Raw genomic sequence first — 51943 nt, forward strand, 5'->3', positions numbered from 1 at the left:
TTAAAATCTTATTATAATTATGGGCTCTTTGCAAAAGTTGCTTCCAAAAAGTAAGCTTGCAATTAATTTACTTAAAAATATTTTTTAATAACGTTAAATTAATTGAAACACTAATTTTTATGATTAATATTAAATAACCACATCTAAAATTTAATTCTTTTTTTCCTAATTTTTCATCAAATTAATTATTCTTCCCGCACAATTAAAATTATGCATTTATTGAAATTCATAACACCTTTGTAATAAAATAGTTGTGCTGTTTTCTATATATTTAATCATTTATCTTTCCATTTAATATAATACATAAATAAATATACCTCTATATATGCGTGTATAAATTATTTGTGTCCTAAAATTTCCTTTTCAAAATTTAAGATAATTTTAATTAATTTTTAATAATCATGTCATTAAGCAAACTTAAAATTACTATTTGATTAAATTAAAAAATATATATTTTATGTAAATTATTACATGTATTTTTAACAGTGATTAAATGCGTCTAATCACCATCACACGCATGCAACGTGATTGGAAATGCAGTTTGACCGAAACCAATCAAACAGTTAAAAATTTTGATATCACGTCTCACGTGAATCTAATGGTTTGAATTTTTTGATCAACTTTATCGTCACACTCGCAGCTTCCGCATCCACACTGCATGAACGCTGCAGCTGCGACACAGAGGACCATTGTGACCGATGGAAACTCAATACTCAGTGCATTACTCACTCTATAAATTGTACAATGCTTTCACTCTGCATTTCTCAAACTCATTTTCAGTCTTCAGCATTTCTTCTTCTCGGTAACCCTCTTTCTCTTGATTTTCTACAATCTCTGATAGAAAATGGATAAATTCAACAGTTGTTTTTTATCTTTCTCTTTCAGTTTGCAATATTTTTATCTGTTTTTGCTTCAATTCTCAGTTTCTTCATTTCGTTGAAAGTTACCGATGGAGTCCTCTGTTGACGTGTTGTCAGCTAAGCGCTGTCGTTCAACCGGTATATTCTTCAATTTCTTGCTCTTTTTTTCTCTTCTATTTTTTTTAAAAAATTTGACATTAAAAACTGTTGATCACCACGTATATTATTTGCAATTTCAATATAATTTCCTTTTTCTTTCTAATTTTATCCCAAATTTTTGGTGGATTATTTCATTTTTTATTTTAGGATTTAATGAGAATATATATATATATATATATATATATATATATATATATATATATATATATATATATATATATATTATTCTTTTTTGCGTGCAGAGTGGTTTCTGAGCATGTATTGTAAGAATGTTGAGTCCGAACATTTTCTTTTAGGACGAAACTTTATATAGTGTTCTCTTAAAGAGCCTTTTGTAGTGTTTTTAATTCAGTACTAGAATTTTAGCTGTGTAATATGCTTAATAAAACTTAACAAAGATTTGTATTATTTATGTGAATTATCAATTGTGCCTTTTTTTTACGCTAATCATGGTGATACTTGAGTTTTAATTAGAGAACAGAAAAAAAAAAACATCTAAGGTACTATTTTTAAGTTTTTTCCTTTAATTATATTTTATGATTTTATGGTTTTCTTTTGTTTTGATTTGATTAGTTGCTGGTAGGAGTTGAAACCGTGCTGGGGTTTGTGTAACGTAATACTTGAGTCTTGTGGAAGTATATAAGCATTGAGAATATTTGGTTCTGCTTCATGATGGAATATCTGCAGCTCTTCTGAGTTTAGTTTCATTTTGTGAAACCAGGATCTTCCTCTGGCCCTGACATAGGCAAAAGACAGAAGTTATCAGATGTCTCTGACCATACGAATCCATCTGCAATTTCGGATATTGTGGTTCATATAGAGCATGGGAAATATGGAAGTGTCACAAAGGAGATAGAGGACCTTGTAGCCATAAAAATGCAGATACTTGGACCTTACTTTGCAAAGTATCCCGAACTTGTTAATCAATTCATGAATGTGGTAACTGACCACGATGAAGACACTACTAAATTCGAAGATCAACACGACACTGGTTTGACATATCATAATGTCATAGATTTGGCGAGGGAAAACATTGAGAAGAATGTTCATGCAGCTCCAGTTGCTGTTATTCACATTGATTCAGATGTGGAAGATGATGGAGATAAAAAAGCTATTGTTCCTTTTCATGAAGCTTCAGAAGTGGAAGATGATATACACAATAAATTTATTGTTCCATTTCATGAAGCTTCAGAAGAAGAAGATTATAGACAAAATAAATCAATTGTTCAGTTTGAAATTGTGTTGCCGCTAGTTGCACCGTCTCCTGTTGTGATGAAGACAGTTGTAAGTTTTCCTTAATTTTGTAATAATTTAAATATATGAAATACCAAATTGAAATAATAGTTGTTAATATGCATAATTTTTTATTTGGAATAATATATTTGTAACATGCTCCGTCTGGGGATAATGATAGGAACTAAGGTTTCAAACAAGGAAGTAGCTAAACTTATACGATCACTGATTAGGGGAAAATTCCTCTAATCCAACGGAAATAGCAAATAATTATGGATGGAAATACCTTTTTACAAATATGGAATAGTCATCAAGTAAAACCAATCAGAGGATGAGAAAAGACCGCCTATACACAAAATCACCACCCAGAACATCAGAATAATCCCCACTCATTTGGTTACCCACCTTTCGTATATACTCCTTTTCTCTCTTTTGGCCGCACTCTTTTGGCCACACTGCATGATTCCTATATCACGCTCCCTACCCTCCCCACTCATTCGATTATTTTTCCCTCTATTGCAAACATGACTTACAGGCCTAACCGATAATTTAACAAAATTGTAGCATTTATTTTCAACCTTTTGTGGTGTGGCTGAAGATTCTTTTAAAACATTGATTAAGACTGCATAGTTCTCTTAAACTAAGTCATTAATTTCTAGATACTTTGGTCCAGTTTCACTGAATAAACTTTTTTCCTTGTGGTCATTGTTTGGAAACCATTGGATTGGACGAATTACTAAACTTGAATGTTTACTATTGATCCTTTATACATGGTGATTGGGAAATTGATGGGTTTGAAAATGAAAATAGAGGATGTGTCTGGATTTATATTTTCTCTACATGTCGTACTATCTGTTTATATTATTTTTCTTTGCTCCTTCTATTCACATATTAATGTTGAAAAGTGAACAGTGAATGATGATGTAAGAGTTTAACCGTTTGCCTTTCTTGAACATGTGTCAATTTTTCATTTGAATCGCTTGACATTTGCATTTAGCTAACTTCTTAAGCCTGTGTATTTAGATTTAAATCTGTAGCTGCTCTTCATGAGAAGATGCTAGCTCTTTTTCCTTTCTCTTCATTTCAATGTAAGTTGTTTCACTGACATGCTTTACTGTTCTGTGTCAAACAATGGGTTTTAGAGGCAGCGTACTCCCATTCCTAACCGTCGCAAAAGTAAAGATCCGAAAATTGAGACAAGTATAGCGGGTAAAGGTGTTCATATCGGTGTAAAGGAGGAAGAGGATCATCAGGTCAACCCCGAAGATAATGACGGCTTAGAAGATATTTGGAAGGAGATGTCGATGGCAATGGAGTGTTCCAAAGTATAATACTTTACTTCTGTTTCTTATTTTTAAATAATAATTCCAGTCTTTGTCGTGGAGTTTATCATCAACTCATTTGGATGATTTTTTTTTTGTGTAATTTAATTCGTAATTCTTTACTAAAATTGATGTGTTTGGTTAAGGGTTGCTGAGACGATGGATTTTTCTTATGAAGATAAGGAAAATGACTATAGTTTAACAGCCAAATATCGAGAAAATAAATCAATTGTTAAAGAATTATAACATAGTTCCTTCTTTGAGTGCCGGTGTTAACTAGATCATTCATCGATTTATGAACAAAAAATCTTGAAATTCATATTAAATGTAGTTATGTGAGTTGAATTGTTGAAACATTGTACATTTTGGCGTACAATTATCCTTATTAGTCTCGAATGTTTTGCTCTCGTTTATTCGTTGTTACCTGTTGTATGTATACAATATGTAAGGTTCCCATTACATGTAAATGTCACTTGCGATTTTATTTTCTGCTTTGTAAAACTACTTCTATACACATCGAAATTTAAATTCAAGTAAATTATTTATTATATTGAAGTCTACTTGCAAATTGCAGTTTCAGGGCTCCTTTGGCATTGATGTAATTTAATTGTTCCCTCTACTAGGTTGTTTCCGCGAATCCTCTGCCAGATGAAGTAGAAAGAGGCCATGAAGAAGCAGAAAGAGATGAGGAGTGCGATCATTCTTTTATTTTAAAAGATGATCTTGGTTATGTTTGTCGGGTTTGTGGAATTATTGACCGAAAAATTGAAACCATATTTGAGTTTCAGTACAAGGTTAGTCTAATGCTTTTGCATTAATATTTTTGTTAATGAATGTGATAAACATAAAATATACTTTTAGTTTTATGATCGCTTTTAATTATGGGGTTGAAATTAGATGCTTAACACAGATTAATTTTTTAGGAGAGCGGGACATAAACAAACAAAATGCCAAGTGAAACAGATAATTTGCCAACCTTCAGTGAGAAACTGTTTCTTTTATCTTATTCCACTAAATTTTCTTTAAGGACTGAGAAACCTCTTTATTAAACCAAATTAATATTGCAGGTAGACCATTCATATCATGTGTGGACTTAACTGCGTTATAAAATAATACCTATGCTTAATTCTTACTATTTATATTCTAACAAGTATTACTTCTGGCCTGGACAGGAAGTGTTAAAGGTTGACTTTATTTATTATTTTTATTAATTTTGTATTTTATTGAAGGTTAAACGGAGCACAAGGACTTATGCATATGAATCCTGTAACACCAAAGCAAAAGCAGATGTATTTGCAAATAATGTTGCTGAAGATGATCTCATAGTAACTGAATTCTCAGCACATCCTAGACACATGAAACAGATGAAACCTCATCAAATTGACGGATTCAATTTTCTTGTTAGAAATCTTGCGGGTGATCATCCTGGTGGCTGCATCTTAGCCCATGCTCCAGGGTCAGGGAAAACATTCATGGTAATAAGTTTCATGCAAAGTTTTCTAGGCAGGTATCCTAATGCAAGACCATTGGTGGTGCTTCCAAAGGGAATATTGTCAACATGGAAAAAGGAGTTTCAAACATGGCAAGTGGAGGACATACCTCTATACGACTTTTATACAGTGAAGGCAGATAGTAGAAGTCAACAACTGGAAGTGTTGAATCTATGGGTGGAGAAGAAAAGTATCCTTTTCTTAGGATACAAACAGTTCTCCTCTATTGTCTGTGATAAGGGGACCAACCATATATCGTCATCATGCCAAAAGATTTTACTCAGGAGTCCTTCAATACTTATTTTAGACGAGGGGCATAATCCTAGGAATGAAAACACAGATATGGTTCAATCCCTTGCAAAAGTTCACACACCTAGAAAAGTTGTTCTGTCGGGAACTCTTTATCAAAATCATGTCAGGGAGGTATTTAACATTCTAGATCTTGTTCGTCCAAAGTTTTTGAAGATGGAAACATCAAAAGCTATCCGCAGGCGCATTTATAGTAGAGTTCATATACCAGGTGTGAGAACCTTCTGTGATATTGTTGAAAACACTTTGAAGGGCACAGACTTTAAAGCAAAAGTAGCCGTCATACAAGATTTACGTGAGATGACAAACAGCGTCCTTCATTATTATAAAGGGGATTTTCTTGATGAGCTTCCTGGTCTTGTTGATTTTACTGTGGTTCTCAATCTTAACCATACACAAAAGCTTGACATTGAAAAATTAAAAAAGTCATCTGGAAAGTTCAAGATATCTTCTGTAGGAAGCGCCGTGTATTTGCACCCTAAACTGAAATCTTTAGCTGAAAAATGTGGAGAAAATAATATATCTGATGATATAATTGATGCTCTGATAGAAAAATCAGACGCCAGAGATGGTGTGAAGTCCAAATTCTTTTGGAACATGCTAAATTTGTGTGAATCAGCCGGAGAGAAACTCCTTGTATTTAGTCAATACTTGCTACCTTTGAAATATTTAGAAAGATTAACCATTCAAAGTAAAGGGTGGAGTCTAGGAAAGGAAATATTTGTAATCTCAGGAGAATCGAGCTATGAGCAGCGAGAATGGTCCATGGAAAGATTTAACAATTCTCCTGGTGCCAAAGTCTTCTTTGGCTCCATCAGGGCTTGTGGAGAGGGCATATCATTGGTCGGGGCATCACGCATAGTTATATTGGACGTTCATCTTAATCCTTCAGTTACTCGCCAAGCTATTGGTCGTGCATTCAGACCTGGCCAGCAGAAGAAAGTCTTTGTGTATCGATTGGTGTCTGCTGATTCTCCAGAAGAGGAGGATAACAGCATTTGTTTCAAGAAGGAATTAATTTCAAAAATGTGGTTTGAATGGAACAAGTATTGTGGTGATCGAGCATTTGAAGTTGAGAAAGTTCTTCTGAAAGAGTGTGGCGATCTTTTTCTTGAGAGTCCATTACTTGGAGAAGATGTAAAAGCTCTGTACAAACGGTCAGTGACCATTCCCCCCAATTTTTGTATATAATATACTCTGACAATCACACACTTTTTTTTCTGACGTTGGTTTCTTTCTGTCAGGTAAGATGGGTAGACAATTATTTTTCACTTTCATGTGATTGTGAGTAAAATTTTCTGAACTTGTTTGTGTTGCTGTAACCCTGTTCGCTTACTATTTACCAATCATACAGTTCCGTTTTAATATTTGTTTTAGTTGTACGTGCCTGGTAGAAATTGGCTTCCGATGAACAGTAATGAGTTGACAAATATTTTTCGAGATTTTCTGATTGTTCAGATTCAGGTTTGTATCTTTGTTCAGAACAATGCAGGATTACTGAGAATTGAATGAGGTTTTCTTTGAGTCTTTATTTCTTTCTGATGTTTCATGCTATTGTTCAATTTTGTGAAGTTTATTGTAGCAAATAGCAATTCTATTATTATAGCAATTCAAAATGCTTCAAGTCTTTTTTGTATGATTGTGTGCTAAGAATGCTTTGTCTTGGAAGACATGTATGTATATAAACTTTTATAAAAAAATAAGAAGAATTTCTTACCAATTAAAATAAATTTTATGCCCATTAAATGAAGACTACAAAAAGAAATACGAATTTATATATACCAAGTATATATAAATTCTTTACTGTTAGTGCATTCTTGGGTTGTAGAAAGAAATTTCCTTTGTGAACTAGTAAATTCTTTCTACTGAGGGGAGGTTCTGACTTATACATCTATTAATTATTTTAGTAAAATACCTTACTTAAATAATTTATTTAGTATTATATTTTTGTATTTTTAATAAAGTATTATAATTTTGTAATTTTGTTACATTTACTGTAAAAATTGTACTTTTTAACTATTTAGATAAAATGTCATTTCTTTTTCTTTTATAATATGAAATTATTACGTGTGAAGTTATAAAAGTTTCATTTGCAATTAAATTATTTAGAATAACTCAGTATTTTCTTATATCCCTTTGTGAATTAAAGGTTATTAACATTTGTTGGAGACAATTTGGCGAGTAATATATATTTTATTTTGACTCAGTAGAGTTATGTATTCTAATGAATGAGAAATTTTCATAACATTGTGGCTAATATAGATACAAATTTTATTATAATTTTTTAAAAGTTGATCTTGTTGCATAAGTTGATAATTATTAACATTTAATAAGTCTTCAAAAAATCTTTAGCTTATCTTGTATACAAATATATACCATATATTTTTTGCATTATTTTAGAAAAAATGAAAATCTTGGATTAATTATGCACACAAACAGTAGGAGGGATTTTGTTTTTTCAAAACAAATTTACAGAAATGCTGAAATTTAATGAACGTAAATTGGATCCAAACAGATGCATATAGATTCGTATAGACTCATTGGACAAATTCTTTCTACACATTAATATTTGTCATGATTCTAAAACCTATATCCTCGTGAGTAAAAAATTGTCATTTTATTTTTTCTAAATTATAGAATCCTCCTTTGAGTGAACAATCTAAAAGTCAATTTTAATTTCCGAATCATAAAGTCTATAAATCATTTTTGGAAGGCAAAATGGAAATTTTAATATTCATAGGATGCAGAAAAGTATGGAGGTCTCCCTTGTTTTAATCGAATGTGCTACTTACAAGAAAAGGACTCGGGAGACTGAGTTCATGAACAATGGGTATGATATCACTTCGTAAACTGAAATGCAAAGTCAGACAAAAAAGTGCTTTATTCTTTGCTTAACTGTATAAAATTACATATTGTGAACAAAGTGAACAAAATGTATTCGTCATAATTCGCATACAAAATCCCTAATCATGTCTAAGAATACAACTTCTTTCTTCCTCACAAAACAGTACACCTTTTTAATATAATATCTTTGGTTCCCAGTGAGGCTGTGGGTGATTAATTGATTTACTTCATGGATACAAAGTACATTGCAGTAAGAATTGAAAAAATTAAAAAATAATAGCACAAAAATACAGAAGAGCGAAAGATGAAGGAGACCTTAGCAAAGAAGGAGCTTTTTTTCACAGGCCATCAACTAAAAGGCTTTATTTAAACTTCTACTGTTGTTGTGTATGATTGTTTTGATTTGTTCTTTCTCTCTTCCACACAATTACTACGCCATAAAAATCAGATGAAGCCAATAAATTTTCTCCATGGTTCCAGGCAATACCCAGCACAGGAAACCCATGACCCTGCATTGCATTTACAAAAATTTTATGTATTTTGAGCTTGATTATAACATTGATACCACTAACGAGTCATATTAATTTAAGAAAACCAAACTCAATCCCGTTAATTTCGGGTTGGAGATGAAAAATCATGATTGGAAGAGAAAACTCAACTAAAGATGACGACTAATCAGGTTCTCTATCGGAGATCAGTCATCAGTTTTTGAAAAAAAATGAAAACACCTTCGATGAAAGGAAGACTAACCTGTAGCTTGTTCACACATGTATTTTTCGGCCGAGTTAAATCATAAAAGTAGACATTTGAGTCCTCACTTCCAGCAACTTCACATGATAACAAAGGATAAGATAATGTAAGAAAGACAATCATTGTAATGTTGCTGAAGTTAATGTATTTAAGAAAAACTCAGTTTGCAGTACTTGAGTCTCCGTTTCCATTGAAGTCTCAATGCAAGCATTATTTACATCTCGTTTGGGTAAACATTTTTGCTAGTTAAAGTAAATCAAATTTCTCCTGAAAGTTAAATCACAAATTCATTGATTTTAACGTGTGAAAGAAACTTAAGTTCTTTTCTTTTCTTATAAATACTCATAGAGAAGTTGAGAAATTCAAGCAGAGTACATAATCCTTGACTTATTTTCTAGTTTTACGCAGGCAGAGTTTGGGTTATTTAAAACAACCAGATTATTATTTAAAAGTCCTTCTTCAAGAGACGGAAGAGGGAGGAAAAAGGAGAAGAAAAGTAGTACGCAAGAATGATATCAACATACCTATGAATTCTCCTTTTTCAAGGGATAGGAGAGGACAGAAAGAAGCTCGAAATTTGTGTACACGTGGAGCTAATTTTAGCGAGCATCGAAGAGTTAAATAGCCATTTATCTCCGAAGCCACACTACAATACACAAATATTAGTGCTCCAAAGAAAAATGAGATCAAAAAACGAGAACTGAATGCAATCGGGGTGATTGAAAACTTTTTCTGAACCTGAAGAAAGACAGGTTTCCATCCTGGGTACATGTCAACAACACAGGTCCGCGAGCGAGTAGAGAGAAACTCCTATACTGCACTGTGGTAACAGGAGATTTGGGCTTGCTACTACTTCTATAACGATGGGAGCGAAATAATACACCTGTGTGAGAGTTCATATTTACTGAGTATATACATCCCTGCACATAGAATCCAGTACCTAAAGAAAATGAGATCAACATAACAATTAGGATATACAAAACAAAATACATGTGCATATATAGAGCAGCTCACCTGTGCATCTCCACAAAATAAGAGAAGTCCTGTATGGTCATGATCCAAAGAGGTAACTCCACTGTCAAATAGTGATTTATTAATTACCCTTCCGGTACTAAAATTGAACACCTGATACATCATATCATTTTTAAGAAAAATAATAAATTACCGTAAAAGTAAATGTATGTAAAAAATGACAACATCATAGCGGAGGATTTTATGGGGGAAAGGAGTAAAATGTACATACAGTAGCTAAGCCACAAATATTTAATAGTGGGAATATTTATCAAATCATAAATGAAAAATATGTGTTTGATGAATTGAAGTGACTGTCATTGCCTTCCTTATTCTTATTCCAGTGTCTGAATAACAAACAAACATTAAATGACTCAATCATATGATCTATGAGCCTGCTTGAATATTGGGAGTGGGAAGGAAATGACGGGAAAGGAACAATGCTCCCTATTTAGGAGGTTGAAATTTTGTGGAAGGGAAAGTGTCTGAGCCGTTCCCTCGTAACAAAGGGATAATGAGGAGTTACTTTTTTATCAAAAATAATTGACATTTACTACTTTACCTTCATAAATGAGTAACTTAATAAGATGGTTATATTTAAATTTGCCAGCGCGCCACTTATTAACCACAAAACCTTCCTATTTCTTCCCTCATTAATATCCAAACACAGAAAGGTAACTCTATTCCCTGTACATGTTACTCCATTCTCTGTGAAACATTCGAGCATAACAATAGCACCCAACAACACAAACAGTTCTCTATACTTTACAAACAAAGAACACAATACTTCTTCAATAACATTTAAGGTCTGAGTGATTCCACCAGATCAAAGTCATTTCAGGTTTACCAAGCAAAACCAGAAATAACTAAGATTAACACACTGCAATAGAAAAGCTTCAGCAAAGGTGTCAAACATGATACTTTCTTCTCTAAAAATAACAAAATGGAAACAATTAATATATTTACATTGATTTCTTTGTTTGCATTTCCAACTGAAAGGAGGTTGTTATTTACCTGCACCAAATACAGAAAAAAATACAGGCTTCAGTAGCAACCAAGAATGGAATCAAAAGAAAAATTATTTACCAATATAAAAGATCCAAATCCACATTCATAATGATATAGGAAACCGTATCTTTGGAAAAATTGGACAAGTTGCAAAGAATATCTATTTTTAGTAGATGAGAGGAAGAAGGAAATCTGAAGCAAATTGTTGTAAGTTACCCATTCTTTCCTAACTGACAAACTCACCTCCTCCCATGCTCACCCTCTATCTTAGAAAAAAACGAATTTTGATTCTCTGCTGTATTTTTGGTGTTGTCCTAGTGTACCTTCAAAATACACTGATTTTTATATTTTAAAATATAAAAAAAATCTTTTAATATATTAAATCAATATATTTTAAAGGCACAAGACAACATAACAAATCTGGTAGAGAATTTGAACCCAGGAAAAACATTCAATTTCGCTAGATGTAATAGATGGAAAAATTCTGCATGCTAAATGTGCAGCCTCCTTCCCTCACTATTTTATGCTTCAGAGCATATTTTAATTTGTTGCAGTTTCAAGCATCACCAATCCAAAATAAAACCAATGTGTACGGAGAAAGTCTTAAATTCTTTAACAAGGGCTACAGAGAAAAGTACTGGTCCACCTCATCATTTTCTCTTTTTGAAAACAGATTTGGTCAACAAAAAAAAGAAAAGATGAGAGAGAGAAAAAACTACAAATAAATCAAAGATCAAGATCACAATGAATGTCTGAGTACTTGTGCAAACAATGAGAGAGATTCAATTCCACCCATCTTCAATCTACGAAAGTCAATTTATCACTTCCCTCATTGTAAAAAATGGCTATTAGAACTTCTAGAAAAATATATAGACATAACAGTGAAAATCTAGTAAATTGAATACACAAAACAAGAAATAAAAGGCAGAGAAGGCTACTTTTCATATAAACATGAAATTTACCATGAAATTACCAGAATATCTAAAGTTTTCAAATCTTAGACGAGGGTGTTTTGTCCAATTATGAAAGAAGGCAATGGTATCCTCTGAAGAGATGAGAAGGCTAGCATTCTTAATAAAAGAAACAAGAAACCCTTATACATAAACACAGACACACACACACCCAATTATACTTACAGGGTGAAAACGGATACACAATTGTGGACATACTCCATATATCACCCGTATGCAAATACCTTTCGCTATCTCCCATACTCTCACAGTTTTATCCCATGAAGATGATGCAATGTATTGATTATTTGACGTAAAATCAAAATCTGAAAATAAACAAAGCATATGAGGTCAGGTAATAAACTAGGGAGCATTACAATTTAGGGAATTTTGGAAAATCATAATTCCACAGTAAGAATAAGTGACAAATTCAGTAAGAATAATTAGTTAATGGCTGCAGTTTTTTTCTGAAATCTGGCTAATTTGATCTCCAATTGGAAAAAGTGCAGGACAAGGTTTATTGATCCATAAAGCCCCAATTAAAAATAATACATTAGGTGATATTTGCTAAGCGCACTTGATCGTATATGTCATGCAGCATTAAATAGAGATCAAGTAAACAAGGACAGTTTATCCAACCTGTTACATTTTTGGAATGCCCTTCTAATTGTTTTATGACTGACGGATTCTCAGATACATTGCAGACAGTCAAGGTTCCATCAGCTGCCCCATAAGCAAGTAAATCAGAACTCTTGTGCCCAAACTTCAACACCGAAACTACACATAAAGATTTTCAGAATTATTCCATCATGAAAACCAAGTAAAACAGAACACGGGTAAAAAAAGACGAATTTATATTGGACTTACCAGAGGCTTTGCACTTGTCAAAGATACAATGCATTCCAACAAAAGAATAAGCAGACTCAGCCCTACGGTGTCTAGGAGGATCGGAATCACTTACACTTGACCCAAAACTCGATCTATGATTATGTACTGGATTTGCATTTTGCAGATCCTACAAATTTGAAAAATGACACAAAAAAAAGTAAACAAGCATGAAATTTAAACTAATACTCACAGCATATGAGCTAAACAGTACAAACCTACTCCAATTTCAAAACAATTAAACAAAGCTCCAATTATCATGGGCTAACATAACCCACATATCCCTTTACAGTAAAAACGCACAAAGTATATATATTTCATTAGTGTAGTCTTATGTAATATATAAACCAATAAGTTAGCCCATGTAAATTTCCCCCAATCCAGGAAGCTTAGGTGTATTTACTCTGACTAACAGCAACTTCCATAATTGTAGTTTCAGCAACAAGAAGCATTGAGCAAAACATACTAATATCAAGAAAGTGACAATCAAATCTACCCAACAAATTATAGGGTTGGTTCAGAGCCAATAATCAGTGAAGAATATAGTGTATCAACTATGAGCAACTTTAACAGCTTTATGACAAATAAAAAGTTATCTAGCATTTTTCTAATGAATCTAATTTGGTTTCTGAATGCTTACTTTAGCTCTGTTACAAACCTTTCCATCCTAAAAGAATGGGAAAAAATAACTAAATAAACGTAAGAATCCCACTTGACCAGGTGCCACATCAAAGCATAATCAGCACTTCCTAGACAACAGCACTACCAGTTCAAATGAATGTCTGGTTATCCTATCCGATATTATGGTACACTCTCATATACTCAAATTAAAAAGTATAAATCCCATCAACAGAATATGTCTATCTGTTCAAAATTTTAATGGATATGGCATTTTTCTACCCAATTAAGAGTTAGAAATTAAAGACAAAATGTATGCGCAATACAGGTATATTGCAACAAAATCTACATCACACAACTTACCCTCCCAGAACTCAAGCTGTCCACCTCAGACCAACGGGAATGTGGACTTGGAGATGGAAAAAATCGGCCACTGATGCATCAACCAGTAAATTATCCTGATGTCAGAATTGTATGGAAACATAAATTTAAACTAGTACCGTGAATGAGAAAGCTGCATTGACATAAAATGTGGTTATAATTACAAATAGAAACTCAAATTGAAGAAGTAACCACAAAGAAGTACATGGAATTCACATTAAAATAAGAAAGGAAGGCAATTGATGTGGAAAATCGTATAGAAATTAAGATAGTTTTTATATAAGAGACAAACTACAAGTGTTGGAAAAAACCATACCATCCTAAATTAACCTAAAACATAACAGAGAAAAAAATAGTGAAGAAAATTAAATAGGCTAAAAACCAGCTTGCAACACAACCAGCCATAAATCATAATCATCTTGTAAATATGTTTGAGACTACATATGTAAAGAAAAAAAGTCATTTCAATGAATAACAATATCTGTCTTCCAGAATTTTCCATGCTTAATTTACTGTTCAACAACACATCCAGGTCACTTTGAAGCAACGTATGCAATCATGAGCATCTTTAATTCCTTATTTTATCCCCTTTTATCAACCATATCATGAAATTGTATGATACAAAATTAAGCATATATGTGCTCATTAGTTCCAGTAAAAAAAGAAAAAACAGCAACCTGTTTCCTGGAGTACTGTGCAGACTAGGGGCTCGTGAACTATCCCTTTCCCAGTTTCTAGGCCTACTTAGGTAATTCCGGTATGCCACATAAGTTTTTCCATTGCATCTCCAATCCTTCAACACAATCACGTGTCCATAAGAAACATAGTAACAACAACACAGCCACAGGAGATAACACTTTCTCAAGTAGTAATAATAATAAGAAAGACGGAACTCAGATCAGTTCCTTATGCACTTTTTATACCATTCTCTTATCAGAATTGAAGTTTCACCTCAGCAATCTTTGTAATATAAGGTGGTTTCACTAAAGGGAAACATGGATTACCCGCGTAAAACTCCAATTCTGATGAACTGCACTTGGAACTGTATATATAAATACTGTCCAATAATAATAATAATAAACCCAGAACTAAACGTAATTAAACATCGTTAATGACGATTGAGAACACTGTAATAACACGCAAGTCAACAAGCTTATAATCCAAAAGTCAAAATGTAACAATATGCAGACATGGGTCACACCAACGAAAGAAAAACTTAAAAACTAAAAAAAAAATCATCACCGGAAAGAATGCAAATCTATAACGATTGATCTGGAAAAAGAAACAGAACTAGATGCATATAAGAGAACGAGATCGAGACGTGATTATAAGAAGAATTAAGCTACAAGCACTTAAACAATCTCCATTTTCAGATTATGATGATAAAATTATAAGAAACGTTAGATAAGAGTGCGAGTTCTGAACGGAGCGTACTCTGCGGTGAATAATTCCGGCCTCCGCCTTCCGAAGAAGGAGGAGGCGGCGAATGCCGATGTACTCGGGATCTCTGTCAGCTGTGGCTGGCTGAAGCAAACAGCAGAACAACTCTGGATCTGAACTCTCGTCTTTGTTGTCTACGTCGTTGTTGTCGTTGTGGCTGTTGAGGACGTGGTGTTTGTTTTGTTGCGGTTCTATTTCGCCGTCGTTGACGGCGGCGCTGCCTTGCTCCGCCATGGTGTTCTATATAGCGTTCATCGGAGAGCGGTGACCGAAACCCATTCTCCGGCGAACTTTGCAACGGTTAATCTATGAATGTTCGATTCTAATGCGAGAAATACATAGAGAGACAGCGGGAGATCGAAATTAACTGGAGAACTTACCAACCGGTGACCGGGGGGAAATTTCAGGGGAAATTTCAGAGAAAAATAAACATAGATAATAACTAAAAGTTGATTATAAAACACATGTAATTTCTATTAAATGTTTAGCACGAATACCACTATTTTAAAAGAGAAAACTTTATCAGTTAAAGTATAATTTATATATTACCTTTTATTTATATCAAATTTATGAAAATTAAATAATAAGATCAAAAGAATTAAATGATTTATATTTTAGTAAGCACATTATCAAATTATATATATATATATATATATATATATATATATATATATATATATATATATAAGTTGTTTATTTTAAGAGAAAAAAAATCAAGTTACAAATAAATTTACCTTTTGTCCTTAACAACAAGCTGATTTCATTTATGTTTCTTTAGATCTGTTTAAAGCCATAAAATAACAATAATTTTTTTTAAGTAATAACTAATTATATGACTTAGATAAATTTATAATCAATTATTTGTTAAATAAGATTGATTGTGTTTCAATAACCTACCTTAAGCATATAATTGATTGTATACTTTTGTACACGATGATATTATTTAAAAGTTTAGATTTAACCTATTCAATTATACGTCTTCACTCAAAGTAACTATTTTTTTAAGAAAAAAACAATCTTATGGATCATGTTATCATGTCATAATCAAATTAAAAAACCAATTCTCCTTTTGAACTTATAAAATTATGTTTAGCACATAATATATTATACTCCTCGATAAAATGTTTTTTTTATGTATTTTACTTTTGAAATATTATATAATTATTAAAATTTTAAACATAATCAATTCTATTTTATATTTAAATAAAATTGATCATATTTAAAAAATGTAATAGATTATAAGAATATTTAAAGAGGTTGCTGATTAAAGTCTAAAAATTAGATTTTGATAGTAATCTAACTTATTATATATTAAATTGCAAACAAATTGTAAGATCTTGAAAAATGAACACCGTAACCCACTTGTCAAATCAAAATTAATGCACCAAAACCCTACTCAGACCATTTAAAACGTACTCCCAAACTCTGCACACTGACGCCAGGTGTCAAGAATGGAACGTTCGAAAATCAGTAGTGGAAGACAGGTGTCCGTATGAGAGTGCGCGTTCGTTTTGCCTGGGAAAGAAAAATGATTTTTCTGAAACACTTCTTCTCACTCTCTGCATGCAACCTTCTTCCTCCTGAAACCTGACTTTTCATTTTTCTCATCCTTCTCTCTAGAAAGCTTCCATCTTCTCTCTACTGTAACTCACTACTCTTTTCTCTGATCCACATTCTGAAACCGTAGGATCGTTCCCTGAGTCGTGAGCTTCAATTTGGACCGAACAGTTTCAGAATCTGAAGCTGGTAAGTTTCTTCCCTTAGCTGTTCGTTCTTAGGTTTCATGCAAAACCAAGTTTTGGCTGCATGCAAGGGTATAGTCTAAGTATTTCGATTTTCATGTGTTTAGATTAAGTTGGAATTGTTAACTGATCGTGTGGATATAAAGCTGTAAGCGGACGAACCAAAACCTTGCATATAGAACGTTTCAGTCACGAATCCGGGTAAGGGAAGCTTATTTGATTTAATTCATATTTTGTGTTTTGTGTGAACGATCGCTGTTTGATTGAACGAATATGGTGTATGTTGGTTGACCTGTATAATAACGTTTGATATTTTATGTATGTGAATATGATTTATCACTTTGAAGTATGAATGAATAATGTGAATTCTAAAGTATGTAAATTGATATTTGATATGAATTTATAAAGTATGAATTGATATGTTGGATCTTGAGTTATAAATAGACGAAAATCTGAAATATGGAATTCCCACTACAACCATTATCATAGTGGGAATTCCATATTTCAGATTTTCGTCTATTTATAACTCAAGATCCAACATTTCAATTCATACTTTATAAATTCATATCAAATATCAATTCACATACTTTAGAATTCACATTATTCCTTCATACTTCAAAGTGATAAATCATATTCACATACATAAAATATCAAACGTTATCATACAGGTCAACCAACATACACCATATTCGTTAAATCAAACAGCGATCGTTCACACAAAACACAAAATATGAATTAAATCAAATAAGCTTCCCTTACCCGGATTCGTGACTGAAACGTTCTATATGCAAGGTTTTGGTTCGTCCACTTACAGCTTTCTATCCACACGATCACTTAACAATTCCCACTTAATCTAAACACATGAAAATCGAAATACTTAGACTATACCCTTGCATGCAGCCAAAACTTGGTTTTGCATGAAACCTAAGAACGAACAACTAAGGGAAGAAACTTACCAGCTTCAGATTCTGAAACTGTTCGGTCCAAATTGAAGCTCACGACTCAGGGAACGATCCTACGATTTCTAAATGTGGATCGGAGAAAAGAGTAGTGAGTTACAGTAGAGAGAAGATGGAAGCTTTCTAGAGAGAAGGATGAGAAAAATGAAAAGTCAGGTTTCAGGAGGAAGAAGGGTGCATGCAGAGAGTGGGAAGAAGTGTTTCAGAAAAATCAATTTTCTTTCCCAGGCAAAACGAACGCGCACTCTCATACAGACACTTGTCTTCCACTACTGATTTTCGAACGTTCCATTCTTGACACCCGGCGTCAGTGTGCAGAGTTTGGGAGTGCGTTTTAAATGGTCTGAGCAGGGTTTTGGTGCATTAATTTTGATTTGACAGGTGGGTTACGGTGTTCATTTTCCAAGGTCTTACATTCCCCCTAACTACAAAAATTTTCGTCCTCGAAAATGAAGACTTACCCGGAAATAAGTGGGGGTACAAGTCCTTCATAGCATTTTCCACTTCCCAAGTAGCGTCGCCAGTCTTTTCGTCCCACACCACTTTCACCATTCTGACCGCTTTCCTTTTGTAGTATTTGGTATCACTTTCTTCAATGCGTACCGGCTGCATCTCCAACGTTCGGTCTTGGCGAAGACGAACGTCTTCCAACTCCAGTATGTGAGAGGGGTCGGCTATGTATTTTCGGAGTTGGGAGACGTGAAAAACGGGGTGAAGGTTGGACAGTTGAGGAGGTAAAGATAATTCGTAAGCTACTGATCTGATCTTCCTCAGTATTTGATAGGGTCCGACGAACTTTGGGGATAACTTCTTTGGTCGCATAGCTCTGCCTACTCCTGTGGTCGGATTCAACCTCAGGAAAACGTGATCTCCAGATTTGAACTCTAACGGTCTTCTTCTCTTGTCTGCATATGACTTCTGTCTGCTCCTCGACGTCTTCAACCTCTCTTGGATTAATTTCACCTTTTCGGTCGTTTGTTGAATATTGGAATTGGTAAAGTATAACTGTGGTTATGCTAATGCTGGTTGTTCATCCTGATGTTCCGTGAGTACTCGTCCTCACGTAGAGGGGGTAGGTCATGTGTGGGAACGGCAGGAGGCCCTAGTCCTTAGGGGTACTTTGGATAGGGCTAACCTCGGGTGGCAGCTGATGTGATTATTCCAGTTACTACATCACCCGGGTGCAAGGACGCCTGTAGCTACGCAGATTCATACAGTCCGGACGGTCCGTCTAATGATAGATTTCGTATGATTATACATGTTAAACTATATGCTTGTGTGTTGTTTGGAATATTTAATTTAAATGTTGATGTATGAATTAAATTATATAAGCTTACCCTTCGTTTTTCCTTGTGTTGTCCCTCGTCCTTGTACATCCGTCCTGTCATTGCAATGATCATCCGTGTAGATGTGAGCAGAAGGCGAGGCATTGTTGGAGGACGTTATTGAAGAGGAGAACTTGGTGGACGTTGAAGTTAAGGCCGAGCCTTAGGTCGTCCAACTGACATTAGACTTTAGTGTTTTGTAGTGATCGTTCGATATTTACTTTGTAAACCGTTCGATCCTAGTGCTTCATTATTTTCTGTCAAGTTACAATCTGCTTCTGTACTTTATGCCGCTCGACTTTGTGAGCGTTGTTTTAATGTAAGACTGCACTGTGTGACTGTTAATTGTAATTAATTCTAATTTATGGTTATTACTGTATTTTGGGATGTTACACAAATATATCTAAACAATGTGTAAGAATATGAGCTAAAAAAATTACTAAAAAGAGGAAAACCAACAACATAAATTAACAACAAATGAACAAAAGACAAGTTGAGCTTGTTTTATAAAGAGCAGCATAGTATAACTACAAAAATATGAAGTAAATCATTAAACTTTATACATATGAAATTAGGCATAGGACGTTAAAATGAAGGAGAGGATTCTAAGCTTGCACAAGGCAAATTCTATTGATCTGTTATATAGATAAGCAGGCTCTGATTCACTTGATGATCACCTGCAAAACACACCAAAACTGCATATGAATACCACTAAAACCAAACAAGAATCACAAATTTCTCATAGCAACAAGTAAACAAATCAGATGGAAATACAAAACAAATTTTAAATAAACACAACACAGAACAACCTGTAAAATTAAGTTCTCCAGATTGGTCTAAACATTGAAAGCCAAATCAGATTCTAACATAATCAATGACCAACATTTATTCTAAAAAGATAGGCTTCTATGAAATCATTTTGTCCAAAATATTTCTGTAGATCGTAATTAGAATGTTCTAACATAATGAATGACAAATATGTGAGTCCAGATTCTCTACTAGGTTTTTTGATGTTGTCCTCTGCTGAGCATTAAAAATACACTGATGTTGGTACTCTAAATATCCTTTTAACATATTTTAAAATATCAAAATCAGTGATCATCAGTGTAGTTTGAAGGCACAGCACAGAAGAAATCAACAGAGAATCCAAATTCCCAATATTTATTGGAAAAAGATAAGCTTCCATAAAATTATTTTGTACAAAATATTTCTTTCTTGTCGGTAGATTATAATTAAACATGCAGCAAAACCTTCATATATGAGTTATAATACAAACTAACAAGACAAGCATATGATAAGAAAAAAGAGCAAGAATGTCATTGACCTTCTATATAAAGCTTTTACATTCTCCCCTAACAGAGGACTTTCAAGAAATTCATCTCCACACTCTTTCACCTCAACTGCCTCAACTTCAAAAGCTCGATCACCGCAATACTCATTCCATTCAAACCACATTTTTGAAATTAGTTCTTTCTTGAAACAAGCATGGTGATCTTCTTCTTCTGGAGAATCAGCAGATACTAAACGATACACAAACACCTTCTTCTTCTGGCCAGGTCTGAATGCACGACCTATAGCTTGACGTGTAACTGATGGATTGAGATGAACGTCCAAGATAATTATGCGGGAGGCCCCAACCAGTGATATACCCTCTCCACATGCCTTGATTGAGCCAAAGAAGACTTTAGCTTCACGAGAATTGTTGAATTTTTCCATGGACCATTCTCGGTGCTCAGGAGTTGAATCTCCTGAGATTACAAAAATTTCTCTTCCAAGACTCCAGCCTTTCCAGTTAATAGTCAACCTTTCTAAATATTTCAAGGGTAACAGATACTGACTGAAAACTAGAAGCTTCTCCCCTGCTGATTCACACAGATTTAGCATGTTGTGATAAAATTTTGACTTCACACCATCTCTAATATCCAGTTTATCTACCAAATCATCCATTACACGATCAGATATAGGAGTTTTACCACAATTATTTTCTGCTAGCGGTTTCAGTTTAGGATGCAGATAGACAGCACTTCCTACAGAAGATATCTTGAACTTTCTTGTAGATTGTTTTTTTATTTTTGCTACTTCGGTCTTCTGGCTAGGGCTAAGAGTGAGCATTAAAGTAAAATCCACTAGACCGGGAAGCTCATCAAGAAAATCTCCTTTATAATAGTGAAGTACCTTGCTCGTCATCTCACGCAAATCTTGTATAACAGCTATTTTCGTTTTAAAATCTGTGTCCTGCTGCAAAGTGTTTTCAACTAAATTAGAGAATCCTTTCATCCCTGGTATATGAACTCTACTTTGGATGCGCCTCACAATAGGTTTTGATGTTTCCATCTTCAAAAATTTCGGCCGAACAAGATCTAGAATGTTAAACACCTCCTTGACATGATTTTGATAAAGGGTTCCTGACAGTACAACTTTTCTAGGCGTCTCAACTTTTACAAGAGACTGTAGTATATCTGTGTTTTCATTCCTAGGATTGTGTCCCTCATCTAAAATAAGAATTGAAGGAACTTTCAGTAAAATATCTTGGCAACGTAATGATATATCGTTCCCATTATCACAGACAATAGTGGAGAACTGTTTGTATCCTAAGAAAAGAATACTCTTCTTCTCCCTCCATTGATTCAGCACTTCAAGTTGTTGACTTCTACTGTCTGCCTTCACTGTGTAGAAGTCATATAGAGGTATGTTCTCCACCTGCCATATTTGAAACTCCTTTTTCCATGTTGACAATATTCCCTTAGGAAGCACCACTAAGGGTCTTGCATTCGGATACTTGCCTAGAAAACTTTGCATGAAACTGATTATCATGAATGTTTTCCCAGATCCTGGAGCATGGGCTAAGATGCAGCCACCAGGATGGTCACCTGCAAGATTTCTAACAAGAAAATTGAATCCTTCAACTTGATGGGGCTTCATCTGTTTCATGTGTCTAGGGTGTGCTGGGATTTCAGTAACTACGAGGTCATCTTTAACAACATTAATTCCAAATGCATCTGTTTTCTTGGTATTCCATGAATCAGATGCATAAGTTCTTGTGCTGCGTTTAACCTTCAATAAAATTAATATAATAATTAAAAATCAATTTAGAACACTTCCTGTCCTGATCATAATTAATCTACTGATCAAAGATCTTAGTCCAGAACATATATCATGAGAATTATAGACTATGCAATAATTTTATAATGCAACTAGTACCCCATGATTCGAATAATGATCTACCTGCTATAGTATTGTCTTGGTTTAATAAAGAGGTTGGTAAGTCCTTAAAGAGAACTAAGATGGATCAAACAAAAATAAATATTTTCCAGAAGGAGGTGCGGAAAACAGTAAATTATCACAAGAATTTCATTAACACAAGTAAAGAGAAATTTAACATTTCACTTGTCACATTGTTAGGTCCTGCTCCTCCCAAACTTTCAACCTGAACATCTAATTTCAAACCCTATTCTTGAAAACACAATTTTCAGACGTTCAATAATGATTTTAACCATTATTTATAAGGAAAAAAGCATGAATGCAGGAACTAGACTCTAACCTTGTACTGAAACTCAAATATGGTTTCAATTCCCCGGCCAATAACCCCACAAACGCGACAAACATAACCAAGATCGTCTTTTAAGACAAAAGAATGATCACAATCATCATCATCATAGTCTTCTTCTGCTTCTTCATCTGGCTGGAGATCAACAGAAACATCCTAGTGGAAATACATTTAAACCAGATCAATGCCAAAGGACATTTTAAAAATGCAACTTATTAGTAGAATTTGAAGTAAGAAATAATGTACACAAAACTGAATTACTATGACTTTTGTGCAAATAATTTTACTGAGCAGAAAAGAAAAACATGGGATATTTACATGTTATATGCAATGCAGACAAGAAGTATAACATATAAAGGTTAAGTGAGAGAGCAAAATAATCAAGGCTAATAATGATAACTATATGCCATAACGCACTACACATAAAATTACATTCACTATGCAAAGAACTGTAGATCTAGAATATGCAATACACAAACAACTTATCCAAGATCAGCTGTCAGAAATGTTAAGAATATTTTCAGTGTACATCAGAAAAAAAAAATAATAATAGCCTACATGTACAATACTAACAACAATTGTCCACATAAATTAATGAATCATGTAGTTAACAAGTAACAAACCCACCCAACCAGGCAACTATGCTATAAGAAAAATGTGATGCCTTATCAACCCTCAAAACTAATATGTAGATAACATGGAAGGAAGCGTTACAGATTAAATTACATGAAAAAATCATCCAAATGAATAGATGATAAACTAATTGCCAAAGCCAATTATTATTATTGAAAAAATACAACAAATTTAAGTATGATACTTTGGAACATTCTATTGCCATTGACATCTCCTTCCAAATATCTCCTAGACCGTCATCTTCAGTATCAAGCTCGTCTTCTTCCTCTTCCTGTACACCAACATAACTGCCTCTATCGTTCTGAGTATTGTTAGGTTTATCCTCCATACTTGTCTCAATTATTAGATCTCTTTCTTCCAGGTAAGGAATGGCAGGTAGATACCCCTAAAATGCATATGTAGATTAGTAAGGTATGTTAGTGACACAAGTTGCACTAAAATGAAAAATAAGAAAAGAAGAAATACCCAGCAGCTTCTCATGGAAGCAAACCAACAACAAAACCTTATCCCACTTCGTGAGAATCATCTTTTAAAAATACACATATAAATCCAACTATAAAAAAAAAGAACTTACAGAGGAAGGTAACTAAAAGCAAATGTGCTGATTCAACTTAAAACAATTTACACAATATGCTCAGAGAAATAATTGGAAAAGCTCAAGTATCAAGGGTAAAGAAAAATATATAAATGGCACGAAATTTAGATACAATATAAATCTACATACATCCAATATTTTCATTGTTCTCATTTTCAACCTTATTACTTTCCCTACTACCAAGAATGTAGTAAAAGACCAACGTATAGGAAATTTCATATTCCATAAGAATATTCAAGTTTAGCAAGACAGCCAATGACTACAAAACTCATGTTCCATTTGGTCGAGAGGAAAGAAATAGAGGGAATGAAAGAAGTAAGAAATGAGTAGAAGGGGTTGCTTGGTTGGAATGAAATGAGTGGAAAGAAAGATTGTTTTATTTATTATTCATAACTATGTTATTATTTAATATTATTATTTTTAATTACTCATCATTATTGTCTCTATTAAAATAAAAAAACGGCGTCCCTATCAAATATGGAAATGTTTTTAACCATAAAAAACGCTAAAAGCCAACATAATGGATTATGTTAGAGTTTCTTCTATCTTCATAACGATTTTGCATGGAAAGAAAAATGTAATCGCCTCTCATCAATATTTGTGGCTTTTTTTCTTTTATACTGACCCAAAACAACAACCTATTCTCTGTCTCTTACACACTTCATCTACAGGACATCACCCTAACAAACTGAGTGCAAGACTACATGGCGAAAAATCACGTTTATCTAAAACTTAACCAAGGTACTATAATTAACTGCTTATACTTTACGAGGGATATGCTTCAACATTTAACTTTAAAGTCTTCAATACAATAATTATTGTTAATGCTGTAATTCATCAGAGCCTTTGTACAGAGAAGGTATACTAATATGCTTCAACAAAACAAGCTAACTTGAGAATTTAAAACAATGGTAATCATCTTGAAGTAATTATAAATATGTGAGAAAAGGGTATAAATGCAAATGGTTCAATGGAGAAAACTTTAGCAACAGCTTGTAGAAACACAACATAAAATGCCAAAGAGCAAAATTACACACCAACTTAACATGCCAAAAAGTTAAAACATATGGAATGGATCATATAAGGAAGATGGATATGTAAAATGTACAAGTGACTTAAGGCAATAATTTTTCTAAGGAACCAAAATTAAAGAAAACTAATTCAAGAGTCAATCTTAATTTTACAAGAATCTTCTGCCTCAAAATGTCCCAAGAGATGCTACAGTTATGTCAAATCATTCCAAATAAAAGCTCATGCACATTAGCACTCATCATTTCAATGTTCATATTTTACATAATTACCAAAACAAGGAGAGAGAAAAATCTTACAGTTATCTTCAATGCAGGAGACGGTGCAACTAGTGTCGGCAACACAACTTCATGAAATGGGACCATAGATTTTTCATCTCCATCATCTTCATCATCCGAATCAATAATCACAATAGGATCTTGTGTTGCAGGGACATCCTTTCTGGTGTGTTCCTCCTCAAGATCTATAACATTTTGATCCGTCGAAACAGTAACTAGTTGATTTTCCAACTTAGGAGTTTCTTCATCATGTTTCTTTATTGCTTTCACCCATTGATCCACAAGTATGGGATATTTAACAAAGTAAGGGCCCAATATTTTCATTTTTTGGGCTATAAGGTCTTCTATGTCCTTTGTGACACTTCCAAATTTTCCACTCTCTAAATTATCCAGAACATCAGATATTGCAAATGGATTGTTGTAATCAACAACATTCGAAGTCTTATCATGTGCTGAGTATGGCAGGCTATAACTTGAAATTTTCAGTCTTTTGTCTCTACCAGGGTCAGGAAAAAATCCTGGTTTTAGAAATGAAACTATACTCAATGAAACAAACTACAAATATTCCTTCAAGTGTTATAGATTGAATATTCTACAGAACCACACAATCCAATAAGTGCATCCATCATAAGGATTTGACATTCATAATATGATTACATTAGCAAAAGCGAATATTATCAAGGCCTGTATATTTCAACTGGACTCGTGTGAGGTAACCAAACAAGAACAAAGCAGTTTCAACTCCAACTAGCAACTAATCAAATCAAACCAAGCAAATTCAAAAAATTGAAATGAAATGTTTGGATTGGAGTTACCATTTTACATGTTTTTAGTAGGAAAGATATGTGGACCATTGGATAACTATATGGCCCAAGCCAAATGGTGCCCAGCAATCAATAGAATTTCATATCACAGAACTCCCAACCCCCGCTCTCGTGCAATTTAGAACATATCAGATTGCGGATTGCCAAAAATTTTCTCATTTCTTCACTTCTCTACCTACACCGACATCCCCGTTTCATAAAGAGTGACTCAAACATCATCACATTGGTTCTGCAAGCTAATACCACTAAATCCAAGCCAACCCATGAACGAATGTCCATGACTGACTGACACAAAACTCTTTGGCATCACCAGAAACAAACAAAAAGGGTTGCAAATGCAACACTTTACCATCTAAAAAAGGTTCCAAATACAAAATCCAAAGCCACAGTGTACCATCCAAACAAGTGCAGGGCCCAAATGGTTTCAATGATCCTTATAAACCACACACAAAGCAACACACACCCAAAACCAAACTTGTTAAATCCTAAAATTTTTAAAAAAAAAAAGAAAAAAAAACATATCGAATATTACGAATTAACAAAACTTTACGCATGCAACATGCACATAATCCACAATAAACTATTAACTAAAGAGGGGAACACGAAAAGACTCTGAAAATACAAATAGTGCACCAGGATCAACATTAATGTCAAATTTAAAATTAAACCAAAATTTAAAAATCAACAAAAGATTGTGAAGGAAACGATGAATTTACCCATTGATCGGGGGCGTTTTGCAGCTGGCACAACATCAACGGGGGATTCCATCAGACAGCTATAAGAAGTGAAAACTTAAGTGAGATGAAAACTATAAGGTATTGAATGTCAGGGAAGCCGGATAGCTAAGAAGCTAGCAGCCAATTCCACCAGTATCAACCATGAGCACTTTTGCATCCTGAAAAGGCCGAAAACGACATAAGACGATATAAAACGACAAGACACTCGTAGTGGAAACGAAAGAGAGAAAGGGAGTACCTTTACACGGCGGAAGAGAAAGGGGGAGAGGCCATTGGAAGTGAGACTGTGAGCAAGAAGAAAAAGAAGAAGAATCTTTGAAAAAATCACATGAGAAAGAAAAGAAGAGAGAAAATACAAAGAGGTTTTAAAAATTGAAAAGGGGAAAGTGGTGCGGAGAATCGAACCATTGACCTGAAGGAAGTGGCAGAATCTAAAAGGGAGAAAAAGCGCCAAACCAAAATGAAACCAAATTGTGCAAAACAAAGCCTTATGTATACAAATGTTAACAACTTTTTTGTTAATAATTTATTTTATAAGAAACTATTTTATTAGTTGATATATTTAAAACAGATTAATGATAACTATTTATAAAAAGATTGTGAAAAAAGTTATTAAAAAAATATTTTCCTAAAACATATATATGAAAATACAAGTTATTATGTCTTTTATAATATTTTACTTTTATATAATATATGTATCTTTATAAAGTTAAGAAGATACTCACACAATTCTGTGTTTTATGTACTCAAACAGTGACTTTTGTTTTGCCATTGATGTTGGCTTTTGAAATTCAAAATGTGAAGCTAAAAATGTTTTAAGAAAAAGGTAAATGACCCTAATTTAAAGAAGAAATTTCCTCTTTGATTGGTTGCATCGGATTATTTGATTGTAGGAGTGATTTTATTCCATAAATAACCACTATTTTAGATACATCATAACATGAAATTATTTGGGCAATATAACATAATCAAATTAAAAAGCAAAATAATTGAAATTTATCTGCCAATCATTTCTTTCCTTTACTGTAACTTATTTCAATAATTCTTTTAGTTATCGTAACAAATTTTCGAAATAAATAAAATGTTAAAAATAATAATTTAAATTACAATTGGTTAATTATATTAAAAAAATTGGTTACATTTTGCGTAATTAAAATGAATATTTATTTTTGAATTTATTTTACAGTCAATTAATTTTTTTTGTGAATGTATTAAATTATTCAAAAATAATACATGTATATATATATATAACAAAATATAGTAAAAAATTAAGAAAACCCAATTTATAACAATGAATAAAGAGATTACTTTTTAACCATTTTTGTTGTGAATATTTTCTTATATCGGTTTTACTCTTATTATTTATTGATTTCATTATTTGTGGAAATTTTTCATTCATAAATAGTAATTATTTTTAAGTGTTACATACTTATTTTTATATACATTTTATTATCTTTTATATTTTTTATACCTTCAATATAAAATTTAATAATATTTTGTAACAATTGTAATATCTAATTTTTAGTTTAAATTTTTACTTTTTATTAATATATATATATATATATATATATATATATATATATATATATATATATATATATATATATATATATATATATATATAAACAATAGTCACATTCACCTATACTTCTCAAACCAATAATTTCGTCTATGAATCCAAACTACGATCACATCACATGAACACACATTACCAATAATATTAATAATATGTCATTCTTTCATAACCTACTGTCACACCAAGGATTTTTTTTCTATGTCTCTCACCAGACAAAAGGAACTACACCATAACCTCTCATTTTCCATTACCTCATACAGGCGAAAAAGATCTCATTCCACTAAACACCATAACCTCTTTTAGACGAAATGAACAACACCATAATCCTCTCTTTCTACTACCTCACACAAATGAAATGAACAACACTATAATCCTCCATTCTCCACTATCTCAGGGTAAAACAATAACTACTTTCCACTACCTTATACAGACAAAAGTACAAACTTAACTTTATCATTACGATAAGAAAAACTTAACCCAACCAAACACATCAACAACCCAAACCTTCCACTCAAACAACATCTCATCATGCTCACACACCATTCCGACACCGTGCGCTCATCGCAAGCACATACGCTTAACACCTATATAACTTAAAAACAGCCAACATAATCCAACTAAAAACCCGAGTCCCATCCAAAACCACAACAATACATCAACTTTACCCCACAAACAACTTTTAATAGCTCAATTTTATAAAAGCCAAACAACAACTTATCTCATGAATCATACACATAACAACACAAAAAAATCATCTTAAACCAAAATTCTAAAACAACTTGTACGCATTATCACTTAAAATCCTGAATCAATTCCATTAAATTTTAATCAACAAAGATTATTCCAGCATCTTACTTGAAACATCTAGTAGCACCACACCTTATCCTCCTTTCATGCTCATCTACCATTTTATGTGCCGTAACTCATGCCAAACTATGAAACCCCACTTACTCATACCAAAGGCATTCCAAAAAAAAATATTGCACGTTCAAGACTTTGATAATATTTTCTTTTTCAATCCAGAAATAAAATCACTGCTCCAAATATTCCAACAACATTTATTCCATTGACTTAACCAATAAAACAACCAATAAGAATAAATAAAACAGCATCTCCAAAATTATGCACGTTCAAAAACTTACACCACAACAAAATTATCGCTTTACCATAACATATACATATATATATTTTAAATCATGCACCAGTTAGAAAACAATAAGCCAATACTTATGCACGTAAAAAAAATATATCACTACTTAAACACTATAATTCAAACGTTGCCTTTCTAATTCAATGTATCATATTTTTTTCAAAAGAAAATGTGGATTAAGGTTCATATTCAAAACAACGTCATTTTATTTGGAACTTTTTTCAACATTCAACCAGTTTTCAAACTGTATTTTAATGGTCTAACAATATAATATTATAAGCACTGCATAAATTATAAGGAACTTGGTAACAATGAAAAAGATTAATTGGAAAAGATTAATTGAAAATGAGTAACAATGAAAAAAGATTAAGCATGCATACCTTTTCTAATTTTTTTTAAAACAATCTTCCAGAAACCACTGCACAAAGAAGAAAGATATTGCAGAAGCTGTGTTCTTAATATTTCATTCGTCACTTTATTTTCAAAAGCATGGGTCAATGTTCATAAATCCAGCGTCGTTTTTTTTTTCAGGCACACCAATTATTATTTTTTAACAAAACTTTAATGATCTAAGCAATGGATTATTATAAAAGACCTATGGACTACAGAGAAACATGGCATCAACCAAGTATTCACCGTAAATACAAAGGCCAAGAAAAACTACACTGATTTTTATAAAGCCAAACTGTACTGCATCATAATTTAAATAAATGGGCTGCACCACATCATGAAGACAAAAGATGGCATACAAATAGCACTTAAAATTCACATAAAAAAAATAACAACACATGCCAAAAGAATTTCACCAAGGACAAACCAAAATCTGCATCCTCAAAGCAATTCATGCACATTCAAAAATACGTAGTAATCATACCATAATTTTATAGAAACATTAAGGTTTAGCTCTCCTTATAAAAACATGTTGATGAAAATCTTTAGGGAATTCCAAGTACTAACTTAGGCTAAGAAAAAGAAAAAAAAGTTGGAGAAAAATTTTTAGAAACTCCTTTTTGATTTTTTTTTAAGTGTTAAAATGATTCTTTTTAATATGCTTATATGTATTTTGATAGGGTCCAATAAAAGTAGGAGATAATGGATGAACCACAAGCTTAGAAAGTTAAGAGAAGCAAAGAAGCTAAAATAAGGAAGAAAAGGAGGGTTTTTCAGATTTTGAAGCTTGACTTCCGGATTGGACTCATGAAAGAATTTACCTTCCGAATTCAGATTTGGCTCAGCCAAAACCACTGCACGGCCAACCACTGCCTATAAGATTTCAACTTTTACATGTTTTCCATGTGTGCTTGAAGTGAGAAGCGTGATCCAGCTAGCTCGGCTCCCAAGCTCGAATTATATTTGAATTTTTAGAGGGAATTTGGCAGAGATTAGAGATTCATCTTCACCTATAAATAAGAGAGTCAATCTCTTGTATTTTTCACTTTTGGATATAATGAATTGCTGCAGAGTTGTTTGTTTAACTTCTTATATCCTTAAGTCACCTTTGAATTTCAAATTCAGCCACTCTCTTTTAGCTTCCTTCCTTAGTAGGAAAGCTTTCTGAGTTTAAAAGCTCTAAACACACACCATACTTTCATTTACACTTTCATCAAACACCTTACATGCATTATCTTTCATTGCTTCAATTAATTTCCATTCCGCTGCACTCTAGTTGAAGGAAGTTGTCTGATGCCTCGACATGCTTCCATCACATGTATCATGCACAAGAATCAAATCCATAACCACTAACTCAACAAGAAGTTTTAGATCCTCATAACTCACGTGTTTCACTTCACCCCTATATAACTTGTCTTTTTTCTTATTTTAATTAGTAATATCTACGTTCACTATCTTTCTAGATCTTTTATTTTATCAAGGCCTTATAATCTTTCTACCTGACCACAATGAGCCTGACACACAAATACAGGCGTAGCTTGGCATAAGAACATCCAAGTGTAGAAAAAAAAAAAAAAAGGAAGTTTGGAGCTTAACATGCTTGAACAATATAAAAGAAACTCAACAAAGCCGAGCAAACATTCAGCGTGTATTTGCTTAATTATATAGAATGTGTTTAAATAGTTTATATTTACTTAATAAAAAAAAGTCACACAAGTTTAAGAAAAATAAGAGAAAAAAAAACGAGGGATTGATATGCCCTTGAACTTTTTTATCCTATTTTTATTTCATTTTTAATTTTTTTTACTTTTTCTCATTACATTCCTTATCACAAGATATATCACTTTTTTTTCTCTCTTTCTTTTATTTTTTTAATCTGATTATATCATTACATATATCACTGGTTTGTTATCTTTCAATAATTTACAACTATTTTCTTTTTTTTTCTTTCCTATCTCATTTCTTAGCTTTTTTTTTTATATTATTATTATTATTCTCTGTAATCATTCTCTTTTTTTTTGTTTCTACTCCATTCACTCGAAGACATAGAAGATGGGTTGCGATTCATTTTTTATATTATTAGAAATAGTAATGATTTTTTTACATACCTAAATTTTATATAATTCTTTTCTTAAAATGATATAGTTTATACTTTTATAACTATTTTATTTTTATAATCTATATTAAATGTAAAAGTGTTTCGTAATATCATTGTGTTGTTAATCTAAAGGACAAGTTGTCAACCTTCTCTTTAACACAACCACTCATTATTTACGGTAGTAGAGTACAGCTTGTGAACAAGAGTGCTGTCGGAAGACTCAATACTCTTTATTGCTTGTTGAGGAAAAAAGTTCACCAGCCTTAATTCAAGGCCATCATTCAAAAATTACCTTATTGACATTATTTCCATTGCACTGCACCTAGTCAAAGGCATAAGCTTCACTTCAAATCTCACAGTCTCGTTCATCCTCTTGCCAACGTTTACCTCCGCTTGGACTTTTTCTATTTCTCAAGCACTTGAGCATTGCAAAACTTGATGGGATAGTGAGTATTGATGCTGATTTTCATGGGAACAACTCTTCTTCGAAACGTTTACATAATCATAATCACATATCATTATAACCAGAATCATCTACACAATCATCGAAACAAAATTTATTAATCAAGGTTTTTAAGTAATAGTCTTCCAAAAATGTGTGATTTTAGAAAAAATGACGGTTGCATATTGCAAATCAGTTATGTCTAGGTTGTTTTCCCACCATAAACAAAAGTTAGTTTAGTTTAAATGTAAGTTAAAAAATAAGAACTTACAGAAATTATTATAACAGAAAGAAAAAAAAGAGAAAAGGAATTATACAGAAAGTTGAATATTCTTTCTTATCATAGGAACAACAAATATTTACATACGTCATGTAATACATGGACCGAAAAAGAGAGAAAACTATAAAAGTATATAATTGCGTAATAGTTATAAATAGAAAAAAAATTACTTTTTTTTTTTACTTTTTTTCTTCAGAGCACTTATATAAAATTATAGAAAATGTCTTTTTAACAAATTTTTTTAAAATTTTTTTATAACAATCTACGTTGGTAGTGTGTGATTAGTCCTATAAAACTATATCTAAAGAAAAGGTACTATTTCCATAGATGTATAATTTCTCGACAACCATTGAATAAACCATTGTCCAAATTCGGCGTGCTTTGCAAAAATACTTTTTAGAAATTTGTAATAAATTAAGTTAATATATGCTTAATTATATAGAATGTGTGTTTAAATAGTTTATATTTGCTTATAAAAAAAAGTCGCACAAGTTTAAAAAAAACGAAAAAAAAAACGAGAGATTAATATGCCCTTGAACTTTTTTATTCTATTTATATTTCATTTTTAATTTTTTTTTACTTTTCTCAATACATCCCTCATCACAAGATATATCACTTTTTTTTCTCTCTCTTTCTTTTATTTTTTTAATCCGATTATATCATTACATATATCACTGGTTTGTTATCTTTCAATAATTTACAACTATTTTCTCTTTTTTGTCTTTTCTATCTCATTTCTTAGCTTTATTATTATTATTATTATTATCTCATTATTCTATGTAATCATTCTCTTTTTTATTGTTTCTACTCCATTCACTCGAAGATATGGAGGATGGGGTTGCGATTCATTTTCAACTGTTGTATCTAATAATTGACAATGAGTCATTCTTCCTGCATCTTACTCTCTTCATCCTTCACCCCCAATTTTACTTTTTTATCCTTCATTTAATAAAAAGTCAAAACTTAATTAATGAATTAATGTTTCTTAACCACCAACCATTTTTGTAACTGCCAACAACTAAAATTTGTTTTGGGTATAAACCCTAAGGTGCAGCCGTCATCTTCGTTTTCACTGTAGCATAGCAAGCATTGTTCGTTATTTTTTCACTTCTTTAGTGTACTGAGTTGGTAGTTATCATTCCCTCCCTGGTAGTGCTCGGTGTGCTGGGAGTGGTAGTGCTGGGTGTGCTAGGAGATCTAGTGGTGGTGGTGGTGCTGTGACATTGTTCGGCGAGAGGAAGAAGAGAGATACGTTTCACGGAATCTCCTAACCACACTTCGAGCCGCGGAAAATAGTTGCCGCACTTCGAAGTGCGTTTCATATTTTGTAGCCGCACTTTGAAGTGCGTTTGTTATGCTTTTTTTTTCTTTATTTCTTTATTTCATGCTTTTTTTTCTTTCATGTTTTTTTATTATATTCGTGCATTCTTTTTTTCTTTCATGTTTTTTTGTATTATGGTATTATTTTTTATTTTAAATTTCTTGTTTTATGTTATGGTTTTTTATTTTAAATTTCTTGTTTATGGATTATGCTTAGTCATTAGGCAGTATATTATTAGTTAAAGAATGAAAGAAGTTGCAGAGTTTGAGTTTGAGATGCGACAGAACTTCAGTCAACTTTTTAAAAATCTAAAATATTTTTTGACAAAGTATACTTGGAATTAAAATATATTTTGAAAATGGAGGACGAACGCTGTGAGATAGAGGAAGATTCACTCATTGACAATTCGTAGATAGTATAGGAAAAGTTGGAGTACAACATGTGAATGACAGTGCTGTCGGAAGACTTAATAATCTTTATTGGTTGTTGACGAAAAAGTTCAAACTTAATTCAAGGCCATCATTCAAAAATTACCTTATTAACATTATTTCCATTGCACTGCACGTAGTCAAAGGCATAAGCTTCACTTCAAATCTCACAGTTTCATTCATCCTCTCTCTTCCCTATTGTTATCATGGCAGCAGAAATGGTTACCGGTGTTCTTGTTTCTACTTTTCTCCGGAGGACAATCGACACTTTGGCTTCTCGACTTTACGACATATTTCATCAAGAAAACCACAAGAAGCAACTCAGCAACTTGAAGATGAAGCTGCTAGCCATTGATGTTGTGGCGTTTGAAGCAGAACAAAAGCAGTTCACAGATCCACAAGTCAGAGATTGGCTCCTCAGGGCCAAAGATGTTGTGATTGATGCAGAAGATCTCTTGGATGAGATAGATTATGAACTCTCCAAAACCCAAGTGGAAGCTGAGTCTCAGAATGCATCTAAGAAGGTGTGGAATTCCCTCGACTCTTCTTTCTTTGAAATTGAATTTGATTCCATGAGGGAAAAAGTCATTGAGGACCTAGAAGAACTTGCAATCGAAAGCGATCTTCTAGGTTTGAAAAAGGGTGGTGGTGTTGGGGTTGGATCAGGATCCGGTAGTAAATTAACACATACATCTTTGCCAAATGACAGTGTTATCTTTGGCAGAGATGATGACAAAGAATTTGTCCTTAACTGGCTCACATCGGACACTCACAACAACCTATCTATACTTTCTATTGTGGGCATGGGTGGGATGGGTAAGACCTCTCTTGCCCAACATGTATTCAACGACCCAAGGCTTGAAGAAGCTAACTTTGATACTAAAGTTTGGGTCAGTGTTCCACAGGAATTTGATGTTCTCAAAGTATCAAGAGCAATTCTTGACACAATAACTGGTTCCACTGATCATAGCATACAGCAGGAAGTAATTCAGAAAAGACTGAAAGAAGAACTTATGGGAAAGAAATTTCTTCTCGTTTTGGATGATGTTTGGAACGAAAGACCATCTAAATGGGAAGATGTGCAGAAGACCCTAGTTTTCGGAGGCCAAGGCAGTAGAATTCTTGTCACTACACGGAGTGAGAAGGTTGCTGTTACCATGCGATCAGAAAAGCGCCTCCTGCAGGTATTAGAAAAAGATTATTGTTGGGACTTGTTCGCAAAGCATGCATTCGAAAATTCTAAGCCCCAACCAGACTCAGACTTCATAGAGATTGGTAAGAAGATAGTTGAAAAATGTAATGGACTTCCTTTAGCCTTAAAAACGATGGGAAGTCTATTATATAATAAATCATCCCTTTTGGAATGGAAAAGTATTATGAAGAATGAGATATGGGATTTTTCAGAAAATGAAAGTGATATACTCCCTGCTTTAAGACTGAGCTATTTCCACCTTCCTTCTCATCTGAAGAAATGCTTTGCTTTTTGTGCCTTATTTCCCAAAGGTTATTGGTTTGACAAGGAGTGGTTAATTCAATTGTGGATGGCTCAAAATTTCCTAGAAAACCCTCTACAGAAAAAGAGTCCTAAAGAAGTTGGTGAAGAATATTGCAATGATCTATTATCTTGGTCCTTCTTTCAACAAGAGTCGAGATTTGGAGGGGAAAAGTGTTTTATCATGCATGACCTTCTAAATGATTTGGCAAAATACGTCTGCGAAGACATATGCATAAGGTTAGGAGTTGATGAACGAAAAGGTATACCCAAAACAACCCGTCATTTTTCATTTTCAGACTCAAGTTTTGATGGGTTTGGGAGTTCGATTGATATTCAAAAGTTGCATACATTTACTCCAACAGATGGGATTTGGGGATGGGAATGCAAGATGTCCATAGGTGACTTGTTCTCCAGATTTAAGTTAATACGTGTCTTATCTTTGTGTAAGTGTCGTAGCCTTACGGAGTTGCCTAAATCTGTAGGAAATCTTAAGCATCTTCGTTCATTAGATCTATCCCATACTGCAATAGAAAAACTACCTGACTCAATAAGTTTACTCTACAAGTTGCAAATACTGCAGCTGAACCATTGTGAAGAATTAAAGGAGCTTCCCTCATGTTTACATGAACTCAACAACTTGCGTCGTCTTGAATTAGTAGGTACTGGAGTTGAAAATATGATAGCATATCTGGGAAAGTTGAAGAATCTTCAAGTAACGATGGATTCATTTCAAGTTGAAAAAAGTAAGGAAATCTATTTTCAGCAATTAGGAGAACTCGATCTTCATGGAAGTCTAACAATTGATGATCTGCAGAATATTGAGAATCCCTCCTATGCATTAGAAGTGGATTTGAAGAACAAACCACACCTTGTGGAACTACGGTTAGAATGGAATTTCGTTGGCAGCTCCTCTGTTGATTCTGAAAAAGCTGAGGATGTAATTGAGAACCTACGTCCTTCAAAATATTTGGAGGAGTTGTCAATAAGGAACTATATTGGTAAACAATTTCCAGATTGGTTACTTCATAATTCATTACCGAATCTGGTGTCCTTAAAGTTGGAGGGATGTGAATCTTGCCAACGTTTACCTCCGCTTGGACTTTTTCTATTTCTCAAGCACTTGAGCATTGCAGGACTTGATGGGATAGTGAGTATTGATGCTGATTTTCATGGGAACAACTCTTCTTCATTTAAATCCCTTCAAACATTGTATTTCTATGATATGAGGCAATGGGAAAAGTGGGACTGCCAAGCTGTGACAGGTGCTTTTCCATGTCTACAATATTTTTTAATAGAAAATTGTCCCAAGCTGAAAGGACACCTGCCAAAGTTTGTTGCTTTAAAAACTCTAAGAGTGTTTCACTGCGAACAACTTGAAGCTTTGATTGTGAGTGCGGTAGAATTACGTCTACAAGACTGCGGAAAGCTGCCGTTGGAGCGGTCTACAATGAAAAATCTCACAATGGATGGGCAGGGCATGGCAGCATCATTGGTGGCAATGGTTGGACATATGCTATTCGACACTTCTCTTGAAAAGTTGTCCATTTGTTCAGAGTCAATAAGTGATGACTGTGTCTCTCTAAGGATCTTTCCACTTGATTTCTTCCCAACACTCAGGACTCTTGAACTCATTGGATTTCCTAATCTACAGATGATTTCACAGAATCATGTTCACAATCATCTCTGGCATCTGGAAATCAAAAAGTGCCCTAACTTTGAATCATTGCCTGCAAACATGCATATGCTGCTTCCATCTCTCTCAGAGCTAGTGATAGAAGAGTGTCCAAGACTTGAGTCGTTCTCTGAAGGAGGTTTGCCATTAAATCTAGACCGCATCACACTGAATAATTGCTTTAGACTTGTTGGCTCACTCAAAAGAGCTTTAGGAGACAGTCCTTCGTTGAGAAGTTTAACGGTTGAAAAAGTAGAGGCGGAATGTTTTCCTGATGAAGGTTTGCTTCCACTCTGTCTTTCTAAACTAACAATAAAAGATTGTCAAAATCTAAAAAAACTGAACTACAAGGGTCTCTTAGAACTCTCATCTCTTCGATCACTGGGCCTTTGGAAATGTCCCAACCTCCCATGCTTACCAGAGGAGGGTCTTCCCAAATCAATTTTAGTTCTTTTTATAAAGGGATGTCCTTTGGTGACACAGCGTTGCCACAAAGAAGAAGGCGAAGACTGGGAAAAGATTTCTCACATTCAATACCTATCAATATATCAGTGAGGTTGTTTCTTTTGTTTAATTTTGTTTAATGGGAGGGATAGTTTAATAGTGGTGTATGAACTACTTTTCCTGTTGAAAATTCTGGTATTGCGAATGTATTTACTATAATTTAAAGTCTTCCTATCTGTTTTATTTTAAGCACTTAATTAAATGCAATAATGCTAAAGCTTAAATAAATTTTAAGTTTCTAATATTATTTTTGTAAATGAAATACATAATAAATTATTAAAAGAAATTTAACTCCTTCAAAAAAATATTTATTTGTATTTTTTTCTTTAACATTACATTGTGTCTTTAGACGTATTTTTGAAATATTTTTATTTCTTTAGATATTACTTGTCTTTTAAATTATATAATTTAGAATACATTTTTTTATTTTTAATTACACAGTTCGAAAATACTTTTTATTTCTGAAAATAAGTTCAGAATTGTACCGTGCAAAACCAGAACTTTCTTTTATGTGGATGTAAAGAGAATTTTATGGGAGTGTAGGAAAAAAAAATAAGTCCAAATTTGTCATAGTGAAAACAAAAAAAAAAAAAGGTAGAGTCATGGAAGCTGGTGAAAGTTTAAAACATTTGCTAACAATTATTAAATGATAACATGTAACTATCAGCCTATTAACATATAGGTTTAAATCCTCCCTTGGTCCTCAAGTTTGTATGGAAATCTCATTTGAGTTCTCGTTTTTTCATCTGTCTCAATTAGATCATATTTTTTGTAAAAATGAGCACATTGTACCATAACCGTTAAGTAGTGTGAGACGGCGTTAAAATTAAGACGACGTGGTGCACAGAGAATGTGGTGATGTGTGTTGATGACTTACGTGGACTGTTTTGATTAAAAAAATAGTGCTGATGTGGCATAAGTACCCTTTATTCATTTTAGGTATATCAGAATTAGGGATTTGAAATTGGAATTGGGGATTTAATTTCGTTGTTGCGAGACGAAGCGGAGGACGAACAAGAACTCCAATCTTGAACAAGACGAAGAGAATCCAGCTAATAGTTGACGCGACTAAGGTAAGATATTTCGTTTCGTCTTTGGTTTTGGTTTTCTGTTTGAACGCATAACTGTGATTTTGGTTTTACGAACATGTGCGTCTTCGACAATTGGGTTTTTGTCTTGGTCTGTAACAATTTTTATAATGATTTGTGGTCCCCATTTTGCATGTTCAATTGTTACATTGTAGTTTACACATTGTGGTCCCGAATTTTGTTTGTTGAATTGTTTATCAGTTGTAGTGGTCCCCTGTCTATGAGTGTTTCGTTAGTGGGGATGTTACTTTGTTCCCTGTCCCCCTGTCTGTGTCGGTGTGAGTGTTTAGTTAGTGAGTGAGTGTTTCCGTAGTGGTAGCACTATAATATTCGAAACAGTTGTTAACCCCCGTAATGTACAGGTTATAAAAGCAAGTTGTTGATATGGATGAGGAACGTATTAAGGTGGTGGTCCACCATGGTGGAAATTTTGTCAGTGATGATAATGGGAAGTTAAAATTTGAAGGAGAGAGAGCAGAATGGTCTTGTGATCCAGACTTGTGGAGCTATTTTGGCATAGTAGCGTCAGTCAAAGAATTAGGTCATATGGACATCAAAGAATTATGGTACGGTTTAGGAGGTAAGTCTGTGCACCCAGATAGGTTAGAATTATTAACTGATGATAGGGGTGCCATGCACATGTTGAACATTGCTAGGTTAAATGATGAAGTTCATCTGTATGTGGTTCATAATATGATGGAACCAGAAATAATAGAAATGATTGATTGGGTTGGTGGTCAAGTTGATGATGAAGGTGATGTTGCAAGACAAGTGGAGGAGGTTGAGGTTGTTGGTGATGGTCAACTTGGAACAGAAATGGTGGAGGGTGAGGGGGATACCCATGAGGGTGATGTTGAGGTCCATACTGAAGTTGGAACAAAAATGGTGGAGGGTGAGGGGGATGCTCAGGATGGTGATAGTCTGGATCATACTGCAGTAGGAAGAAAATTGGTTGAGGGTGAGGGTGATGCCCATGAGGGTGAAGGTGATGGGTATGAGGGTGATGGTGAGGATCATAGTGATGTTGGTACAAAAATGGTTGAGGGTGAGGGTGATGGTCAGGATCATAGTGATGGTGGTACAAAAATGGTTGAGGCTGAGGGTGATGCCCATGAGGGTGAAGGTGATGGGTATGAGGGTGATGGTGAGGATCATAGTGATGTTGGTACAAAAATGGTTGAGGCTGAGGCTGAGGGTGAGGGTGATGCCCATGAGGGTGATGGTTAGGATGTTGACGTCCATGAGGTTGAGGATGGTGAGATCCATCATGTAGAGGAAGCTGAGGTACATGATGTAGATGATTTTGAGCTAGAGGATTTAGGAGAGGATGATGATGTAGAAGACAGTGAGGGTGATGATGTACATCAGGCAGAGACTGAGGACGAAGATGTAGATGTGAGTGAAGGAAGTCTAATTGATGTCAGCGTGCATTGTGACATTGGGACTTCTAAAGGAAATGTGGGAGAACAAGCTTCCAGTGCATTACTTGAGTCTGAACGGTCAACAGATAATGAATTTATTCATGATGTCTGTGGGTTGTCTGACAATGAGTGGTTATCAAAGGAGTTGATTAGTGGATCAGATAGTGAGGACAATGATGTGAGGACTAAGATAAGGTTTCCTACTTTTAGTATGCCTAAAACTTTGGTGGGTTATAAATGGGAAGTAGGAACCTATTTTACTGAGAAAAATGAATTCATAGATGCCATAAGGACTTATGCACTAAGTAATGGGAGAAGTTTAAAATTTATTAAGAATGACAAGAAAAGGATTTCTGTCAAGTGCTTGGGTGGAAGAGGAAATTGTAAATGGTATGCGTATTGTTCCTTTAGGACTGATGTCAGTGTATGGCAACTGAGAAAAGTGTTTGATGTTCACAACTGTAGTAGAGATTTCAATGTAAAGTTGATGACTTCAAAGTGGTTGAGTCAAAGGATGGAGAAAACTGTGAGAGAAAATCCTACAATGAAGGTCATGGACATTAGGGACAAAGTTACTAGGAAATGGAATGTAGGAATTTCAAGAAATATGGCGTTTAGGGCAAGAGCAATGGCAAAAGATAAGGTTGAAGGATCATTCAAAGATCAATATAGAAGACTTCACGATTATGGTCATGGAGCTGCTGAAAACAAATCCAGGAACAACAGTACAAATTAAAGTTGATAACAGTAATGGTGAGGTCATATTCCAAAGATTTTATGCATGCTTGAAGGCATGCAAGGATAACTTCATTTGTTGTAGACCTATTATTGGCTTGGATGGATGCTTTCTGAAAAGCAAGTATGGAGGGGAGTTACTAACAACAGTGGGAAGAGATGGAAACGACCAAATGTTGCCCATAGCATATGCTATTGTTGAGGTAGAAAACAAAGACTCCTGACTTGGTTCTTGGAGCACCTTATTGAGGACCTTGGTGGGGCAGCTGTATGTGCAGGATGCACATTTATTTCAGACCAACAAAAGGTCAGTCAATGTTCAATATGTTGTACATATAACTGAATATCTTCATTAAACAAATGTTAATTAAAATATGTTGAATATGTCAGGGTCTTTTGCTAGCAATCCAAGATCTTCTACCTGGTGTAGAACAAAGATTTTGTGTTAGGCATTTATATTCAAACTTCAGAAAAAAATTTCCTGGAAAAAACCTTAAACGTCTCATGTGGCGGGCAGCAACAGCCACACACCCACAACAATGGGAGGCTGAAATGAGGAATATTAAAGACATCAATTTAGACGCATTTAAATATCTGCTTGCCATCCCACCTAGGTATGTATTAAGTCTTCTAATTATTAACTCTTATAATTATTTAAATATTTGCTTGCCATGACACATACTTGACTAGTTATATTCACTTATCCCAGGTTTTGGTCAAGATCTAGATTCACCTCTAGATCACAATGTGACACTCTTGTGAACAACATGTGTGAGGGCTTTAATAGTGTGCTAGTTGATAGTAGGTCTAAGCCTATTATTAGCTTGTTAGAAGACATAAGGGTTTACATAATGAAGAGATGGGCTGCCAACAGGACAAAGATCACATCATATAAAGGTTCAATCTGCCCCAAGGTTTTTAACAGATTTCAGAAGGAGTCCTGGTTAACTAGATATTGGTTACCAAGGTAACTTTTATTATGTGTGTTTCCATTCATGTTAACTTTGTTTCCATTTATAGTGATCCATCTAATTGTGTTTTGAATTGTGTATTACATATAGGTGGTCAAGAGAAAAATTATTTGAAGTGAAACATCTTTCAGAATTTGGTCAGCAATTTGTTGTGAATGTTGACAACATGGACTGCACATGTAGAAAATGGGCAATTACTGGCATTCCGTGTACTCATGCCATCACTGCAATGAAAATTTTGAATATAAATGCAGAAGAATACATTGGCCACTGGTTTAGGAAGTCTACTTATGAAGAGACTTACAACACAATAATTAACCCTATCAATGGACAACATGTCTGGGATGTTACACCCTATGCAGATATATTACCACCAAAGAAGAGGACAATGTCAGGAAGGCCCAAGAAGAAACGAAGACTAGAGGATTGAGAGTTGAAGAAGAATAACAGTGAATTAACAAAGGGTGGGCAAAGGAAAAGATGTGCCATCTGCAAAGAACTTGGACACAACAGAAAAGGTTGTCCACAAAGACCTCCAACAGTAGAGGTTCCTACTGCCCAATCTGTACAAGTCACCCAACCTCCAACAACAGATGTTCCTATTACTCACCAAACAACTATGCCTTTATCTGATGAATGATGTGATGAATGATGAAATGTACTGAACTTATTTATATTTTGTAGCAAATGTTTGGTCTATCATTTTGAACACAGTATGTGCAAATGTATTGTTATGATGTATTTTGGATATGTAAGACACTGTTGTTATCATTTTGAACAGCTTCTGTTATGATGTAAGACAATGTTTGTGGTTATGAGAAACTGATTACTGCCCAATTACGTTATCACTCATCAACTTTATTGGTCATTGCTTTATGATGTTTCTCATTATTCCACTTAGTCATGATTTTGCTTTATGATTATTCCACTTAAAGTAACAATATAATTAAATTAAATTAAATGACACACATTATGACTGTAATAACTCACCAACATTAATAAAACACACATTACATATAAGCCAAGTTTCAAGTATGATCACAGATGACACAACATCAACCTTTCACCAACATTGCTAATACAATTACATTCAAAACAAATATGACAAAGATCATCCCCACTAACAATTTAAACCACTTATCCAACTTAACTAAATTTTTCTCTATAAAACCCAGTCTGATCTTTTGACCATATGTTTCTTCCATTTGCAACACACTGTCTTCCATGCTTATCACACCCACTTCTTCATTTCTTACACTACCAGTCCTTTCTTCTACATTCAGCCCATTTCCTTCATTTCCTTCGTCAATGCACCACTTGAAGAAGTTGCAACCAACCAATTCTCCACTCCCACCCTGCTCAACAACAACACACACTCCTTCGTCAAAACCCAAATAAATAGACATAGATTTATGGTTATATCAAACTGACCTTGAAGTTAGGGCAACCCCAGAATTTTTTCCCCTTGTTTTTAGGGGTTCTCGCAATACGAAACACTGCACTGTGACCACAGAGGCATCTTGGGTTTCCATCGAAGCTCCTAACACTGCCACTACTGCGTTGCATGGCCAAACCCAAACATTTGCAAGAGGAAGATGAACGAGACATCCTTACCACCACCTCAACACCACAGTGCTTGCCCAAGACGTAAGACAACAGGTGTGCTTCACCAAGACGAAACACGAAAGACGTTCCTCCTCTCCTTCCCCAACACGAAAATATACTTTGGATGAGAGGGGATGCCCTTAAATGTTAGGGCTTCGTAGGCTACCTGGATAAAACACAACAAGCACTCAATTTTAGTGCACAATGCCACGTCGGTAAATGAAAAAATCCAGCTCATATCAATTTAACGCCGTCTCATACCACTTAACGGTTATGGTACAATGTGCTCATTTTTACAAAAAATATGATCCAATTGAGACAAATGAAAAAACGAGGACCCAAATGAGATTTCCATACAAACTTGAGGACCAAAGGAGAGTTTAAACCTAACATATATGATCTAAAGTAAATTTTTAAATATTTAAAAGAAACTAGTTAAAATACATACCTTTTCTTTATTTTAACAAATTTTTTATTAAATTATAAAATCATTTTAATAAAAAAATATAAAAGAATAATTTGTATAGTTTTTTATTATTATATAATTTTTTTATTGCAAATAATTATTTAAATTTAAAAATGTAATTATTAAAAGGATAAAATACTAAAATAGTTAATTTAATTTATAAAATGACTTAATTTATATTAAAGGTTAATAAGAAAAATAAAAATGTAATTATTTTAATTTAAATAATAATTACTTAAAAAGTAAAATTAATATATATATATATATATATATATATATATATATATATATATATTTATCTTTCCATAGAGTTATTAAAGACATATGGATAACTATTATCGTAATATAATAGGGATAAAAGAATATATAACTGTTTACAAATGTACTATTGAAGACAAATGCGTAGCTATTTTTTTTTATAATAACAAAAATTTAAGAAGTATTATTTTGAAAATAATAACAATATAATAAATTATATTACTATATTATAATTCTTTTCTAAAAAAATTATTAAATTAAATATAAATTAGTTTTATAATTTTATTGTAAGTAACTTTTATTTATTTTACAAGTAATTATTTTTCTTTATAAAATAATCACTTCAAAGGTAAAATGATAAAAAATTGTATAAAATAAAATAAAATTTTATTTATTAATTTATAAATTATAGATATAATACACTACATATATTCATATAATCAAAAGATTTATTATTCATATAATAAGTTTAGTTAATCATTTAAAACTCAATTTGTTTTATCACTTGAGAGTTTATTTTTGTATCAAGTTAAGACCATGGTAACATTATAGAGAAAATATATATAAGGATGAGCTAATGTAAAATAAAAAGTGATATTACATACATCTTCACACATTTTCATCGCTTCATAAAAAATATCGTCATGCATATAAATACGGATAAACTCACACATGTAGTCACAACATAATAAACTAAATATGCATCATGATAAACAAGTTCCATAAAAAAATAACACTAGGTATATTTTAAGCCAAAATTTTATTTAGTTTATGTTCTGAGTTGGGTGACGTAAAACATTTTATTACATTATTGCGTTTTGCATTCTCATAACTTTTGTTGTGGTTATCTTCTTCCAATATTGCATTCTTGAAAAAGGTGAGTTATTGAACTCTAAAATATCACTATAAGAAATCTTTGTTATTTACGCTCAAAATTCATATATAAGCTCGAAAATTCGTATGTAAAGTAGTGTTACATATAAATTACATATTAAATTTTTCATATATAATTATATATGGAAAAATTCGTATGTAATTACTTATGAAACTCAAAGTTATATTAGTGGGAAACCTGGATATTTATATATATAAAAGAAAGATTACACAACATAGACATTGAAGAACACTTAAACCTCAAACAAACATTTTATAGTAAGACATAAATATTGTTTACATAATTGTCAATTATTTAAAAGTAGATTGTAATAGAGTCATACGAATAAGTTCTAAATATGCCTAATGTTAATAATCATTTTCATCTTCTGGTTGATCTTCTAGTTTAACATCATTGTGTGGTTGATTTTGTTCATTATTTTACGATTGAAAAAGTTGTTGTGCAACTACAGTTGTTGGAGGTGGAAGGTATTGCATGATGACACCAATAAATCATTGAAATTGATAACTCATCTGTCGAAGTTGTTGATCATGACTTGCTAATTGTGTTTGGAGTTGAATAAAGTCCTCTATATTTGGTTGTTGACTAGAAGATGTTTGTGTCTGTCGTATGTAACCGTCGACATTATCATCTAGAGAAATAGTATTTCCAATCCCATATATGTGTCCTTTGTACCTTCCACTCGTAGCCTCTAACCAACATTGGTTCTTAATCTTTCCTCCTCTACAGGGTCTGGGGGGACTAAGGATGTCGACAAGTTGTTGATGATGGATTCTTGGCTTACATATCTCATTTGCTGAGTAGTTTTGTTGTATCGGTCCATGAAAGCTTTCAAGGATTCGTCTTTCCATTGCTTTGTACTCACTAAAGCAAGGTGGGTCAAACTTTGAACCTTGTTGGTAGCATACTACCTACCAAACATGGTGCAGATGATGGCAAAGCAGTCAATGGTACTAGGCGGTAAGGTGTTGAATCATGCCAATGTCTCTCCCTTCAAGGATAAGGAGAATGCTCGGCATCATACGAGAACACTCAATGAGTAGAAGGCCATGGTGTTAACAAACTAGAGGAGGTGTTATTTAGGATCTGCTAACCCGTCATACTTCTCGAAGGCGGGAGGCATAGACTTCTAGGACATTCACTACAAGAAAATACACTACAAGAAAAATCGTTATTACCTACAGTCAAAATCCGTATATAAGCTAAAAAATCCATATGTAATGTAATGTTATATACGGACACACATCCGTATATAAAAAGAGCGTAGCTAAGTTACATACAAAAATATCCATATATAAATTACATACAGATTTTACATACAAATTTTACATACGGATAAATTCGTATATAATTTCATATAAATTATTACATACGGATGTAATGTGTTTTTAGCTTTAATAATACATGATTCCTATCAATGACCATCTAATTTATATTTCATTACAATTGTAATAACTTTCAAAGCATTTTCCATTAAAATATGACTATATAGTCACCTCTAGATCATTACATATGAATTTAGATTTGTATGTAATGGAAAAAATCTTTACATACGGATTTTTTGTATATAATTGTTGTATGTAATGTAAGTGGATAAAACCATACCTGTTGATATTACATACGGATTTAGAAAAAACAATTTAAATATTAAATTGAAAAATGTCCTAAAACCTAAAACAAAAATTTCCCCTTCTCACTCTTGAAAAAAACTCGTTTTTCCCTCTTGCTCACAAAGAAGCTCACGAGTTGCCTTTTTCCCTTTCTCTCTTCAACTCTACCAATCACGAATTGCTTTTCTCCCTCTTGCTCACGCAAGTGAGATCCGGTGTCGTAGCATCATTTTGATCGGGTTGCCATCAGTAGTTAAGGGCAGTAGTCCCTTCGCCTATACCGGTTGGATTGAGGGGGTTCCTCTGGTAGCAACGATACTCATCTCCTTTTCGTCCTTATTTGATCCCTCAGTCTGAACGTTCTCCTTTGAGGGAGTAGGAATGATCGACACAAAGCACTGGCCTGACTACTCCTGTTGACCGACATCGTGTTCAACCTTCAATGATGTTATCTCAACCTCATGTCTTCTCTGCATCTCTTGCATTTGTCTTTGCATCTACCTTATCAACTCCATAGGATCCTACTTGTAACACCCAAATATAATAAAAGGGTATTACTTATAGTAAAGACTAAATTAATTTGGTACCTGATATAAACAATCAAACTTTATTTCAATCCTTTCAAAGTACAAATTCCAAACTTACAAACTTTAAATATTATAATCTTCACCACTTAACATAAATTCGAATTTAAACTTATAAGTCTTACACAACATATTTTTTCAATGCAAATTTATTCTTTTTACAAAAATCCCTGTAAGTTTTTCCCCGCATCTCTCTCATCATCTTTAAGCTTTTTCAACCGCATCTGCAACATTATCTACTCACATATAACATGAGTTATATGATCATAGCACAAACAAATAAGGGTAAGCAAACCATATCATACAATCATTAAACTTACTTATAATATAAATGTCTCAATCATGTATTTCCGCAATTTATAAATACCATTATCCCGATGTCATAAAATCAACAATTCATATCCTTTTATCCACCTAACTCAATCATGTTCATTCTTTAATCATAAATTCATAATAACCCATTTTGGTGTCAATAAATTAAACATATTGCCAGATATCATACTTCATATTATAAACTCATTTTGTCCATAACGAGTATAACTCAACATATTTTCACCAAACAAAGATCATAGATCAGTCAAAATACATCAACATAACTTAGGAACTACATATTAAAGTCTGGGCTCAATGTAACGATAAATATATATGAAGATTTTACCATGATAACTTTATGCATCTACAATCAACTTGTTTTATTTTATTTTCATCCTAGTAGAGATCTTTCTTTACCCCAATTGGTCACCGGAGAGGACCCAGATGTCTTAACGCATCAAACTCACCTTCAACGCCAGCACATATGACTAGTCACAACTGACTGGACCAGGCCAGGGCTGCTCTATGATCAGGGATGTGCCAACTCAAGTTTTTAAGGTTCCTCTATCCTACCAACAAATAAAGGCCCTCAATAATTAATTGATTTATTTAAATTATCTATCTTGTTCTCTTATGCTCTGAATCTGAAAGGCCAAATTTTAATATTTTCACTTCCTCTCACAGTAACCTCAAATAATATATGTACATCTATTTAATACCCACATACAAGCTATTACAGAACCCTTACTCCAGACCTTCCAACAAGATCAATTTCAGCCAACAAACTCATTCAAAACAGATTGAATTCATTACATCACAACATGTACAATTTCACAGTTTCAGTCATAACACTCAATATAATAAAAGTCATAAAATAGTTTCACAAGAGCACACCAGTTCAACATTCATATGCATATATTTTTATAAAATAAATTCATACAAAATTATTAGCTCCCTTTACCATAATAATATTAATATAAAAATTCAGGGGAAACAAGAAGTTGAATCTGGCAGAGCCGGTTAGACAACTTCTCATCCTTCCAGAAAGATGCAATAATAATAAAAAAATAGATAAAACAATAAAATTTCTAGGGAAACAAGAAGTTGAATCTGGCAGAGCCGGTTAGACAACTTCTCATCCTTCCAAAAATACAATATAAATAAGAAATAAAAGGTATGGGGAAACAAGAAGTTGAATCTGGCAGAGCCGGTTAGACAACTTCTCGTCCTTCCAAAAATAAAGGTATAAGAAACAGCAAAAGCTTTAGGGAAACAAGAAGTTGAATCTGGCAGAGCGGGTTAGACAACTTCTAATCCATCCAAAAATACAAACATAAACAACAAATAATATACAAATGACATAACATAATCAATATTACAATTTTACAACTATCACACTTGGATCTAAACACAAAAGCATGTTCTCATTCAAATTTCAAGGTCATGCAGAAACAAAATACTTCATATTCAAAATTTAAAATCAGACAAAAGCAAAATATTGCATATTCAAGATTCAAGATAATACGAAACGAAATGCTCAAGGTTAGCTCCCCTTACCTGATTCTCCCTCCTTTCTGAATGAAGAGCATTTCTTTAGAAGCTCTCGCTACCTTCTCTACAACTCAGATTCTATTCCTAATATCTCCTTATTTTTGACAAAAGTCTTACTCAATTTCACTCTTCTCCCTTAAAACTTCATTTCTCACTCCTATTTATAGTTGAAGTTAGGGGTTACTGTAGCAGTACTACAATTACTGTAGCTGTACTACTATTCACTGTAGCGGTACTGTAGCTTGTACTACATTTTTCCTGTAGCAGTACTGTAGCAACACATGATTCACGAGGTATTTTTACTGTAGCACTGTACATATTTTATTGTAGCACTATACGTATTTTACTGTAGCATTTTACTGTAGCATTTATACATAAAATTTTTTATTTTCAAAATATCTAGTATCTTAATTACAACAAGTTTCAAGGGTCTTACACTACTGATCACCCATGTTTCTCGTGGTCGTCATTGAGTTTCTTTGTTTGTCCTCAGGCCCCACCATGGATGCCAAAATGTTTCAGATGTAGGGTCAATAATCACAATTAATACTCCTTTACAATTTTCTATCAATCTTCCAACGTCGTCTTAAGTCTCCGTTACAGGGTTATCCTTAGTCCTTCGTTTTTTATCTCCAAACCGAGCGGGTATGTATCTATCAAAGGTTGTTCGAGGCTCAAGTTAGTTAAACGTGTATGTTCATTTATCACAGTAAAGTTTTAAATTCGCAATAAAAGCAATCACCTACCTTATCTTTGTATTTATAGGTTTCAAAGTGAGCTTTTAGTTACAACCAACTTAATCATGTGCCAAAAGGGCCGAAAAGTCAATAAGTGTATTCTACTTGTAAATATGTTGGATTTGCAATGCTAACCTAACTTATAATGGGAGGTTTCGTTCCTATCAATCATATAAGTTATGTCTTTTATTTTATATTAGTCTTGCATACAAAGAATCTCATTTAACTCTCTTCACTTAAACCTTATTTTTTATAAGTAGTGAGTTTAACAGAGTTAGAATAATTTTATGTAAGAATCCATACACTAATATATGCATTATACTATATAATATCATTCTTATTCTTAGAAATAGCCATATCATTCACATATAAAATAAAACAATTATAACTAGTAGATTTATGACGTAAAATGACTTTGACTCTACTCAACCTCGTACATAAAACCATAGTTAAACATCACCTTTTGTTTTTAGTTATGTTTTCTTATCTAGTCATCAAAGGATTTTCCTAAATACTTTTGTCATTTAGTTAAACTTAATCTTAAACTTGTTTAATAAATCATTTACTCGTTTAGTGAAACACACAAAGGTATGCTCACTTAGTGAGGCCTTTGTTTGCCCAATGAATCTTTCGTTATACTACTATTTATTTTTCATTTAAACATCGTTGTCCAATGAAAGGTAGAGTCGCCTTGCAAATCAAACGACAAAATTCGCTTAACGAAAAAATTTCTCATGTCTTTATGAAATTTTGGTTAGTGAGTAAAGCCATCCAAGCTCACTGGATTTATAATTTTAATTCTCACCTAACGAGTTTACACTAAACCAACAATCCAACAAATGTATCAAATCAACCATTTGTGCAATCTAAGCACTCTTACGCAATTCTTAGTTCAAAAATAGAATACCCACAAGTTCCTCACGCTTTAGAGAGTCCAAGTCAATTGAAATGATACATTTCATACAAGTCAATCATCAAATGGCACATTGACATCATAGTTTTAACTTTATACAATTGAAATCAAGACTAAAACATCAATTCAAACAAATAAGTACAATTATTAAATTAAATATTACTAATTTCCCTTCCTTAAAATAGAAAACCTATGTTTAAAAATGTTGCTTCTAAATGCTTTAGTACTCATAATATATTCTAACTAAGAAATCCCTAATTAAAAGATCTAAATATAATCTGATGATCACTTATAAACAAATATTGATTTTGAGTTACATGTATTAAATAAGAAATCACACGCAACTCAAAACACTAAACTAACTTAAAAAATATGAACTTAATACATTTAATAAGTTGGATTTCTAAAACTCTATCATCTCTGGAAAAAAAAAATACAGAGAGAAGAAGGAGAGAATTTTGGAAAAAAATATAAAAAATGATGTTTTATTATAAAAAAAATTCAATTAATAA

At 33.2% G+C, this 51943-nt stretch overlaps 4 protein-coding genes across 8 annotated transcripts; 2 read left to right on the forward strand and 2 right to left on the reverse strand.

Moving 5' to 3' along the window:
* Window positions 1–645: 645 nt before the first annotated feature.
* LOC108338958 (protein CHROMATIN REMODELING 35) lies at window positions 646–6904 on the forward strand. Of its 2 annotated transcripts, XM_017576048.2 has the most exons (7): window positions 646–802; window positions 924–998; window positions 1741–2303; window positions 3395–3577; window positions 4198–4368; window positions 4804–6530; window positions 6618–6904. In XM_017576048.2, exons 2-7 carry the CDS (start codon window positions 950–952, stop codon window positions 6619–6621), a joined length of 2697 nt encoding a protein of 898 aa, XP_017431537.1. In that variant the 5' UTR covers window positions 646–802; window positions 924–949; the 3' UTR covers window positions 6622–6904. The 2 variants fall into 2 exon arrangements, with proteins under 2 accessions (XP_017431537.1, XP_017431536.1); XM_017576047.2 differs by having other exon boundaries at window positions 4804–6904.
* A 1320-nt stretch (window positions 6905–8224) lies between these two features.
* LOC108340836 (uncharacterized) lies at window positions 8225–15722 on the reverse strand. Its single transcript, XM_017578438.2, has 13 exons — window positions 15641–15722; window positions 15255–15550; window positions 14498–14613; window positions 13803–13872; window positions 12804–12951; window positions 12576–12713; window positions 12123–12262; window positions 10945–10992; window positions 9982–10092; window positions 9706–9887; window positions 9492–9613; window positions 8968–9044; window positions 8225–8726 (listed from the first exon to the last, which is right to left on the reverse strand). Exons 2-13 carry the CDS (start codon window positions 15492–15494, stop codon window positions 8592–8594), a joined length of 1527 nt encoding a protein of 508 aa, XP_017433927.1. The 5' UTR covers window positions 15495–15550; window positions 15641–15722; the 3' UTR covers window positions 8225–8591.
* Window positions 15723–19764: 4042 nt separating this feature from the next.
* Window positions 19765–27387, reverse strand: LOC108340579 (protein CHROMATIN REMODELING 35). 4 transcript variants are annotated; one of them, XM_017578056.2, is made up of 8 exons: window positions 27335–27387; window positions 27168–27213; window positions 26909–27087; window positions 25390–25886; window positions 23651–23851; window positions 22828–22989; window positions 20611–22340; window positions 19765–19963 (listed from the first exon to the last, which is right to left on the reverse strand). In XM_017578056.2, the coding sequence occupies exons 3-8, from the start codon at window positions 26958–26960 to the stop codon at window positions 19960–19962; spliced, it is 2646 nt and encodes an 881-aa protein (XP_017433545.1). In that variant the 5' UTR covers window positions 26961–27087; window positions 27168–27213; window positions 27335–27387; the 3' UTR covers window positions 19765–19959. The 4 variants fall into 4 exon arrangements, with proteins under 4 accessions (XP_017433545.1, XP_017433547.1, XP_052733306.1 ...); XM_017578058.1 differs by having other exon boundaries at window positions 27342–27381; XM_052877346.1 differs by lacking the exon at window positions 27335–27387 and having other exon boundaries at window positions 25390–25864; window positions 27168–27328.
* A 7256-nt stretch (window positions 27388–34643) lies between these two features.
* LOC108338879 (putative disease resistance protein At3g14460) lies at window positions 34644–38460 on the forward strand. Its single transcript, XM_017575937.2, has one exon. The coding sequence runs from the start codon at window positions 34821–34823 to the stop codon at window positions 38334–38336; it is 3516 nt and encodes a 1171-aa protein (XP_017431426.2). The 5' UTR covers window positions 34644–34820; the 3' UTR covers window positions 38337–38460.
* Window positions 38461–51943: the final 13483 nt, after the last annotated feature.

Source organism: Vigna angularis, chromosome 5, assembly GCF_016808095.1.
Source record: "Vigna angularis cultivar LongXiaoDou No.4 chromosome 5, ASM1680809v1, whole genome shotgun sequence".
Taxonomy (NCBI): domain Eukaryota; kingdom Viridiplantae; phylum Streptophyta; class Magnoliopsida; order Fabales; family Fabaceae; genus Vigna; species Vigna angularis.

What these genes read in the sequence shown, in the direction of transcription:
- LOC108340579 (XM_017578056.2), bottom strand. Translation starts at nt 26,960, where the DNA reads ATGGAATCCCCCGTTGATGTTGTGCCAGCTGCAAAACGCCCCCGATCA. An exon ending in AAAACGCCCCCGATCAATGG is followed by an intron (nt 25,887 to 26,908) that starts GTAAATTCATCG and finishes TTCTAAAACCAG; the next exon opens with GATTTTTTCCTGACCCTGGT. An exon ending in TATTTGAGTTTCAGTACAAG is followed by an intron (nt 22,341 to 22,827) that starts GTTAGAGTCTAG and finishes ATTTTATTGAAG; the next exon opens with GTTAAACGCAGCACAAGAAC.
- LOC108338879 (XM_017575937.2), top strand. Translation starts at nt 34,821, where the DNA reads ATGGCAGCAGAAATGGTTACCGGTGTTCTTGTTTCTACTTTTCTCCGG.
- LOC108340836 (XM_017578438.2), bottom strand. Translation starts at nt 15,494, where the DNA reads ATGGCGGAGCAAGGCAGCGCCGCCGTCAACGACGGCGAAATAGAACCG. An exon ending in CCGGAATTATTCACCGCAGA is followed by an intron (nt 14,614 to 15,254) that starts GTACGCTCCGTT and finishes ATTGTGTTGAAG; the next exon opens with GATTGGAGATGCAATGGAAA. An exon ending in GGAAACCTGTCTTTCTTCAG is followed by an intron (nt 9,614 to 9,705) that starts GTTCAGAAAAAG and finishes TGTGTATTGTAG; the next exon opens with TGTGGCTTCGGAGATAAATG.
- LOC108338958 (XM_017576047.2), top strand. Translation starts at nt 950, where the DNA reads ATGGAGTCCTCTGTTGACGTGTTGTCAGCTAAGCGCTGTCGTTCAACC. An exon ending in TGGCAATGGAGTGTTCCAAA is followed by an intron (nt 3,578 to 4,197) that starts GTATAATACTTT and finishes TCCCTCTACTAG; the next exon opens with GTTGTTTCCGCGAATCCTCT. An exon ending in TATTTGAGTTTCAGTACAAG is followed by an intron (nt 4,369 to 4,803) that starts GTTAGTCTAATG and finishes ATTTTATTGAAG; the next exon opens with GTTAAACGGAGCACAAGGAC.